Source organism: Oncorhynchus kisutch, linkage group LG28 (genome assembly GCF_002021735.2).
Source record: "Oncorhynchus kisutch isolate 150728-3 linkage group LG28, Okis_V2, whole genome shotgun sequence".
NCBI lineage: Eukaryota > Metazoa > Chordata > Actinopteri > Salmoniformes > Salmonidae > Oncorhynchus > Oncorhynchus kisutch.
In genome coordinates, this window is record NC_034201.2 from 9,158,527 (window position 1) to 9,214,673 (window position 56,147).

Sequence of the window (56,147 nt, forward strand, 5' to 3'; positions counted from 1 at the left end):
GAAAGAATTAATGGGGCCATGTATCGTGAGATTTTGAGTGAAAACCTCCTTCCATCAGCAAGGGTATTGAAGATGAAATGTGGCTGGGTCTTTCAGCATGACAATGATCCCAAACACACCGCCCGGGCAACGAAGGAGTGGCTTTGTAAGAAGCATTTCAAGGTCCTGGAGTGGCCTAGCCAGTCACCAGATCTCAACCCCATAGAACATCTTTGGAGGGAGTTGAAAGTCTGTGTTGCACAGCAACAGCCCCAAAACATCACTGCTCTAGAGGAGATCTGCATGGAGGAATGGGCCAAAATACCAGCAACAGTGTGTGGAAACCTTGTGAAGACTTACAGAAAACATTTGACCTCTGTCATTGCCAACAAAGGGTATATAACAAAGTATTGAGATAAACTTTTGTTATTGACCAAATACTTATTTTCCACCATAATTTGCAAATAAATTCATTAAAATTCCTACAATGTGATTTTCTGGATTTTTTTCCCCTCATTTTGTCTGTCATAGTTGAAGTGTACCTATGATGAAAATTACAGGTCTCTCTCATCTTTTTAAGTGGGAGAACTTGCACAATTGGTGGCTGACTAAATACTTTTTTTGCCCCACTGTATGTATATGTATATATATTTATATATTTAATTTTTAAAATGTAATTTAGACATTTCTGACCCAGTGGGGAAGAATATAAAAAACCAACAATATGGTAAGATCAGCTATCCTCTGGGACTGGGCCACTTCAATTGAAACAACCAAACATATTGATAAATTGATAAAGTACATTGGAATACCCTCTCTGGGGCTATGGATAGTAATTGCTGTCATAGCTGAATGATGGAGTGTCACTGTAGTTGTTTCTATTCTGGTTCTGCATGCATTATGGATTTTGTAAATGACAGCCTTGAGTCAGACCAGGACTCATTGCACTTCCTTAACTTCTGTAATGCTCTAATGCTCTATGCCACAAGCATCACATGAGCCATCTGATTACTGTGGATCATGGTAAATAATGATATCTAAGCATTATATAAAAACCACATAATTACAAATGGTATTGGATGAGGATTAGGTTGACCAAAAATGGGACTATTTATGAGTTAACCAATCAAATGATTTATTCTATAATCTCTAGAAAGTGCACTATTTCAATATTTTATTCTTAATCTATGCCAATAGGGACATTCTGTCAATCAGCATTCCCCTCTTTGTTGCTCTACCTTTAGCTTCTCCTTCACAAAACTATGGCTGGCCCAATGCTGGTTTCCTCCTCCCCTCCATTCCTCGTATCCCGCTGTCAGACCTGGGTCTCCAGGCCGCTGAGTTTGGGGGTCAGGATGCGAGGAGTGACCCCGGAGTTGAGGTCTCTCTCAAACTCCAGTAGCTGACCCATGAAGTTGAGGTTGGGAGACACCACAGGACGACGGCCACGCACATACTTGTAAGCATCAGTCATGGTCATAAGGGTGTGCTTCATCAGGTAGGCGATGACGATGGTTGCCGAACGGGACACGCCCGCTTGACAGTGAATCAACACTCCTCGCCCACTCTGGTGAGCCTCCTCTGTGGATGAAAATAGGTGGCTATCAGATTCCTGTCAAGGATGATCACTGGAATTCATCTATTCCACAGCCTTTTCTGGATCTGACTCTCCAGTACTCCCATCTTCCCTTTTGATCCATTTATAGCTTCCTAAATGTCTCTCCAGTCAAAAACTTTGAAATCAGAGAACGAGATCAGAGGAAAGACTTCACATAGAAATCATCATGATCCTCTCCTTATCTCAGTGCTAAAATACTTCTAAGCTCAGAGAGATAAAGACTGAAAGACAGGAACGAGGAGAGTGGGTGAGATAGAAAATGAAGGTAGATCAGGGGTGTCAAACATATGGCCCGCGGGCCGGATCCGGTCCAGCAAGGGGGTCCAATCTGGCCAGCTGGTGTTTTTTTTATTTATTTTTTTATCTACAGTTTATACATGTACAGTGTCTTCAGAAAGTATTCACACCCCTTGACTTATTGCACATTTTGTTGTGTTAGACAGAATTCAAAATAAATAAATAAATAAAATAAAAAAATAAAAAATGCTCACCCATCCACACAATACCCTACAATGACAAAGTGAAAACATGTTTTTAGATATTATTTATTAATAATTTATTGAAAATGAAATACAGAAATATCTAATTTACATAAGTATTCACACCCCTGAGTCAATACTTTGCAGAAGCACCTTTGGCAGCAATTACAGCTGTGAGTCTTTTGGGGTAAGTCTCTAAGAGCTTTCCACACCTGGATTGTGCAACATTTGGCCATTGTTCTTTTAAAAATGATTCAAATTCTGTCAAATTGGTTGTTGATCATTGTTAGACAACCATTTTCAGGTCTTGTCATAGATTTTCAAGTAGATTTAAGTCTAAACTGTAACTGGCCACTCGGGAACATTCACTGTCTTCTTGGTAAGCAACTCCAGAGTGGGTTTTTAGCCATTTTTTATAGGTTAATATCCTGCTGAAATGTGAATTCATTGATTACAAGCATACTCATAACATGATGCAGCCACTGTGCTTGAAAATATGGAAAGTGGTACCCAGCAATGTGCTGTATTAGATTTGCCCCAAGCATAACACCTTATATTCAGGACAAAAAGTGAATTGCTTTGCCACATTTTTTTATTGCCTTGTTGCAAACAGGATGCATGTTTTGGGATATTTTTTATTCTGTACAGGCTTCTTTCTTTTCACTCTGTCACTTAGGTTAGTATTCTGGAGTAGCTACAATGTTGTTGATCCATCTTCAGTTTTCTCCTATCACAACAATTCAACTCTGTAATTGTTTTAAGTCACCATTGGCCTCATGGTGAAATCCCTGAGCGATTTCCTTCCTCTACGGCAACTGAGTTAGGAAAGACACCTGTATCTTTGTAGTGACTGCGTGTATTTATACACCACCTAAAGTGTAATTAATAACTTCATCATGCTCAAAGGGATATTCAATGTCTGCTTTTTTATTTCCACCAATAGGTGCCCTTCTTTGTGTGGCATTGGTAAACCTCCCTGATCTGAGGTAGTCATTAAAAAATAATGTTAAACACTATTATTGCACACAGAGTGAGTCTATACAACTTATTATGTGACTTGTTAAGCAACTTTTACTCCTGAACTTTAGGGTTGCCATAACAAAGGTGTTGAATACTTATTGACCCTACAGATATACATTTTTTATTAATTTCAAAAAATGTAGAAAAACATAACTGTACTTTGACATTATCGGGTATCGTGCGTTGGCCGGTGATAAAAAAAAGTTTCAATTTAATAAATGTTTAATTTTGGCTGTAGCACAACAAAATGTGTGTGTTGGGAGGGAGGGACACACACACACACACAATATACTTTAAAATGACTAAAACCAAATCGAAACTTTGTGGAAATTATAATGGACCCTACAATACAAATCAAATCTAATTGTATTTGTCACATACACATGGTTAGCAGATGTTAATGTGAGTGAAGTTAAATGTTTGTGCTTCTAGTTCCGACAGTGCAGTAATATCTAACAAGTAATCTAACAATTACCCAACAACTACCTAATACACACAAATCTAAAGGGGTGAACAAGAATATGTACATATAAATACAGTTGAAGTCGGAAGTTTACATACACCTTAGCCAAATACATTTAAACTCAGTTTTTCAATATTGCTGACATTTAATCCTAGTAAAAAGTCCCTGTTTTAGGTCAGTTAGGATCAACACTTTATTTTAAGAATGTGAAATGTCAGAATAATGGTAGAGAAAATCTTTTATTTCAGATTATACTTCTTTCATCACATTCCCCAGTGTTTCAGAACTTTACATACACTCAATTAGTATTTGGTAGTGTAACGGATGTGAAACGCTAGCTTAGTTAGCGGTGGTTCGCGCTAAATAGCGTTTCAATCGGTGACGTCACTTGCTCTGAGACCTTGAAGTAGTAGTTCCCCTTGCTCTGCAAGGGCCGCGGCTTTTGTGGAGAAATGGGTAACGATGCTTCGTGGGTGACTGTTGTTGATGTGTGCAGAGGGTCCCTGGTTCGCGCCGGGGTCTGGGCGAGGGGACGGTCTAAAGTTATACTGTTACAGTAGCATTGCCTTTAAATAGTTTAACTTGGGCCAAACGTTTCGGGTATCCTTCCACAAGCTTCCCACAATATGTTGGGTGAATTTTGGCCCATTCCTCCTGACAGAGCTGGTGTAACTGAGTCAGGTTTCTAGGCCTCCTTGCTCGCACACGCTTTTTCAGTTCTGCCCACAGTTCTGGCCACTCCAATACCTTGACTTTGTTGTTCTTAAGTTATTTTGCCACAACTTTAGAAGTATGCTTGGGGTCATTGTCCACTTGGAAGACCCATTTGCGACCAAGCTTTAACTTCTTGACTGATGTCTTGAGATGTTGCTTCAATATATCCACATAATTTTACTTAGATGATGCCATCTATTTTGTGAAGTGCACCAGTCCCACCTGCAGCAAAGCACCCCCACAACAGGATGCTGCCACCCCCGTGCTTCATGGTTGGGATGGTGTTCTTCGGCTTGCAAGCCTCCCCCTTTTTCCTCCAAACATAACGATGGTCATTACGGCCAAACAGTTATATTTTTGTTTCATCAGACCATTTCTCCAAAAAGTACGATCTTTGTCCCCATGTGCAGTTGCCAACCGTAGTCTGGCTTTTTTATGGCGGTTTTGGAGCAGTGGCTTCTTCCTTGCTGAGCGGCCTTTCAGGATATGTCGATATCGGACTCGTTTTACTGTGGACATAGATACTTTTGTACCTGTTTCCTCCAGCATCTTCACAAGGTCCTTTGCTGTTGTTCTGGGATTGATTTGCACTTTTTGCACCAAAGTACGTTCATCTCTAGGAGACAGAACGTGTCTCCTTCCTGAGCGGTATGACGGCTGCATGGTCCCATGGTGTTTATACTTGTGTATTATTGTTTCTACAGATGAATGTGGTTCCTTCAGGTGTTTGGAAATTGCTCCCAAGGATGAACCAGACTTGTGGAGGTCTACAATTTGTTTTCTGAGGTCTTGGCTGATTTCTTTTGATTTTCCCATGATGACAAGCAAAGAGGCACTGAGTTTGAAGGTAGGCCTTGAAATACAACCACAGGTACACCACCAATTGACTAAAATGATGTAAATTAGCCTATCAGAAGCATCTAAAGCCATGACATCATTTTCTGGATTTTTCCAAGCTGTTTAAAGGCACAATCAACTTAGTGTATGTAAACTTCTGACCCACTGCAATTGTGATACAGTGAATTATAAGTTAAATAATCTGTCTGTAAAGAATTGTTGGAAAAATTACTTGTGTCATGCACAAAGTAGATGTCCTAACCGACTTTCCAAAACTATAGTTTGTTAACAAGAGATTTGTGGAGTGATTGAAAAACTAGTTTTAATGACTCAACCTAAGTGTATGTAAACTTCCGACTGCAATTGTATATGGATGAGCGATGGCGACACAGTTTCTTGATTGTGTCAGGCTTGCTCATAATCACCGAAATGAAAGGTAGACAGTCAGGGAGCATAGACAATTCCCAAAACTATGGATAGAAGACCAGTCCCTGGGGCAAAATGAGTTTGACACCCCTTAGGTAGATACTGCTCAACTCACCGATGAACTCAAACACCTCCTCAAAGTACTGTCGTAGGTTCTGCTTGCTGTTGTCGGTAGCCGGTAGCCGTTTGTAGCGTACCAGGCCGGAGCCGAGGTGGTAGAGGGGCAGGTGTGTGGTGACGTTGACCACGTAGCCGATGTTGAGTCGCAGCAGCAGGTCCAGGTCCTGGGCATCCCTCTCGTTGCCCAGGAAGAGGAAGGGTAGGATGGGGCTGACCACCGCATTCTCCACATCAGGGGTCATCCCATTCTCATCTGACAGGGAAGCCGGTAGCGAGGAGGAGAGCGGCAGAGTGAGGTGCACTGGGAGAGGACAACACAATGCAGTGAGAGATTGCTGTTAGAAAGGACAATTTCATTTGATTTGGATCACTGACAGGCATTCACCCTGAAGTATACCAGAGTTAGACAGAGAAAATAAATCAAGCATCAGAGATAGAAAGACTTATGAAGAGATGTGTGAATGACGGAGAGACAATGAAAGTGTACAATATATCTCATTTATGGTTTTTGTTGAGTAGGAGTATCATTGAAATTCACTTTACTCCTGCAGAGCAAAGAAGTTTGCAGCTCTGAGGAACTGCTAATGCTTTCATCATTTCATACATGTTCTCCAAACAGGAGGGAAACGTACAGATATGAAAAAGCTTCTGAAACTTGTGATTCTTTATTCTATACTCTATGTCATCAACATATCCGGCAGTCACTTAACAGAGTGGAGGAGGCTACAGTTATGTAACTATTAAGAAAAGAGAGTACATCATAGCTTTTTGGGCTTTGTCATTTAAATGAGAACAGCTTAATCTCCCACTGACAGGGTTCAGTGTCAGCGACTCAATTTCCCCGAAATTGTTTTAATTAATTCAGCTATTCTAATCTCCCGCTCTTATCAGCTCTCTTTGCATTCCAATCACCATCCCTCCATTTTGCTCCTCTCTGTCTCTTTTTACGCTGGAGCCCAGGCTATAATTAAGTAATTATCCCTGGGATCCTTTTAAACAACCAACATGTTAGAATAACATATAAAATGAGATTGGCAGGAAAGGAAGTAGATTTCAAAGATAGGCGAGGGAAGCATGGAGAAAGAGAGACAGTCAGGAGAATAAGAATAGGATGAAAGAGATTTTCTCCCTAAAATGGTAATTTATGCAGTCAGACAGTAAAGCTGGTCTCTCAATTGGAAATTTTGTTTCTGTAACTATCTCTGCCAAAAATCAGCAGAAGTATAGCCTAAGAGACTGAAACAAAAACCAGTGTATGACACCCTTACCTCTGCCGCTCTCTTCGTCCTGCTCTCTGTTGAGTGAGTTGAGGACCAGGTGAAGGGACTGGGCGGAGGGGAGGGAATGGCGTCCGTCTGCATCTCTCTGTCTGGATTTGGGTTTGAGGAGAGTGTTGGGAGCTGACGGTGGGGGTGAAAAGGAGGGAGGGGATTGGGGAGAGGGGGTGCGGGGGGAAGGGGTGCGAGGGTATGTAATATTGCCTTCCTGCCCCATGCCATCCACCTTGCCTGACTCCCCACCTTTGTTCCAGAGCCTCTTTAGGGAGTCCTGGTCTGGATCTCGCCCAGGCCCAGACCCAATAAAATCTAGGACGGCCATCTTGCCCTGCTGAAGCCGGCGTCGGCCAGCGTGGTCTGTTATCTGATTCCGGGTGAACTCCAATAGGTTCCTACAGTCCAGGGTGACAGGGCTGGTTCCGTTGCTGCTGTTTTGGTTCTGACCCACACTTGTCTTCCCCACTCCCATCCCCATCCCTGCACAGCTCTGCTGGTTCTGTTGGGTTTTAGACCCGGTCATCTTTTTCGACAGCTCCTCAGGCCAGATTGTGCGCACGCTGTAATCATCATCATCAGCGGGGAATACTCCCATGGGGGGCCCTGCCCCTACACCCCTGCCCATACCAGGGGGCTTGCCGCCCCGACGGGGGTTGAAGGTGACAACTATAGGGTCGCTGCTACAATAGCTGCAGGTAGAGCTGCCGGCCTGACTGGCTTTGGGGTTGCAGCCACTCACACAACTCTGTAAGGCTCGCAGCGGGGCTGAGGACGATAGTGGGGTACAGGGCAGGCATCCCCCCACCAGTTTTTTGCGGAATGCAGCAGGACTCTCAAAGGCGCCAGCCTCCCCGGAGCAGGAGGCACATCGCAGGGGTCTGAGCAAGCCCGTGCGGCAGTCCGACACAGTGCTGTTGGAGGATGAGGTGTTGGTGGTGGAGGCTGTGGACAAACATCCCCCAAGAGTTCTTAATCCCATTGCTGCGCCCCCTCTGTGGTTCACACCTACAACCCCGTGGCCGTGGCCACAGGAGAAAGAGGAGGACGGACTCCCCCCACCCCTCTGGCAGCCAGCAGAACGTCCCCTGGCCCCCCTGCAGCGGACCAGCTTCCAGCAGCCACAGCTGAAGGGATGGGAGAAGTCAATGGTACAGGTGTGGTCTGGGCTGGGGAAACCTCCACGGGAGGAACAGGGGGAGAGGGGTAGGCCGTGGAGGATCTGAGGACGATGGTCCCTGCCGCGGGCTGGACGAGACTGGTTGAGGGGTTGCTGAAACGAGGTAGGAGCACGGGGGTGGTGGGAGGGAGGGGGGACAGGGTAGTGGGAGTTTAGAACAGCGGCATGGGGCACAGGGACAGAGTTGTGGTGGCCGGGCAGGCTGTGGGGGTTGGGGTTTTGATGGACAGGTCCCAGTTTGGAATTCTCTTTGTTACCCACGTAGGGCACTTCCCGGGCACCTCTGGGAGGGAAGCTGGCAGAGCAGACTTTGGAGGACACGTTCTGCACCTTCTCTCTTCTGGACTTGGACTGCTGTCTCTGAGATGGGACAAACTCTAAGACTCCTCCCGGGGACACAGACAGATTATTCTGATGGTGACTGCCTGGTGAGGCTTGTCTCTGGTTCTGTGGGTGGTTTTGGAGTTGCTGCACTGCTCCTCCAGGCTTCCCTGATGTTCCTCCAGTGTTTTTCTCCCCGTATCCTGGATCCAAGCGCAACGAAACCCTTTTTTTGCTCCCCTTCACACTCCCACTGCGAACTAAAGTGTTGCTGTGCCCCCCTCCTTTTGTTCCTTTGTTCACAGATAACTTGATGTCGATCGTATGTGTGTGTTGGTGTGGACTAGGGCCAAGAGTCACTGTCCCGTTGCTGTGACAGTGGCTAGGGGTGTGTCTGGTATCCTCTGAGACAATGGCCTTGTCGACCTTGGTTTTCTGCAGATGGGATGATGATCTGCGCTTGCATTCCAAAGACAGTGAGTTCGAGGAGGGAGGATTGGGGTAGGACTGAGGAGGGTGGGGATGAGAAGGGCGGGAGAGAAGTTTGTTGCTATGGGCTGTTATATGGGAGTGGGGCTGTGGGGAGGACCCAGGTAGGGCCAAGTTTTTAGGGCGCTGAATAACCACTATGCGCTCGTCAAGAGGGAGTGGAGGCATCTGGGTTTACGCAAAGCTGTGTGTGTGTGTAAGAGATAGGGGAGAAAGAAACAGAGAAACAATGTCAAGATTGTATTCAGATAACATTTTTAAATGACTGTTGGCATCAACATCATTACATTTTTTTAATTTGAAGCCACATTCACATCACATCTGTCCTACGCCAGAGTAATGACCAGTGGAACAACCAAGCTATGTAACTACCTTGCAACAGACTAGGTATGCAGTATGGTGTTATGGACAATTCCCACATTTGCTCTTGCTTTTGGTTTAATTTTGAACAAAACGCTCTTTGGCCAATACTATGAAACAGTCTCTATACATACCTAGTAAACAAGTTATTTACATGTGTTATTCTCTTATAGATAACACATAATAAAGCCATTTAATGTAAATTGTTGCAGAGTTCGAATTCAAGAAGAACACATCCCCGTGACTATTACTTGACTACTGCTGCCAACTACTGTAGTGAACGATCAGAAGAATATGTGAAGCATATTTAATATACATATATAATCCATTGGATTTGGAAAGAAATACAGCAAAAACACACAGTAATGAAATCAAAACCAAAAGACCAAAATACAGCCTTTATGGTTTTGCCAAAACAGGGCAGAGACCACTGTTTTAAGAACATTTTGTTGAAATTGAAGTTAGCTCAATCGAATGGTTGAAGAAATGAGGTAGAACCAAATAAACAGACAAATATATCTCCCTGTTAGAGAAGGCCCTTTACCATAGCAAAACAGACTAGAGAGCTGGCTGTTACTGCCACAGGCACTGAATGACCATCGATGTACGTGTCGTAACCTATAAATAAGCACTTCGTCATGAAATACTTGAATAAAGACTGGAGAAGAGATGACATTTTGGGCAAAGCTTTAGATATTGTATTATTATTATCATGTGATTCTACCCTTTAAATAAAGACAGTAAAATTGATGCCTAATTTTCATTGGTACTAAAGACTTTTGTCATCTACTAAACACTACTTACGATGACAAAACCCATTAATTAGCTTTTTTTTTGTTGCATTAAAGAAGATTCTCTGGGACAGGGCGGTACAGAGAGATAACGAGCGAGAGAAAGGTTGGGAGAGAAATAGAGAGACGGGAGGACAGCGAGATAAAGACAGAATATGACGTGACAGGGTAGACCACAGACTAGACAGGAGGAAGATACATGGCAAAAGGCACTAATGATTATTCACTCCCAAGCAACACACATAGTGACCCATAGACAAAGCACACCATGCTTGCGTTTTTCCACATGCATACGTCCACGCACAGAGCTTGGTGATGGCATCCTCATCTTTTTCCCTTTTTCAGCCTTGCCTTCGTAGCCTGTGGTGGAGGGGGGGGGGGGGCGGGGTTACATTGACCCAGTTTTGTCATGGTGGAAGTCAACATCACTCTGATCACTTTTCACTCACACATTGTAAACACCTCATCAGCACATAAATGAACACAGTGTAGCGGTGTATTGGTCCTTTTGAATCATACTGTCAAAAGAACAGTCAGACCAAAAACACAGTGCAAATCACAAAAACATACTTAAGCAAATGCTTGCAGCAAGCAATGCCTCTAGAGATCATTGTCATCATCATTATTGTTCATTGGTGCCATTCTGACCATTACTGTCACCATATCTACAATTGCAGCCAGTAGTCCTACATATATTGTGTGAAAGGATGTTCTGAATGTGGAGGCTTGATAAAGGGTGTAAAAGTAATGTTTTTGCTACAGAATAAGAACATAGGCTTACCTCTAATAGATACAACGCTTCGGATGTGCAGAAGACAGACTTCCACCCGCTATACCATTATGTGATCATTGTCACGGCGATAGAATGGCTAGAACATTTTTGAAATTCTGTCCCTGAATGTCACAAAGGTGAATGTAGAGAGGTGACCTGATGATTAGTCTCAGTCTGAAGTAGAGGACCATGTTGGACTCACAAGGCACTGTCTGTCTCTTTAGGATCTTTCACCACATACAGTGCATTCGGAAAGCATTCAGACCCCTTCCCTTTTTCCACATTTTGTTACGTTACAGCCTTATTCTAAAATTGATTAAATAAATGTTTTCCTTATCAATCTACACACAATATCCCATGATGACAAAGCGAAAACAGATTTACAAAAAATACATTAGTATTCCGAACCTTTGCTATGAGACTCGAAATTGAGCTCAGGTGCATCCTGTTTCCGTTGATCATTCTTGATTTTTATATAACTTCATTGGAGTCCACCTGTGGAAAAATTCTATTGACTGGACATGATTTGGAAAGGCACACACCTGTCCTTATAAGGTCCCACAGTTGACAGTGCATGTCAGAGCAAAAACCAAGCCATGAGGTCGAAGGAATTGTCCGTAGAGCTCCAAGACAGGATAGTGTCAAGGCACTGACCTGGGGAAGGGTACCAAAACATTTCTGCAGCATTGAAGGTCACCAAGAACACAGTGGTCGCCATCATTCTTAAATGGAAGAAGTTTGGAACCAACACAACTCTTCCTAGAGCTGGCCGCCCGGTCAAACAGAGCAATCGTGGGAGAAGGGCCTTGGTCAGGGAAGTGACCAAGAACTCGATGGTCACTCTGACAGAGTTCCAGAAGGATAACCATCTCTGCAGCACTCCACCAATCAGGACTTTATGGTAGAGTGGCCAGACCATTGGTCATCCTTGAGATGTTTCTACAACTTAATTGGAGGCCACCTGTGGTAAATTAAATTGATTGGATATGATTTGGAAAGGCACACACCTGTCATATATAGGGTCCCACAGTTGACAGTTGTCCGTAAAGCTCTGAGAAAGGATTGTGTAGAGGCACAGATCTAGGGAAGGGTACTAAAACATTTCTGCTTCATTGAAGGTCCCCATGAACACAGTGACCTCCATCCTTCCTTAAATGGAAGAAGTTTGGAACCACCCATCCAAACTGCACAATTAGGGGATAGGGGCTTTGGTCAGAGAGTTGACCAAGAACCAAATGGATACTCTGACAGAGCTCCAGAGTTCCTCTGTGGAGATGGGGGAAACTTCCAGAAGAACAACCATCTCTGCATCACTCCACCAATCAGGCCTGTCTGATGAAACCAAGATTGAACTCTTTGGCCTGAATGCCAATCGTCACGCCTGGAGGAAAACTGGCACCATCTCTACGGTGAAGCATGGTGGTGGCAGCATCATGCTGTGGGGATGTTTTTCAGTGGCAGGGACCGGGAGACTAGTCAGGATTGAGGGAAAGATGAACGGAGCAAAGTACAGAGAGATCCTTGATGAAAACCTGCTCCAGAGCGCTCAGGACCTTCGACTGGGGGCGAAGGTTCACCTTCCAATAGGACAACGACTATAAGCACACAGCCAAGACAACACAGGAATGGTTTCGCGACAAGTGTCTGAATGTCCTTGAGTGGCCAGGCAGAGCCCGGACTCAAACCATTTCTAACATCTCTGGAAAGACCTGAAACTATCTGTGCATCAAGGGCTGTAAACGCTGCCCAAGGTTCTTCAACAAGGTACTGAGTAAAGGGTCTGAATATTTATGTAAATGTGATATTTCTGGGAGTTTTTTGTCATAAATTTGCTAATTAATCTAAAAACTTGTTTTTGCTTTGTTATTATGGTATGTAGATTGATGAGGTGGAAAAAATCAATTTAATCAATTTTAGAATAAGGCTGTAATGTAACAAAATGTGGAAAAAGTCAAGGGGTCTGAATACTTTCAGAATGCACTGTATCATCTGTTATGGCACATCAGTCTACTGCTGAAATTATATCAAATTGTGAGGCCTATTTGAAGCCTTCCGTGACCTCTGGTTACCTATCTACACGTTCACACAAAGGCCTACCTGCAACACTATTTATCCCGGTTTGCTGTGGACAAATAACGGCATGCTGCGCCTGCAAGGTAAGGAGAATAATAACAACGGGCATTGGTGAAAAAAAACATAATAAATTGACTGCTAAATAACAGAGGAAGACAATAACTTAAATAAGGTGAAATCATAAGAGAGTGAAATGATTTTGCGCATTGTCGCACATCATTATGCTTAGGGTCCCGTCTCTCTGTGGATGGCAGGGAAGAAGAAGCAGTGGGTACATCTCCATGAGCGGCGTTTGCCCTTTGTTCGCATATAGGATATAGATATGCTGAAATGATTAGACCTAGGCTATATAAAAATTGCCAAAATTAGAATACATACTAGTATTGAATAGTGACTTGCAAAAACGCACATCATGTAAATAATTAATAAGAAAACCATGCAAAAAAGATATATATATAAGAAATAATGGTTATGGCCTTGTAGCATGTATGTCCCACAACTCCAGCATTAGGCCATGGAAAATGAATCATCATCATCCATTATCACTTTCACTCTCTACAGTCCTGATAAATAATATGACTTATTTTGGCAAAAACTGCAGAGATTGAGGGTTGGTGGTATTATCCTCTGTTGGGCAGTTCATAAGTAATGAAGGTGAATTTAAATGAAATTGATTCGTAGTGTCGCGTCAAATGGATACATAGCGTCCGGTGTCTCAGTAAAGGGAAAACTAGTTTGAGGACATCACTGTTCTTAGGAGTCTAGTCTGTGAGACCAGGCTGCATCCTAACGCATTGGCGTGTTTCTTATATGCATAAGTGTGTAACACGTAGCCATAGTGCTGGATCCTCATGTGTCAACAATAGCCTATAATATTCGGAGTAATTTTATATCAGACATGAGTCTTGTTCGTCAGGATACTTTACGCCTGGTTAAATATTTAAAATAAACTCACTTACGTTAGGATTGACAATTCCGTTGTATCTTCATGCTCTCCGTGTAATATAATTATTTACATTTTCATTGATGTTGTCCAGACATTTCTTTAGTTAACGGTATCCTCTTCTACACTGGAGGACCTATCACATTTTGCGGATCCGTTTTCCGTGCAAGAATAAGCTTGCATATAAAAATAGAGGCCCTACGACACTACGGCATCTCTTATTGTTAACAAAAAATAAAAAAATATCACCACTATAAAAAGTGTCAGTGCTTGGGCATGTGTCAATGTGCTCTCGGCTGTATATGTGAATGAGAGCGAGGAAGACACTAAGACAGGCGGTGCTGTATGGAGGTGGGGTCTGTGGTCTGTGCAGTGGATGACATCATTCCAGACCAATGGCAAGAAAAATGTTATAAGGCAGCCAGCAAATTAAGCTTCGTTTTAAGCACGTGTGTAGTATAAAGTGGTATTCTCCAATGTCATTCGACGGGGTGGGAGGCAGGCCTATTACAAGCCAGTGTTGTGCTGAAATTATGTAACAGTGAAAGCTTGAATAAAATCGATTGTGTCATTGTAGTTATAGAACTAGAACATTTAGTTTCAGCCATTGTTCAACCTCTTCTTGACCTAGCCTACATAACCTACAAATAAGGTCTGTGTCTATCAGACACAAATACACACACACATCCAACATGGTGTTTTTATTTTTTGACGATATACAGTCAGGTCCCACATTTTTGGCACCCTTGAAAAAGATTAGCAAAAAAGACTGTATAAAATATTACAAATACAGAGCTATATTTTTAGCACAAAAAAGCACAATAGTATTATTTTATACTAATACAATTGCTCAGAGAAAGAGATTTTGTTTTAACAAGTGATACTATTTAAAAAAATATATATATATGGGTCAAAATGATTGGCACCCATGTTTCAATACATCAGCTTGCGAGGATAACGGTACTGAGCCTTTTTTTTATGATATTGGAGAACACATTGGGAGGGATCTTAGACCATTCCTCCATACACAATCTGTCCAGATCCTTGATATCCTTCGTCTGCGCTTATGGACTGCCCTCTTCAGTTCAAACCTGCTTTTCCAATGGGGTTCAAGTCCGGAGACTGAAATGGCCATTGCAAGATGATGATTTTGTGGTCAATTAACTATTTCTTTATGAATTGTTGTGTGGGCTTTGGGTTATTGTCTTGCTGGTAGATTCACTAACAGAGGCAACCATGTTCTTGGCTAAAATGTCCTGGTACTGGGTAAAGTTCATGATGCCTTTGACCTTAACAAAGGCCGCAGGACCAGTGGAAGCAAAATAGTTCCATAACATCAAAGAAGGTTGCCTGAATACCTGTTGTATTCGGCGCATGTGACAAATAAACTTTGATTTGATTTGATCCACCACCATATTTTACAGTAGGTATGGGGTTCTTTTCTGCTTATGCATCCTTTTTCGATGCCAAACCCACCACTGGAGTGCGTGGCCAAAGAGCTCAATTTTCATGTCATCTGACCATAGCACCGGTTCCAATTCAAGTACCAGTGCCATTTAGCAAACTCCAGGTGTTTACACTTGTTGGATGACATAAAAAAAAGAGCTCTTTGGCCATGCACACCAGTGGTGGGTTTGGCGTCAAAATTAGGACACATAGGCAGAAAATAACCCCATTCAGACAAAATATTGATGTCATCCCTCATTATGAAGAACACTGTTCATGCCTCTCTCTCTCTGTGTGTGTGTGTGTGTGTGTGTGTGTGTGTGTGTGTGTGTGTGTGTGTGTGTGTGTGTGTGTGTGTGTGTGTGTGTAAGAGAGAGAGACAGAGAGAACGAGAGAGAGAGTGAGGGGGTGGGGACATGTGAGAGTCATTTATAATGAAGTCTGACAACTTTAGTCAGCACAATGATGTCATGATCTTGACTACACAGGCATAGCCTACGTGATTCTATGAGTTGTTGAACATTGTGTTACAACACTAACTCACACCTGAAAAATTATGTAATTCATTTCCTAGCCCCAAGCTTCAGAAATAATGCCTTCGGAAAGTATTTAGACTTTTTCCCCAAAAATGTAATTTACAGCCTTATTCTAAAATGGATTAAATCGTTTTTTTCTTCATGCATCAATCTAGATACAATACCTCATAACAACTAAGCCAAAACAGGTTTATAGAATGTTTGCTAACTCGATTACATCCTCGAGTCTTCTTGGGTATGACACTACAAGCTTGGCACACCTGTATTTGGGGAGTTTATCCCATTCTTCCCTGCGGATCATCTCAAGCTCTGTCAGGTTGGATGGGGAGCGTTGCTGCAAAGCTTTTTTTAGCTCTCTGCAGAGATGTTCGATCGGGTTCAAGTAGGGCTCTGGCTGGGCCACTCAAGGACATTCAGACACTTGTCCCAAAGCCACTCCTGTGTTGTCCCATTGGAAGGTGAACCTTCGCCCCAGTCTGAGGTCCTGAGAGCTCTGGAGCAGGTTTTCATCAAGGATCCCTCTGTACTTTGCTCCGTTCATCTTTCCCTCGATCCTGACTAGTCTCCCAGTGCCTGCCACTGAAAAACATCCCCACAGCATGATGGTTGCCACCACCATGCTTTACCTTAGGGGTGGTGCCAGCTTTCCTCCAGACGTGACGCTTGGCAATCAGGCCAAAGAGTTTAATCTTAGTTTCATCAGACCAGAGAATCTTGTTTCTCATGGTCCGAGAGTCTTTAGGTGCCTTTTGGCAAACTCCAAGCGGGCTGTCATGTGCCTTTTACTGAGGAGTGACTTGCGCCTGGCCATTCTACCATACAGACATGATTGGTGGAGTGCTGCAGAGATGTTTGTCCTTCTGGAAGGTTCTCCCATCTCCACAGAGGAACTCTAGAGCTCTGTCAGACCGACCATCGGGTTCTTGGTCACCTCCCTGACAAATGCCCTTCTCCTCCGATTGATCAGTTTGGCCGGGCGGCCAGCTCTAGGAAGGGTCTTGGTGGTACCAAACTTCTTCCATTTAAGAATGATGGAGGCCACTGTGTTTTGGGGGATCTTCAACACTGCATACATTTTTTGGTACCCTTCCCCAGATCTGTGCCTTGACACAATCCTGTCTCAGAGCTCTACGGACAATTCCTTTGACCTCATGGCTTGGTTTTGCTCTGACATGCATTGTCAACTGTGGAACCTTATAGAGACAGGTGTGTGTCTTTCCAAATCTTGTCCAATCAATTGTATTTACCACAGGTGGACTCCAATCAAGTTGTAGAAACATTTCAAGGATGATCTACGGAAACCGTATACACCTGAGCTGAATTTCGAGTCTCATAGCAAAGGGTTTGAATATGTATTACTTTAATTTAAAAAAATACATTTTCAAAAATGTCTAAAAAAACTGTTTTGGCTTTGTCATTATGGGGTATTGTGTGTAGATTGCTGATCTTTTTTTTGTAATCCATTTTAGAAGACTGTAACGTAACAAAATGTGAAAAAAAGTGTTTCAGGAGGCACTGTAGGTCAACTTGTAGGCTAGTAAAAGCATGAAATGCTGTTATTTTAAGCAATAACCAACAGAGGGCAGCAAAAACGAGTAAATATCTGTGTTGGGGTTTCAAGATGAATTGGGGCCCTGCAATAATGTGTTTACAGTGCCTTCAGAAAGTATTCATACCCCTTGACTTACTGCACATTTTGTTGTATTACAGCCAGAATTCAAAATGGATTAAATATTTTTTTCTTCTCACCCTTCTACACACAATACTCTAAAATGACAAAGTGAAAACACATTTTTGCAAATGTATTGAAAATGAAATACAGGAATATTAACATGAGTCAATACTTTGTAGAAGGACCTTTGGCAGTGATTACAGCTGTGAGTCTTTTGGGGTAAGTCTCTTAGAACATTGCACTCCTGGATTGTACAATATTTGCCCATTATTCTTCAACAAATTCTTCAAACTCTGTCAGGTTGATTGGTGAACATTGCTCAACAGCCATTTTCAAGTCTTTCCATAGATTTTCAACCCGATTTAAGTCCAAACTGTAACTAGGCCACTCAGAAACATTCAATGTCGTCTTGGTAAGCATCTCCGATGTAGATTTGGCCTTCTGTTTTAGGTTATTGTCTTGCTGAAAAGTTAGCCTCCACATGTCTGGAAAGCAAACTGAACCAGGTTTTCCTCTAGGATATCGCCTGTGCATATTCCATTTATTTTATTTATTTTTTAAACTCCATAGTCCTTACCGATGATAAGCATACCTATAACATGATGCAGCCACCACCACGCTTGAAAATATAGTGGTACGCAGTGATGTGTTGGACTTGCCCCAAACATAATGCTTTGTATTCAGGACAAAAAGCTAATTTCTTTGCCACATTTTTGCCATATTACTTTAGTGCCTTGTTGCAAACAGGATGCATATTTTTATTCTGTTCCTTCTTTTCGCTCTGTCAATTACGTTAGTTAGTATTGTGGAGTAACTACAATTTTGTAGATCCATCCTCAGTTCTCACATCACAACCATTAAACTCCAACCATTTTAAAATCCCTATTGGCCTCAAGGTGAAATCCCTGAGCAGTTACCTTCCTCTCCAGCAACTGAGTTAGAAAGGACACCTGTATCTTTGTAGTGACTGAGTGTATTGATACAGTGCCTTGCGAAAGTATTGCCACCTTGAACTTTGCGACCTTTTGCCACATTTCAGGCTTCAAACATAAAGATATAAAACTGTATTTTTTTGTGAAGAATCAACAACAAGTGGGACACAATCATGAAGTGGAACAACATTTATTGGATATTTCAAACTTTTTTAACAAATCAAAAACTGAAAAATTGGGCGTGCAAAATGATTCAGCCCCCTTAAGTTAATACTTTGTAGCGCCACCTTTTGCTGCGATTACAGCTGTAAGTCGCTTGGGGTATGTCTCTATCAGTTTTGCACATCGAGAGACTGAATTTTTTTCCCATTCCTCCTTGCAAAACAGCTCGAGCTCAGTGAGGTTGGATGGAGAGCATTTGTGAACAGCAGTTTTCAGTTCTTTCCACAGATTCTCGATTGGATTCAGGTCTGGATTTTGACTTGGCCATTCTAACACCTGGATATGTTTATTTTTGAACCATTCCATTGTAGATTTTGCTTTATGTTTTGGATCATTGTCTTGTTGGAAGACAAATCTCTGTCTCAGTCTCAGGTCTTTTGCAGACTCCATCAGGTTTTCTTCCAGAATGGTCCTGTATTTGGCTCCATCCATCTTCCCATCAATTTTAACCATCTTCCCTGTCCCTGCTGAAGAAAAGCAGGCCCAAACCATGATGCTGCCACCACCATGTTTGACAGTGGGGATGGTGTGTTCAGGGTGATGAGCTGTGTTGCTTTTACGCCAAACATAACGTTTTGCATTGTTGCCAAAAAGTTCAATTTTGGTTTCATCTGACCAGAGCACCTTCTTCCACATGTTTGGTGTGTCTCCCAGGTGGCTTGTGGCAAACTTTAAACGACACTTTTTATGGATATCTTTAAGAAATGGCTTTCATCTTGCCACTCTTCCATAAAGGCCAGATTTGTGCAATATACGACTGATTGTTGTCCTATGGACAGAGTCTCCCACCTCAGCTGTAGATATCTGCAGTTCATCCAGAGTGATCATGGGCCTCTTGGCTGCAAGTTTAGAGGGACGGCCAGGTCTTGGTAGATTTGCAGTGGTCTGATACTCCTTCCATTTCAATATTATCGCTTGCACAGTGCTCCTTGGGATGTTTAAAGCTTGGGAAATCTTTTTGTATCCAAATCCGGCTTTAAACTTCTTCACAACAGTATCTCGGACCTGCCTGGTGTGTTCCTTGTTCTTCATGATGCTCTCTGCGCTTTTAACGGACCTCTGAGACTATCACAGTGCAGGTGCATTTATACGGATACTTGATTACACACAGGTGGATTGTATTTATCATCATTAGTCATTTAGGTCAACATTGGATCATTCAGAGATCCTCACTGAACTTCTGGAGAGAGTTTGCTGCACTGAAAGTAAAGGGGCTGAATAATTTTGCATGCCCAATTTTTCAGTTTTTGATTTGAAATATCCAATAAATGTCGTTCCACTTCATGATTGTGTCCCACTTGTTGTTGATTCTTCACAAAAAAATACAGTTTTATATCTTTGTTTGAAGCCTGAAATGTGGCAAAAGGTCGCAAAGTTCAAGGGGGCCGAATACTTTCGCAAGGCACTGTACATCATCCAAAGCCTAATTAGTTACTTCACCATGCTCAAAGGGATATTCAGCATCTACCAATCGTGTCCTTCTTTGCAGGACTTTGGAAAAACCTCCCTGGTCTTTGTGGAGGAATCGGTTGTTGAAATTCACTACTTGATCGTGGGACCTTACTGATAATCGTATGTGTCGGGTACAGAGATGGGGTAGTCATTCAAACATGTAATGATTCCATTCAACTTAAGCGATTTGTTAAGCACATTTTTACTCCTTAACTAATTTAGGCTTGCCCTAAAGTAGTTGAATACTTGCCTCAAGCCATTTCAGCTTTTTCATATTTTTTCTAACATTCTCTACAAACAAAATTCCACTTACATTATGGGGTAGTGTCTAGATCAGTGACAAAAAAACACCATTGAATCAAATTTAAATTCAGTGCAGAAGTAATAGTTTGTGAATACAGTGCCTTCGGAAAGTATTCAGACCCCTTGACTTTTTCCACTTCGTTAGGTTACAGCCTTATTCTAAAATTCATTAAGTCATTCCCCCCCTCATCTACACACAATACCCCATGACAAAGCAAAAAACTGAAATATCATATTTACATAAGTATTCAGACCCTGTGCTCAGTACTTTGTTGAAGCAACTTTGGCAGTGATTACAGAATCAAATCTTATTGGGTATGACACTACAAGCTTGACACACCTGTATTTGGGGAGTTTCTCCCATTCTTCCCTCTCAAGCTCTGTCAGGTTGGATGGGGAGCGTCGCTGCACAGCTATTTTCAGGTCTCTTCAGAGATTTTTGATCGGGTTCAAGTCCGGGCTCTGGCTAGGCCCTCAAGGACATTCAGAGACTTGTCCTGAAGACACTCCATTGTCTTGGTTGTGTGCTTAGGGTCGTTGTCCTGTTGGAAGGTGAATCTTTGACCCAGTCTGAGGTCCTGAGCAGGCTTTCATCAAGGATCACTCTGTACTTTGCTCCGTTCATCTTTCCCTCGATCCTGACTAGTATTCCAGTCCCTGCCGCTGAAAAAGGTCCCCACACTATGATGCTGCCACCACCATGCTTCACCTTAGGGATGGTGCCAGATTTCCTCCAGATGTAACACTTGGCTTTCAGGCCAACACATTCAATCTTGGTTTCATCAGATCAGAAAATCTTGTTTCTCATGGTCTGACAGTCCCTTAGGTGCCTTTTGGCAAACTCCAATTGGGCTGTCACGTGCCTTTTACTGAGGAGTGGCTTCCATCTGGCCACTCTATCATAAAGGCCTGATTGGTGGAGTGCTGCAGAGAGGGTTGTTCTTCTGGAAGATTCTTCCATCTCCACAGAGGAACTTCAGAGCTATGTCAGAGTAACCATCGGGTCTCGGTCACCTTCGTAACCAAGGCCCTTCTCCCCCGATTGCTCTGTTTGGCCGGACGGCCAGCTCTAGGAAGAGTCTCTGTGGTTCCAGACTTCTTCCACTTAAGAATGATAGAGGCCACTGTGTTCTTGGGGACTTTCAATGCTGACCAAATGTTCTGGTACCCTTCCCCTTATCTGTGCGTTGCCACAATCCTGTTTCGGCGCTCTACGGACAATTCCTTTGACCTCTTGGATTGTTTTTTTGCTCTGATGTGCACTGTCAACTGTGGGACCTTATATAGACAGGTGTGTGCCTTTCCAAATCATGTCCAATCAATTGAATTTACCACAGGTGGAATCCAATCAAGTTGTAGAAACATCTCAAGGATGATCAATGGAAACAGGATGCACCTGAGCAAAATGTTTAGTTTCATAGCAAAGGGTCTGAGAAATTATGTAAAGGTATCTTTTTTTAAAATGTTTTTAATTTTCTAAGAACCTGGTTTACTTTGTCATCATGGGGTATTGTGTGTAGATTGCTGAGGATATTTTTTTTATTCAATCAATTTTAGATTAAGTAATTTCTAAAGGCACTGTACATGTACATCATTGGGCCGTACCCTTGTGTAGTTTCAGAATGTGATTTGTTCCATTTATAAATTGATTCCTGAGGTACCCAATGGAGGGTGCTGGGTGTAGAAATGTTTTACTTTTTCGGTGGGAGCTCACATTGAGGAGGAGCCCTGATTTGATATGGGGATGCCCACATCTCCTATGGCTCCCCTGTTATTTGAATGATGAGCTTGGATGAACATTTAACCTAAGTGGGTTCGGGGCTGTTTCTTGAGTGCCTGAGGCTTTAAATGGGACAGAAGATTTAAGGTATTGCAGATAGAAAATTAACTGTCAGTTGCAATCGAACCTTGTTTCCTTAGCCTGGTCCCAGATCTGTTTGTGCTATATTTCCACTCCTGGTCATGCAAAACATGTTTAGCATTAGCTCTCGTTTACACAAGAGGGGGTCCTCTTGGGTTCTCAATTGAAACATGGACAATGGCTTGGCCAATGTGTACAACAGTACCGACGCTCTTTTTAAATAATCATTGCTTGCGGTACTGTTTTGGTAACCTTGTCATTGAGGGGGGGAAAGTTAAATACACGTTTTTTCTATTTGTTTTACACGGGTCCCACAGGTTATGGCTAGTTTAAAGAAGAGAGGTGCCCACCTGTTCTAATTAGCTATTTAGCGTCTCAGAACACCTGTGTGTAACGGAAGACTGAATGGTGTTGTAACATAAAAGCACTGGCTGGAACTGTGTTAAAACAGTACGTGCATATTTTGCACAATTATTTTGATGTGATATGAAAGTAGAGGGCCTTACGTTTATAAAACTATTGCAATTGAGTGTCGATTCAGATGGAATATTTGCATGTCAGAGCACCTCTTAACATAAGGGCCTTGGACGTTAAAAGAGTAGACTAGCCTTTAGCACATCATGGGCTAATTTGCCACATGACACGGTGTAACGTCAGCATAAACAGATTGGTACCCAGGCTAATGTTTTCTATTAGTGGCTTCTTATTTCCTTCAACCACACTGAAAAATCGGTACGCCACTGTCTGTTTAATACAATTCGTGGAGGTGACAGATGAACATAATTAAAACTTGAATGGCTAGTCTGAAATCAAGTCAGACCTTCTTAGATCTGAAATAATCGGATGAGTAAAAAAAATCCACCTAAACACCTGGTAGGTTCCACCATATTGCTTACACCCATCAGATATTGCGGTAAATGTGTAGCTAGCTATGGTTAGTGTTTGATTTCACACTGGGTTGTTTGGCCAGCTGGAAAATAATCAGCGTAGACGCAGTCGAAACCTGGGGGGCGCTTCAACTCTAGTTAGTCTATAGCCCACCCGAGATTCAGCGACCCAGCAAACTGAGCATAGCGCGGAGGGACAAACTCGGAATTAAACTTGATTACATATGTCGCTTTAGCTAGTTATTCTGATATTCAAACCTGCTAGTGTAGACAGCGAGCTACAATTTATATACCACATTTATAAAAGCAAGACCAAAGACGCACCGAGCGAGCTAACTTACTGGCCAAGTAACATAGCAAGCTAACGTACGTAGCTGGTCAGGAAGAATACAGGACGTTGCGGTTGTTTTGCTCGTGTACCATTTTAGCTAACCGGCTAGTCGGCAGTTCGTTTTCAGTTTAACTCGCGGATTCGTACCTCTGCCGTGGAGGGAAACTGGCCTACGCTATCTAGCAATCTAGAGTTGGCAAAGCAAGCTCGCTGATAACATTTTCATCATTACAACGGAGGGTCGATAGTGTATTATAGTTAATGATATTTAACTAGCGAGTGTTTTTTTATCCCTCTAAAGAGGACGTTTGGACTGCTGCTATCGGCGTGGCCAAAGTTTGGTAGAATCCCCGGACTAGATTTGACCGTCTACTTGTGGGAACAAACCTCGCTTTGGGTGGAGCTTTGGCTCGTATAGCCCTCTAACTTGACAGCTCATCCTTCCACTGCACAGCTCCGTGTGTAACTGGCATACCACTTTTCTCCATTGAGTGGAATAGGCGTACCAATGTAAGATAGCTTGTGAATGCAGGGTTACCTTTTCACGTGAATAGCTGTTATTTCAGATACTTGTGAATCCAGAACTTTGAACAGTACTTATGTTCTATTGATAGGTAGCTAACTACTAACGTTATATTCCTACTACCTGGACTAGGTATGGTATTTCATTGACGATTGAGTAACTTAAGCTAGCTGGATAGCTAGCTAGTTAGCTAGCTAGAACTTTAGCTCGCTAGCTAACTAGCTAGTTTAATTACTCATAGCTAGCTAACGTTAGCCCCGAGCTAAGGCTACGTATGAGTAACTTTTTGATAAGTTGGCTAGCTAACTAAATTAGCTACACAAACAATATAGTCCCCAGTTCAGCAATAACAAACACGGAGGACAGATGTACAGTGAGTTTTGAGATTCTGTTAAGAAGTTACCCCCCGAAAATCTGTTAAGATGTCAACCCGGACGCCATTATTAACAATTGAACATTCGTCAAACCAGGTAAGCCAACTGCAGTTGCGGTATGGTATATCAGACAATTTTTAGGTAGCTAATTTAGCTAGCCTGAGCTAGTTAACCTAAACCACATAAACCCTCTTTCTTTTCCTAGCCCTCAGGCTTGCTATCTTCCTAACTTGGCTACCTTAACAATCACATTGTTTGTGGCTAGGAGGTATTGCATGGTGTAGAATTGAAGTTTTTTTTAAATAGATATTTAGCTAGCGAACTATGATTAAATAACGTTAGAGGGCTAATAGCCTAACTAGTTAGGAAACATTATTGTAACCAGGTTTAGACACTTTATGAAGCATTTCAGTATGAAATGCCAATACTTTTTAAAACTCACTTTTCCATGTCTTCAAATCGTGTCACCAGGAGCAGATGTAATCTCTAACATTAATGTCTACACAGAATATATCAATCATGTTTACTTTTATATTTTTTGACAACTTTTTAGGTATTCCCCTTTTCCTGTATGCCCCCACATTGTTTGAGTGACTTTGTCTAACTCGTCAACAGATCATTCACTGCCAGTAAGTCAAGTTGTAGGCCCAACTAGATATTGCCACTTCTACAACTGTTTAGAGTGTGAGCTGCATCCTCTGCCATCTTGTTTGTGTTAGCCAGTAGCTCGTGTCTGAACTGGAATGGGGGATTCCGTCATACAAATTGCCTGAGAGTGTCCTAAATATACTTTAGTAGGAATAGCTCAAATCAGGTGTAAGTAGAGGACAGCATAATTTACATTTGTGCATTTGAGGAGCAACTCAGTCATGAACACACATCTGCTTGCAGTGAAGGCTGGCTCTCATTGCTGACATGAATGTTTTAGTCAATAATGACATTATGAAACAATTGTCTATTCAAATGACAAATTGCTGATCTTTATACATGGGTAGCAGAGATGTTGACGCATTCCATTGTGGTGAAAATACCCTAACTTGCACATGCTACTAATTCCAAGGTTTTGTTTGCCACTGAATTTGGCTGAAGCAAGGAGTGGTACCCTGCCCAGCTTGTTTGATTACAGACTGCTGTTGACCAGGGACTCAATGTTCTTCTTACCCCAGTTTCTCTGTTCGTTAAAACCAGCATTTCCAGTTGAGCTGGGCGTAGGATATGTGTGAAGGCCAAGGGGAGTGCTTCTTTTCTCCACTTTGGACAGATTAGCATTATTTGTATGCACGCACATCTGTCAGAGTTTCCCTGTGTGTGTACTTATACATTTTAGCAGAGGCTAATATCCAGAGCGACATACAGGTGCAATTCGGGTTAAGTGCCTTGCTCAAGGGGACATTGGAAGATTTTCCCCCTAGTCAACTCAGGGATTCTAACCAGCAACCTTTTGGTTACTGGCCCAATACTCTTGACCGCTAGGCTACCTGCCTCCCACTTTCTCCTGCAACTGTTAGTAATTATGGTTCTGGATATGGCATTGTATTTATGATTGGTCAATGAAAGATGAAGAGAATATTTATTCATCTGGTTGTAGGCCTATTGAAAACAATTAGGTTTTTACTATCTGGTTTCAGTGACAGTGTCTTTGTTTTTACCAGCCCTTAGTGATCTTGGTTTCTCCCTGTGGTCTTTCTGTCATGACCTAACCCCAATCATATACTTGTGGGTATTAATAGCTCACATAGGCAGGGGTGGGATGATTTTAAAAACTTGTGTCAACACTCTTTTTCTTCTACCTTTGTTTAAAATTATCATTAGGTTTCTTGTCTGAAAGGATTCATCACTATCGAGTATTCCTTTTATTTCTCAGGTTTGTAGCTTGTGCTGTCTTCTCGGAGGAAAAAGTTGACAGATTTTTAGTTCTGCTACGTATTTTTACATTTAGGCTTACTAATTCATGTATTCTCTTACAACATAGGCTACCTGTCTTTATCTATACTGAACAAAAATGTAAATGCAAACATTTTAGAGTTCAAGTGTGTATATATAAGGAAATCGGTCAATTGAAATAAATTCATTAGGCCCTAATCTATGGATTTCACATGGGCCCAACCACTGGGGAGCCAGGCCCAGCCAATCAGAATGAGTCCGTCCACCACCCCAGATAATCCCCACAGGTGAAGAACCCGGATATGGACATCGTGGGCTGGCGTGGTTACATGTGCGATTGTGAGGCTGGTTGGATGTACTACCAAATTCTCTAAAATGACGGAGGTGGCTTATGGTAGAGAAATGAACAGTAAATTCTCTGCGAACAGCTTTTGTGGACATTCCTGCAGCCAACATGCCAAGTGCACACTCCGTCAACTTGAGACATCTGTGGCATTGTGTTGTGTGACGAAACTGCACATTTTAGTGGTCTTTTATTGTCCCCAGCACAAGGTGCATCTGTATAAAGATCATGCTGTTTAATCAGCTTCTTGATATGCCACACCTGTCAGGTGGATGGATTATCTTGGCAAAGGAGAAATGCTCAGTAACAAGGATGTAAACAAGTTTGTGCACAAAATTTGAGAGAAATAAGCTTGTTTTGCGTATGGAACATTTCTGTGATCTTTTATTTCACCTCATGAAACATGGGACCAACACTTTACATGTTTATATTTTTGTTCAGTATAGAATATATAAAACCAGAGCCCCAGTGTTGTGTGTTCCTCCAGTGCAGTGCAGGTCTATGTGATTGTGCAAGCCTATGGTTGTGGTCCTTTTCATTTTAGCAGCTTGAGTTGTGCTCAATTATAATTAAAGACTCAACAAAACTGGGTTGCAATTGACTTTTCTCTCCCCCATAGTTCCACTATGCCATGTGTTTTGATTTCAGGATGTTCTACTCATGTTATTGAGGTAAAGGACTGTCAGAAGTGTATGGAGAGGGGACTGAAGGGAGAGCTCAGTTAGTGTCTATTTGTGGTTCTTGCTGCCGCTACCATGACTGGAAATAGCCGTGTGTGATATTAATACCCAGATAAATGACAAGCTGGCTCACTCGCCTCCTTTATTTACCAGTTCGTCTCTCTCTCCCCACCAGTATGTTACTTTGTTTACTCGCTTTTCTTCTTTCCCTCTTAAGTTTCAATAAATTGAGCAGGCAAGAAACACTTTTCCTCTGACAGGTAGCCTAACAATTACTAATAGGCCTATTTGTTTTATTAAATATGTTCACGTCTTTAGGCCTAGGCTATTCTTTTGTTGGAAAAAAATGTGCCTGTGTCCTTGTTTGACTACGGTGTTTTGCTCAGTCTGAATTGAAAGCTTTTCTCTGAGTATGTTAAGGAGAGCGAGATGTGAGGCGACAGCTAGGCTAGAGTGAGTGTTTTGTTTCTGTGTGTGTATGAGAAGGTTGGGGAGGGAGGAGGGCAGAGTAGAGGACAGGTTTAAGCAGCAGGTCCCCATGGCAACACTCCCACAGCAAGACTACTTTTTCAGAGAGGGACCATTCCTTCTGATCTTAGCAACGCTAAAGCATTTCCCCCAACCTCTCATAGCAGCATTGCACATTACTCCAACAAATCTTATGTTCTCGATTGTTTAAAGTTATCAAGTATAAAATAACATTAGTGCAATTGTGACAACAGGCACAAGTGTAAGTCATCAGATACTTTTAGAGGGTACAGTTTAGAGGTCGACCGATTATTGGAGGACCAAAAAAGCCGATACCCATTAATCGGCCGGTATTTATTTATTTGTAATAATGACAATTACAACAATACTGAATGAACACTTATTTTAACTTAATATAATACATCAATAAAATCAATTTAGCCTCAAGTAAATAATGAAATTTTTTCAATTTGGTTTAAATAATGCAAAAACAAAGTGTTGGAGAAGAAAGTAAAAGTGCAGTATGTGCTAATGTTTCAGTTCCTTGCTCAGAACATGAGAACATATGAAAGCTGGTGGTTCCTTTTAACATGAGTCTTCAATATTCCCAGGTAAGAAGTTTTAGGTTGTAGTTAATATAGGAATTATAGGACTATTTCCCTCTACCATTTGTATTTCATTAACCTGTGACTATTGGATGTTCTTATAGGCACTTTAGTATTGCAAGTGTAACAGTATAGCTTCCGTCCCTATTAACGCGCGCTAACTAGCTAGCCATTTCATTTCGATTACACCAGCCTCATCTCGGGAGTTGATAGGCTTGAAGTCATAAACAGCGCAATGCTTGACGCACAACGAAGAGCTGCTGGCAAAACACACGAAAGTGCTGTTTGAATTAATGTTTACGCGCCTGCTTCTGCCTACCACCGCTCAGATACTTGTATGCTTGTATGCTCAGTCAGATTATATGCAACGCAGGACACGCCAGAGAATATCTCGTAATATCATCAACCATGTGTAGTTAACTAGTGATTATGATAGATTATTTTTCATAAGAAGTTTAATGCAAGCTAGCAACTTACTTTGGCTTACTGCATTCGCGTAACAGGCAGTCTCCTTGTGGAGTGCAATGAGAGAGGGGCAGGTCGTTATTGCGTTGGACTAGTTAACTGTAAGGTTGCAAGATTGGATCTCCCAAGCTGACAAGGTGAAAATCTGTCGTTCTACCGCTGAACTAGGCAGTTAACCCACCGTTCCTAGGACGTCATTGAAAATAAGAATATGTTCTTAACTGACTTGCCTAGTTAAATAAATGTATTAAAAATAAAATAAATCAGCAAATCGGCGCCCAAAAATACCGATTTCCGATTGTTATGAAAACAACTTGAAATCAGCCCTAATTAATCGGCCATTCCGATTAATCGGTCGACCTCTAGTACAGTTGTGAATGCAATACATTTCAAGAAATGTGTATTGATGGTTTAAGCTGGACTAGGGAGATGGGGATAAGAGGGAGAATGGTTGCTAATGATGTTATATATGGACCAGAGCATGGAAAAAGTTTTCAGGTTAATTTCTTGAAGGAGTTACTAGGGTACTAGTTACTGAGCACATTCATCAAGTGCTTGTGTGTGAGTAACCTGATTTGACACCAGGTAAATGTTTGAAAAGGTAATTGGGCAGTGTTTTTAAAAGGGGTGTGGTACAGAGACTACTACAATACACGGATTTGCTCATCTGTTGAAACCAATTGGTGATGAGTTTTAAGGAGATCAAAGTTGTGCTTCCTGTTGTATTCTCTTTACTATTGGGGAATCCTTGACCTTCCCCCTTCTATTTTTTTTTTCTCTCCCTCTCATATCCGCCCTTCTTTCTCCTGATTGTATCTGTGGCACAGCTGTCTGAGCATGTCAGCTCTTGTCCATAGGGCTGCCTCCCTCCCTGGTCATGTCTCACCAGTGCTGCTGCTCCCTTAGCCAGACAAACCTAGGCACGTCTCACTGGCACTAGGAACCTGACCCTGTCATTGTGTCAGCCATTTTCTTTTTTTCTTTTTTTTGTGTGGGGGGGTAAATCACAATACTTCCTCAAATTACCCAAACAAACTTCCTGTTGACTGTTGGGACCGGTGAGGTTGTGTCTGGCCCTCTGGAGAGCCTGGCTGTGCGTGCTGTGTCCTATTTTAGCCTGAGACTTCATGGCCCCCTGTGTCCCACTTCTTGGTCATCCATCTGAGCCATCAACACACCCTTTATGCTTTGAAATCTGTGTTGAGGGGGGCATTTACAATCTCAACTCTGTCCACACCTTTTTCTTAGAGCATAGCTGAAGTCTGTCTCTTCATAGAGGAAGTGACAAGGTTCCTATAGCCTGAATGGTATCTGGATGGTCAGTTCTCATGCTACTGTTAGCAATGGATGGAGTCCACAAGTTCCACTTCAAGCATTAAAATAACAGGTCAAGTACATTTGCATGTGTAGTTGTTTTGTGCGTATTGCTGAATGATTCATGTAGGAGTTTTTTTGACAGAATGATAGCTGGGTGATAAGTGAGGTTTTTCCCTAATACTACCGGCTAATATAGAGAGATTGATTTTTGAATTTCAAATCTGTCATCTTCAAGTGTTTGAGTGTGGTTCTTGCCTCTCTCCACCTGATGCTGAACAAAGAGATGTGGGGCTGTATATGTAATTGATGAGACCCTCTAGGTCCCTCAGGCTTTTCCTGGTTGCACTCTCCTCAGCCTTTCTGTCTTTCGCTGTCAGTCAGTCAGCCCTGGAGCTGAGCTTCCATGACTTTGACGGTATGTCTGCATTGCTCTCGGTTTTGTCTGATATTATGTGTATTTGTGAACATGTTTTATTTATGCATCTTTGAATGTGCTGCTGTCTGTGTGCCAGCCTCTGCGAGTGCGTTTTAGTTTGTGTGGTAGACTAATGTGCGTATCTGGTAGGGAAAGAAGTGCCGGCTGCTGTACTGAAGGTCAAAGCTGTGTTTGTGAGGACTGCGACTGCGTTGCTGACGCTCTGTTACTGCAGAGCATCCTCTGCAGATGAGCTGGGTGCAAGACACCTCTTTGACATGCAGTGGACACTTTCCCTCACACTCCCGACACACAACAAACCCACTGTAGAGTGATGGCTAAACCATGTCTGCCAGCACAGAAATGAAAAGGAAAACAAAAACGAGGTCTGCACACTGAAAGTGTGGTAGTCTGGCTTACCCTGTTCTGCTCTGTATGGAGCTCTCTGTGATGAGGCACTTCCTCATGCATTTATGCCAGAGTGTGTTTTTTGTTGTGTATGTGTGTGGGAGGGAGGGAGTGTTTAGATGACAGCTGCCTTCTGGCTCATTGGCTCCTGAGGCAGACTTGCAACAAGCTTCTGATTTATCGCTCTATGAAAACTCTGGGGCGGGACTCAACACCGACACTACACAGGTGTTACGTAATTGAACACAAAGCAGGCACACCTTTTGAAATGCAGATATTGGTGCGTAAAAAAAAAAAAGTATTGCGTGGAATGCTGTTTTGTTTCTGAAAGGGAAGTGGCTTGTTGGGAAATGTGACGTACTGTCTTTGTCTCATAGCCCGTGCTTTTTGTTTCTTCTTGGATTAAGTAGAAGAGCAGAACTTGACTTATATTACACAACGTTGTTTGTGTCAACTGTCAATTATTCACCCTATGCCAAATAGCCTTAACATTTCTGTCCAATTCATTGTAAATGACATTAACATTGCTCTTGATAAGAATCCGTTGAATTTTCCAGTTCAGAATGCAGAGAAGTAGTCCGCTTGGGCCCAGACTTGGAACACAGAAACGAAGGTCCATGCGGAACAAAACAGTGCCCGTGTCAATAGCTTTTCTGTCCACTTACGTATGCTCACAAGGTAACAATCTCCTCGAGAGAGCGAGCGCAGAAGGATACATTGCAGAGTTTGTGAATACAGAGAGAGCAGGGACATGTAAACAGATACCCCCCCCCCTTCAGTCACCTTCTCATCCTTGCTTTCCGGGGCTCCCACACACAAACTACCACTCTTGCACCTTTCCCCATAAAGGTACTGTACCTTCATATTTTTTTCTGGTCTTGGTCACCCCCCCCTGTTCCTTTTCTGTCTGCTCACTTTTGTCTTCTTGAGTCACTCTTCAGTCCCCCAACACTTTCTCTCTGTCCTGTTTGCTTGTTAGTGTGGATTTGAGTTGCTAGTAGAGACAAACATGCCCTCTGTCAGTGACAGCCTCATTAGCTGAGAGGTGGGGTGACTATGTAGATTAGTAAAAAGCATGAGCTGAAATTATTGTAGAGGTGCTGAACCATACTCCCTGTTACTAGCCAGCTACCACCCTCTACTCTACCCTGCACCTTAGAGACTGCTGCCCTATGTACAGAGTCATTGAACACTGGTCACTTTAATGTTTACATATTGTTTTATCCATTTCATATGTGTATGCTGTATTCTAGTCAAAGATCATCCTATATAACTACTACTGTACACAGCTTTTCTATCCATATAGACTACTGTTCATACGGTATATTTCACACCCATTATATACATATATACAATGCTCAAAAAAATAAAGGGAACACTTAAACAACACAATGTAACTCCAAGTCAATCACACTTCTGTGAAATCAAACTGTCCACTTAGGAAGCAACACTGATTGACAATACATTTCACATACTGTTGTGCAAATGGAATAGACAACAGGTGGAAATTATAGGCAATTAGCAAGACACCCCCAATAAAGGAGTGGTTCTGCAGGTGGTGACTGCAGACCACTTCTCAGTTCCTATGCTTCCTGGCTGCTGTTTTGGTCACTTTTGAATGCTGTCGGTGCTTTCACTCTAGTGGTAGCATGAGACGGAGTCTACAACCCACACAAGTGGCTCAGGTAGTGCAGCTCATCCAGGATGGCACTTCAATGCGAGCTGTGGCCAGAAGGTTTGCTGTTTCTGTCAGCGTAGTGTCCAGAGCATGGAGGCGCTACCAGGAGACAGGCCAGTACATCAGGAGACATGGAGGAGGGCACCAACCCAGCAGCAGGACTGCTACCTCCGCCTTTGTGCAAGGAGGAGCAGGAGGAGCACTGCCAGAGCCCTGCAAAATGACCTCCAGCAGGCCACAAATGTGCATGTGTCTGCTCAAACGGTCAGAAACAGACTCCATGAGGGTGGTATGAGGGCTCGACGTCCACAGGTGGGGGTTGTGCTTACAGCCCAACACCGTACAGGACGTTTGGCATTTGCCAGAGAACACCAAGATTGGCAAATTCGGCCACTAGCGCCCTGTGCTCTTCACAGATGAAAGCAGGTTCACACTGAGCACATGTGACAGTCTGGAGACGCCGTGGAGAACGTTCTGCTGCCTGCAACATCCTCCAGCTTGACCGGTTTGGCGGTGGGTCAGTCATGGTGTGGTGTGGCATTTCTTTGGGGGGGTCGCACAGCCCTCCATGTGCTCGCCAGAGGTAGGTACCGAGATGTGATCCTCAGACCCCTTGTGAGACCATATGCTGGTGCGGTTGGCCCTGGGTTCCTCCTAATGCAAAACGATGCTAGACCTCATGTGGCTAGTGTGTCAGCAGTTCCTGCAAGAGGAAGGCATTGATGCTATGGACTGGCCCGCCCGTTCCCCAGACCTGAATCCAATTGAGCACATCTGGGACATCATGTCTCGCTCCATCCACCAACGCCACGTTGCACCACAGACTGTCCAGGAGTTGGCGGATGCTTTAGTCCAGGTCTGGGAGGAGATCCCTCAGGAGACCATCCGCCACCTCATCAGGAGCTTGCCCAGGTGTTGTAGGGAGGTCATACAGGCCTGTGGAGGCCACACATACTACTGAGCCTCATTTGGACTTGTTTTAAGGACATTACATCAAAGTTGGATTAGCCTGTGGTGTGGTTTTCCACTTTAATTTTGAGTGTGACTCCAAATCCAGACCTCCATGGGTTGATAAATTTGATTTCCATTGATAATTTTTGTGATTTTGTTGTCAGCACATTCAACTATGTAAAGAAAAAAGTATTTAATAAGAATATTTCATTCATTCAGATCTAGGATGTGTTATTTTAGTGTTCCCTTTATTTTTTTGAGCAGTGTATTTATATTCTGGACTCTGACATGGCTTGTTCTGATATTTCTTCCTTTACATGTTTTGGAGGTGTGTGTGTTAGGTATTACTGCACTGTTGGAGCTAGAAACATAAGCATTTCACTGCTACTGCGATAACATCTCATGTTTACATGACCAGTACATCTTTTTTTTTTTTACTAACAAAGAATGAACCGTATAAAAAGAAAGTTGCACACTCTACTGTACCTTCAGAAAGTATTCATACCCCATGACTTGTTGATATGACCGGGTCTGGATCCAACCAGGTCTATAAGGAACTGGTGTAGTTGTCCTCGGGTCCGTTCAGAACGGGTGTCAATATTTATTTATGCATACATTTGGAGACTTCTACTTGAGGTCCATCATCCCTGTCACAACAGACAATGCCAGGAACTTTGTGAATGCGGTCATAGAAGCTGGTCTTGTACCACAAATGGGGTGCTTTTTAGTTTTGTGTCTCTTGCCAAATTAACAAATTAACTACAGTAACTGTTGGCATTTAATTTTCCCGCTGTAATCTTACCGAAACGTGACCCCATAACTCTGAAACGTACACCCTTAATTTCTGAACACTGCTTCATTGATGAGGATGCTACCATGATTACAGATAATCATGAATTGTGAAAAAGGATAAGTGAGAAAGTTTGAGGAACAAAGGTCATAACCACCCAGAAAAATGCTAACACCCAATATGATACGCTACATTATTCACCATTCAGTTCCCATTGGGCAAAACATAATCCGAAACACAACCAAAACAAACTGAAAATACATTCAACAAGTTTGTAGTCACACGATTGATGTAGTCATTGTGTGCTAGGTATATGGGACCAAATACTAAACTTTTGACTAATTGAATCATTGTGAATTTGTTTAGTCATTCCACCTCAAAAAGCACAAGAGAATTTCGACACCCACTATCTCCGATTGTTCTAACATCGTTACTTTAGTTGAAAGCAAATAAGATGATCATTCATGAAATATAATTTGATTAAATGAATGAATTGCACCCAAATTGGCTATTTAAATTTTTTCAATAAATATGGTACCTAACATCCGATTTGGACCATTCTTCCTAACAACGAATAAGATGAGCTATCCAATAAAAGGATCAAAAGCCACCCACAACCCCACCCCCAACAACCAGTACAGTATCAGTTCTCTGCTCTATTCCCTGTGAATCTTCATTTTTTTTGTTCAGAGAAATTAGCCATTTGAGTCACAAGCTATTGGTTTTCTGCCCAAAGTTGCAAAGAAAATGTTGTGATCCATTTTTAATAAATCAAATTTGATAAAAGGGTGTTGCGGAAGCAGCAAGAACAGCAGCATCCAGTGTGCAAACCTGGTACTTTCACACTAATTTATGTAAATAATGCAAGCAACTTCAATGGTTAATTTCTCTGAACAGGGGAGGAAAACATCACCAGATTCACAGGGAATACATAACAAAGGATCAAGAAGCAATACAGCATCTCCATACTAGATAACTGATGCTGGTTGTTGGGGGGGGGGGGGGGGGGTTGGGGTTTTCATTGTCTCATGGCTTAGGTTGACCCATTAAATAGTTTGGAGCATACATAGTGTGCGACTTTATTTTTTTATTTTTAAATTTCCATTATTTTTATATAGTGACTATGTAGATTGAGAGATCAACATTATTGGACAGTATCAAGTTATGCTCACAGTTGCGTTTTTCTATGAGGTCTCCTTGGATCCAAGGCTCTTTCTCCTTTGATGGGAGTCTAAAATGCATTGTCTCGATTTGTGTCGGAGGTGTTGTGTAGGCTAGTGTTAGGAACACTCCTAACAGAATTTTGTTCTCCTCTTTCAGTCTCACTCAGAGTCCAAGGCAGGCGGGCGTCCTAATATGCCGCGGTGCCGGAATTCTGTCGCCACGACGCCAGACGAGCAGCCACACATTGGCAACTACCGGCTGCTGAAAACCATCGGCAAGGGCAACTTTGCCAAGGTCAAACTGGCTCGTCATGTCCTCACAGGGAAAGAGGTGAGGATAAACTGAGATCAAACCAAGTCCAAACATTGGATTTCGTGGTGCTGATGTACTGCTTTTTTGTTAGATGTGTTTAGGGATGTGACTCTTTACTTTCAAACACGGTTTGATACGCATCTAGATACATGGGCTCTGATATGATACTTTTAGTTTGAAATGATTTGGTGCGATTCATTTTGATTAGTGGAAGGAATCGATGTGATTTGATACACTAACATTTGTTGTCTGAACACATTCATTTTCCAGTCTAAATCAAAAATTTGATGGAGCTCAGGAGCTGGGCCTCTGAACTGGATCTGTCTGAGCTGAGTGGCCCTCGTGTATGTGTCTCAGGGGTTGTGTTAGTTTTCAACATTTCAGACTGCGTTTTATACCATTTCACCTACGTTTTATATTGTTGCATTTTGTTGCATCAATAGAGTGATCAGGAGTGTGCAACTATAGTTTTCCTTCATAGAAAATACATTAGTGCAACACATTTGGCAGAAAAAAAGCTTATTTCTCAACTGGATATTCAGCAGGATGTTTGATATAGCTTTGAGATACGGAGTGCACGAACTGTGCATCGGCGATTGTGATTGCATAGGCGTCATTGGATAGTAAGCTACAACTGCGAAGTTTTGGGACATTACATTTACTGTTAGATTAATACATGGCTACTAGCAGTGGGTATTAGATTTAGAGTTGACGATCTAGCTAATATTTTGAGTCTCCATTTACTCAGGTGTAAATTAGCCCCAAATAAATTGGCCTATGATATTAGTGCACATAAAGACATTCATCTCTTTTGAGCAAGAATTCTGGAACCCTATTTTTAACAGCACAATATAACAATTGCCTTGTAGTCAACCCAAAATTCTAAATGGATTAGGTTGCACATCAAATGATTTAAAATCACAACCTGTGAGATTAAGTATCTTATTTCTTGAATACCATCTCAGTAGTCTATTACACTTCTTAATAAAGCACTGTGAATCACTTTAAAATGATTACTCATTTTGTTCTGTTGTGTGACCCCACATTTTTGTATATGAGATCAAATCATGGGCTGGTGCTCGCACAAATGATTTCACTTTTTGTAATGAAATTACAACTTTACCATGTTCATGTAAAAATGACCAGATGCACTGACTGTTTAAAGCAAAACTAGGAAAACTATTCCTGTGAAACGTGCAATCTCAAAGCCCCGATTAGCAGGTAGATGTGCAATCGGCAAAAATGCGAGTTGTCCACTCCACTAGCCGACACAACTATGCCGGTAAAACACCATTTTCTACAGCACATTTGGTAACAATGACCCAGCAAATTACATTGGTTGTCACCCAACTACACTGAACAAAAATATAAACGCAACATTTAAAGTGTTGATCCCATGTTTCATAAGCTGAAATAAAAGATGCCAGAAATGTTTACATCCCTGTTGATGTGCCATGAGTGCTTGGAGTGGGGCATAACATGGAGAAACAATACTGAGAGTAATAGTTGTTTGGGGGGAAAGAGTCCTCATCCAGTTCTTTCCACTGATGGGTGGTATAGTTCAAGTCGAGCTACTCATGTCTAACTTTCCCCCCTCCCCTCCTATAAAAGGTGGCTGTGAAAATCATAGACAAAACGCAGCTCAACTCTTCCAGTCTCCAAAAGGTGAGGACAATGAGATGCTGGGTTAATGCCATACAGTTGTTGTTTTGATTTGTGTGTTCGGATAGGGGCGGTTTATTTCTGAAATAGGAAGAATACAGCTCAAATCAAGAGGAGATTGTGACAGAGCATTGCTTATTCACATCCATCCTCTTGAAGCATCTTCCAGTCCCTAACCCCAATCTTCTCCTGAAGAGGGTAGTTCCCTCTGTAGGGCTTAGGGCAGGATATGGGGGTAATTACAGGAAATTAGACCCAAGTACTTCCTGTCGTGATGGTTTGGGTGGGGTGCCAGTACTCTATTCAGAAATGTATGCATGGAGACGTGCACACAGTGATTTTCACATACAGTCTTGGAGTGTAGAGTTACAATTATATTGGATAAACTCTGACTTTGTCCCATATAAACTGATTGATCTTCTGTTAATGTCTATGTTCTCCTGCCCATAGCTGTTTCGTGAAGTGAGGATCATGAAGCTGCTCAATCACCCAAATATCGGTGAGCTTTGTGCTGCTTTCCTTTTCAGATTATCAATCCCCAACCAAATAACAGAAACATGTTTTGCATGCCTGCTTATTGATGGAGGCTTCCGATGTAGAGGTCATAGTTCACATTTTGAAAATTGATCGCTAAATTGTGACGGAAGGTGTTGTCTTGATTGAATTGAACAAAATGTATATTTTCTCTGTAGTTAAGTTATTTGAAGTTATTGAGACAGAGAAGACGCTGTACTTGATCATGGAGTATGCCAGTGGAGGTGAGTAAAGACCTACTCAGTTCAACCTGATGTTCTGTTTTCAGCATTTAATAACATCAGTTCTGTCTCGCTTTATTCACATACTCTTTTTACTCACTCAACCTTTTATCCTCCTTTGTTTCCACTGCTTTCTTCAACACTCCCCTACATTCTGTCTCCCCCTCAACCCCTCTCCTCAGGTGAGGTGTTTGATTACCTTGTTGCTCACGGGAGAATGAAAGAGAAAGAGGCCAGAGCCAAATTTAGACAGGTGAGACACTGTTTGTCTGCTGGTTTCATTTCCTGTTATTGCCAATACTATTTAAAAGGGAATGGTCATCCTAGCTGTTGCTCCTTGTCTTGCTACAGATCGTGTCAGCGGTACAGTACTGCCACCAGAAGTGCATCGTACACAGAGACCTGAAGGTGAGGATTGACAAGAAATGGGGAAGTGTTTTGATGTGTAATGTAGAGAAAGAGATGGCTCCATTTGTGACAAAATCAAGATTATTACATTATGAAATGCATAAAAACATTCCTTACCTCAGGATACTTCAACTGGTGACTACCCCAGAGAATAAACAAGAAGGAGCACTCAGTTGCTGCATATATCTGATTTTTACGCAAGCCTATTGTTTTTCCCGTCAATAAATCCATCAGATTTACCCAGCAACAGTCCTCCCTTTTTTCTCTATTTATTCTCCCGGATAGTCACCAGTAGAAGTATCCTGGGGTAAGGAATGTTTTTGGGATCCACCCTTTTTTTCATTTAAGCTGGGCTGAAGTGCCTTTTGAGTACACCTTTTTTCCATGTTCATGTTCTTTAAATATTTTTGTTGAAAGAACTGGTATCAATAGAAAATGATTTCTCTCCAGGCAGAGAATCTACTCCTAGATGCTGACATGAACATCAAGATCGCAGACTTTGGTTTCAGCAATGAGTTCACCATGGGGAACAAGCTGGACACGTTCTGTGGCTCTCCTCCGTACGCCGCCCCGGAGCTGTTCCAGGGGAAGAAATATGACGGCCCCGAGGTGGACGTCTGGAGCCTGGGGGTCATCCTCTACACACTGGTCAGCGGATCTCTGCCTTTCGACGGACAGAACCTAAAGGTGGGCAGGGAACAGTGAAGGTGGAAGGGATGCATGATAAACACGTGATGTTGTTGAATACCTACCCACACCTCACTTTAATCCTTGTCTGTTGTGCTTGTCTTCCCTTTAGGAGCTGCGCGAACGGGTTCTGCGGGGGAAGTATAGGATTCCCTTCTACATGTCCACAGACTGCGAGAACCTGCTCAAGAAGTTCCTCATTCTCAACCCAACCAAGAGGGGCAGCCTGGAGGTTAATAGTACCTCACCTAGCCACTGCCTCTGCTGGACACAAACCAGAATTGTGTAGAGACAACTGTTAGTACTGTGTTTTTCTATCCACCTCCCTTTCCCCATTAACTCCAAAACTCTGTCCTCTCTCTCTCTGCTTGTGTCCAGCAGCAGATCATGAAGGACCGCTGGATGAACGTAGGCCATGAGGACGAGGAGCTGAAGCCCTTCATCGAGCCCCAGCCAGACTACAAGGACCCCAAGAGGACAGGTCAGCACCCCGACCGAGCGGGGGGGTGGAAGAGAGGTGGGGCAGGCGTCTGGTGGATGAGCTGGTGGCAGTAGAGGGGTTACTGGGGAAGGGGTTAGAGGTCACATTAATTGGGGGAGGGCCCCTCTATCTGAAGGTAGTCTTATTTTACGTACCCTGTTAGTCTGCCTACCTCTGTGTTGCGTAACATGCCCTTTGCTGTGTCAACATGTGCCTTCATGTTTAGTAAAACTAAATACTATACTTTTTTTGTTAGACTCTAATGATATGCCTTTATGGTCTATTTTGTCTGTAGAATTATGTGTTTGTGATCGGTTTCTCTCTGCAGTATGCTGCATGTGTGCGTAGTACTTCTGTCTTTGATGTGGTAGTACGGTTGACCTTTTCTCGCCATTCTGTCCAGATATCATGTTGCAGATGGGCTACTCTGCGGAGGAGATCCAGGACTCGCTCGTCAACCAAAAATACAATGACGTCATGGCCACATATCTATTACTGGATTACAGGAACTCTGAGGTACAAAGTGAATACACTCTATATGTAGGAGCAAAGTGTGTCCTACTCCTGCCATGGTAATATTTATGACCATCCCTCTTCCCCCTCAGATGGACGAATGCATCAGCCTATCAATGAAACCCCGCCCAGGAAGTGACCTCACAAACAGCAATGCCCAATCCCCTTCTCACAAGGTACAGCGCAGTACCTCATCCAATCAGAAGCCCCGGAGAGCAACAGATGCAGGTAGGAAGCTGTTTGGATTGATGAGGATACTGTAAATGTACTGCTATTTTGGACAAATGCTCTTATTTTGGTTTCAACTATCTTTTTATATTGATCTCCGTCTTTGCGTCTCTGTCCCACTCTTTCCATTCTTCTGTTGTTTCTTGTTCTTTTTCCCAGGTTCTTCAGCTTCTAAGCGTTCCCAGGGCGACAACAAGCACACAGCAGAGGATTATGGGAGGAAAGGTTCTGGCACTGGCAGCTCCACTAAAGTCCCTCCCAGTCCCTTAGCTGCAGCAGATCGTAAGAGGAGCACCCCAACCCCCTCCACCGTGAGTGGACTTATTGTTCTGCATGCCTGCCACTCCAGGGTTGATGGCATGTACCCTACTGTACTCTACATCATATCCTCTATCGGTCCTACAGAACAGCATCCTGTCCACTGGTACGAGTCGCAGTCGAAACTCGCCAGTCCCTGAGAGAGCCACACTTGGGGTCCAGAACGGAATGGACAGGTAGACACAAGCACCCGCGCGTGCACTCTTACACACTCGCAATCACACACTCTCTGACATGGCAGTGGAGATCTGTTTTTGGGGCTAGTCACATGTCTAGGTGGCAGTGTTTACAAGCAGTGGCCAGCCGCCAGTGGATTTAACACAGAGCAGGTGGATTCCTAGTGTACATACTAGAGGTCTGCAGATTAATTAGGGCGGATTTCAAGTTTTCATAACAATTGGAAATCGGTATTTTTGAAAGCCGATTTTGCCATATATATCTATATATATATTTTACAACTTTATTTAACGAGGCAAGTCAGTTAAGAACACATTCTTATTTTCAATGACGGCCTAGGAACTGCCTTGTTCAGGGGCAGAAGGACAGATTTGTACCTTGTCAGTTCAGGGATTCAATCTTGCAACCTAACGGTTAACTAGTCCAACGCTCTAACCACCTGCCTCACGAGGAGCCTGCCTGTTACGCGAATGCAGTAAGAAGCCAAGATAAGTTGCTAGCTAGCATTAAACTTAGCTTATAAAAAAACAATCAATCAATCATAATCACTAGTTATGGTGGATGATATTACCAGTTTATCTAGCGTGTCCTGCATTGCATATAATCGATGCGGTGCGCATTCGCGAAAAATTACCTAACCATAAACATCAATGCCTTTCTTAAAATCAATACACAGAAGTATATATTTTTAAACCTGCATATTTAGCTAAAAGAAAGGTTAGCAGGCAATATTAACCAAGTGAAATTGTGTCACTTATCTTGCGTTAATTGCACGCGGAGTCAAGGTGTATGCAACAGTTTGGGCCGCCTGGCTCATTGCGAACTAATTTGCCAGAATTTTACGTAATTATGACATAACATTGAAGGTTGTACAATGTAACAGCAATATTTAAGCTTAGGGATGCCACCCGTTAGATAAAATACGGAACGGTTCCGTATTTCACTGAAAGAATAAACGTTTTGTTTTCGAAATGATAGTTTCCGGATTCGACCATATTACTGACCTGAGGCTCGTATTTCTGTGTGTTATTATGTTATGATTTGATAGAGCAGTCTGACTGAGCGATGGTAGGCACTAGCAGGCTCGTAAGCATTCATTCAAACAGCACTTTAGTGCGTTTTGCCAGCAGCTCTTCACAATGCTTCAAGCATTGCGCTGTTTATGACTTCAAGCCTGTCAACTCCTGAGATTAGGCTGGTGTAACCGATGTGAAATGGCTAGCGGGGTGCGTGCTAATAGCATTTCAATAGTCACTCGCTCTGGAGTAGTTGTTCCCCTTGCTCTGCATGGGTAACGATGCTTCGAGGGTGGCTGTTGTCGATGTGTTCCTGGTTCGAACCCAGGTAGCGGCGAGGAGAGGGATGGAATCTATACTGTTACACTGGCAATACTAAAGTGCCTATAAGAACATCCAATAGTCAAAGCTATATGAAATACAAATGGTATAGAGATAAATAGTCCTATAATTCCTAAAATAACTACAACCTAAAACTTCTTACCTGGGAATATTGAAGACTCATGTTAAAAGGAACCACCAGCTTTCAAATGTTCTCATGTTCTGAGCAAGGAACTTAAATGTTAGCTTTCTTACATGGCACATATTGCACTTTTACTTTCTTCTCTAACACTTTGTTTTTGTATTATTTAAACCAAATTGATTGTTTTGTTATTTGAGGCTAAATTGATTTTATTGATGTATTATATTAAGTTAAAATAAGTGTTCATTAAGTATTGTTGTAATTGCCATTATTACAAATATGTATTTTTTTTTTAAATAGGCCGATTTATCGGTATCGGTGTTGAAAAATCATGATCGGTCGACCTCTAGTACATACACATTCTCACATACAGTCACACAGGAGCAGTTTTTCATTTTTTTATAATGGATTAATGACACATTTTTGCAAGTATGGAAGAATCAAAATATACTCAAGGCCAGCTTACTCACAAAGTGAAACACTGCATCTGCAATTAACTGAAACTATAATAATTTCTTGACCCTGATAGTCAGATCTCACTCTTTCATCTGGGATTTATGATGCTGGCTGCTTTTATATGCAGGCTACTTCCAGGCACAAAAAGGGAAGAATGCAGAGGGAACGTGTTTAAATAACATGTTCTGTGTGGGAGAAGGGGAGCAGCGTTGCCAACAGCATGTGACTAAAACATGTTTGCTTGAAAGAGATGAGAGGGCAAACTGACACGGTGTGGTCAGCACCATCGCTACTAAACTAAACCGTATTGGTTGAACACTAGCACACATTCTCCTCACTGACTGAATGGCGCTTTCACACAATGTTATGTCAAATATGCCTTTTTAATTTAATAGGGTTTTGTAACATTCACATTGTCCCCATAAAAAATAAAAAAAAAAAAAGTATTTTATTCCTTTTTTTTAAAGCCACTTTTTCTTTCCTCAAACTTGTGTTCTGTTCTGACAGTTTCTCTCTCCATCTCTTCTTTGGGGTGCAATGCTTCCCAGAAGTAATGCAGTCTTCCATTAAGGGAGCTTAATGGAAGCTGTTCTGTATAAGTCATCCAATACAAATCTGCCTTATCTGAGATCCTGTGTTGTCTGTGTTGTTTTCCTCCCTCCGTGCCCCCCCCCCCCCCCCCCCCCCCCGCTTCCTCCCCACTTCTAACCTTGATTACCCCATGGCCCTCTTCCACCCCTCACGGGGGGGCGGTCGGCACTGGGTTTATTAATTTCTCTCCCCCAGCCTAACCACCCCAGGGTCCCGCGCGTCCACAGCCTCGGCAGCCGCAGTTCTCTCTTCCTCCTCCCGCCCCCGACACCACAAGTCCCTGTCCACCTCTGCCCATCCCACCCCCTCAGACATCCACGCACACCGGCCCAGGCAAGTGTCACCAGAGCGGGGAACACAAGGACAGTCACTCGTCAGAAGGGAGAATAGAGGGGATATGAAAGGGTTTGGGTTAGATGGTCCCTGGTGGCAGTTCTCAGCATTGAGTATTCAAAATAGGTAGAGAGGGATCACAGATGTAGGGGTTAAAAGGGTAGCAATATTGCTGGAAGGGCAACATTGAAAGCACCCTACTTTTTTCTGTCTGCCACTTTCCCCACCCCCTGAAAACTCACCCTACAAGCACCCCACCTCTTTGGGAAATACCTTTCTCCCCAACACTTCTGTCTGCCACTTTCCCCACCCCCTGAAACTCACCCTACAAGCACCCCACCTCTTTTGGAAATACCTTTCTCCCCAACACTTCTGTCTGCCACTTTCCCTACCCCCTGAAACTCACCCTACAAGCACCCCACCTCTTTGGGAAATACCTTTCTCCCCAACACTTCTGTCTGCCACTTTCCCCACCCCCTGAAACTCACCCTACAAGCACCCCACCTCTTTTGGAAATACCTTTCTCCCCAACACTTCTGTCTGCCACTTTCCCCACCCCCTGAAACTCACCCTACAAGCACCCCACCTCTTTGGGAAATACCTTTCTCCCCAACACTTCTGTCTGCCACTTTCCCCACCCCCTGAAACTCACCCTACAAGCACCCCACCTCTTTGGGAAATACCTTTCTCCCCAACACTTCTGTCCTTATCTGACCAGTCCTACCACAAATATTGCACATGAAATCCAGAACCTTCCCAACCCGTGGTTCATGTGTAACTGAGAGTTTGCAGGTACACATCAAACACCATCACACTTTGAACGTGGCCCGGCCGGTGCCATGTTTTTGCCTGAGCCGGAACTCTCTCAGCTCCTGGCTGGTGTTCATGTCATGTAATCTCTTTTTAATACCTCCTGTAACTCCCTGTCCATACAAAATCTGACATCTCATGGGCCATGCACATTGTTTTTGTAGATTTTTTTTTATTTTTACAATCCTAGTGAATGAGCTATAATGGTAGGATGTCATTCACTTATCAATTGGTTAACACGTAATCCACTTTATCACTACGTGGTTTCGCTATAATCTCAATGACAATGAGTGAGTGGTCCATGACATAATCAACAGTATCACAGCTCCATGCCCCTTCCCCAACCTTTCCTTCTTTTGTAGTGATGCTGCATTTGTTGTTACCCTGTTAGCTGATCCTACTGTGTCATGCTGATTTTGTGATAATGCAGAGTGCCTCTGATTTTAACACTCAACAAAGCTTCATTGGCCTCAAATTCCAAGTCTTGTAGTTTATACCTGCTGCCCATGGCGGGTCACGAGGCTGTAATTGTTTTCTGGGCAATATGTCATTTTACTAGGCTTCATCTTTCAAGATTAAAGACAATCATGGGAGATTTTGCGGTGTGGATGGCATATTGTAGCCTAATAGAAGCAGCTACATTTGCACACATTCCTTTAGCCAAAGGCTTTTGTATAGAAATTATATGAATTTACTGAACTTTTGTTTCACCATCTCAAGCTCAGTTATGTTTTTATCATACATTCTTTGTGGGAAATAGCTTCAGCAATGGGGAAAATGTTGATGTGCATGGTGATAATGAAATCTATAAATGTCTCCTCTGCCTACTCATTCTACTCCCAAAACTATAAAAACAGCACTGCCCCTCTGAGAGTACCAGTGGCGTCTCCCTCTGCTCACAACGTCAGCAGTTCCACGACGACTGAGCGATCCAACTTCCCCAGAAATGTGGCCACCAGAAGCACTTTCAGTGCTGGGCAGCAGAGGGCGACACGGGACCAGCATGCCTCCACCTACAATGGTCCCCCAGCATCCCCCTCCCTTTCCTATGGGAACAGCCAGGCCCGAAGAGCTGGGGGCACTGGTATCTTCAGCAAGTTCACCTCTAAATTTGTGCGCAGGTGAGAGAATGGGAGAACGGGGACCTGTGATGTGATTTTCTGTTTTGCTGATCACATCCTGGTGTTGAACATCTTGCCTTAAGTGAATGAGAGTGTGAGAATTACAGTGAGGTATTCATGTTTGTGCATTGTGATTTTTGGACTGTTCGTTCTACTCTTCACTGTGTCCCTGTGATTTTTTTTTTTGTCTGGACATAATGTTCTTGTGCTCACAATGTGCTTGACTACAAGTACTCCCCTCTTATTTAATTTTTTTGTTTGAGTTGGTTTGGAGCTGTGCATGTTTTTGTTGCTATGGTCAGTTGCCACACATGTAATTGGAGCAGCTAGGGAAGTTACTCTGTGTAGAAATACCTTCAAATACAAATCTGAGTATCTTGCTATAGTTTAATTGTTTTATTGATAAATTGTACAACACTCAGAATGTAAGGTGTTATACACAGTGTACAAAACATTAAGAACACCTTGCTAATATTGAGTTGCACCCCCCCCCCCCCCCCCCAAATTTTGCCCTCAGAACAGCTTCAATTCGTCAGGGCATGGACTCTACAAGGTATCGAAAGCATTCCACAGGGATGCTGGCCCATGTTGACTCCAATGCTTTTGTGTCAAGTTGGCTGAAAGTCCTTTGGTTGGTGGCCCATTCTTGATACACGGGAAACTGTTGATTTATGAAAAACCCAGCAGTGTTGCAGTTCTTGACAAAAAAACGGTGAAGCCTGGCACCTACTACCATACCCCGTTCAACGGCGCTTAAATCTTTTGTCTTGCCTGTTCACCCTCTGAATAGCACACATACACAATCCATGTCTCAACTGTCTTAAGGCTGAAAAATCTTTCTTTAACCCATCTCCTCTCCTTCATCTACACTGATTTGTAGTGGATTTAACAAGTGACATCAATAAGGGATCATAGCTTTCACCTGGTCAGTCTATCATGGAATGAGCAGGTGTTCTTAAAGTTTTGTAAACAGTGTAAATGTATCATAATTGGCATGCATGTCTCCCAACCAGTGCTAACGTTAGTCCTAATCCGAGTCCGTTCATGTAACTGCTCTGCCTTTAACATCCTGAAGACTATGGTAATGTCAAGCTACATTAACAGCTATTTAGTGACAAACTGTTTGGCTTAAGCAGCTCACCTCTTGAGGGACACCGGGGGGAGTATTCATCTCTTTCAGTTGACTGACATGTATAACAGATTTGCTGTGGTTTGTTTATGCGCACGTTTGTGTACATACACTTTTCTTTTTCTTCCCCCCTCCCCTTTTTTGTAGAAATCTCTCATTCAGATTCCCCAGAAGGTAGGCAAAAATAACCACACCCAGTTTTTCCTCAACTATTACCTTGTCGTATCTCTCCACTGTGAGGCTATTTTATGTGTCATGACCCTTTTTTATTTTTTTAAAATATTTTTTAATAAGGATTTATTTTTGTAACGATTTGCCTTTTTATACTAACTCACCCTGCTCTCCATCGCCTGGTTCACCGTCATCTGCTGCTCTCGTCATCCCTCAGTGAATGATACTCCTCCCTTTCTGCTTTCTCTCATTCCCGTTTCCTTTTTTGTCTCGGTTAGTGTTGAGTGTTGCCCTATGGGTCCTTGGCCAATTGAATAGAAAATCCTCCGTGCAGCCCAGTCTGATCATGCCATGCTACCCAGTGTGCATAAAGCTAAGAAGCTTAGAATACAGAGAGATGGTGATTGTTGAGAAGAACACGCATTCTTCTGAAATCTAATGCTATTGTCAGCTGCCTGTATTGTGGGAAGGCTTTCAACATTACATGCTCAGACAGGAGTAGGGATTATTGCTGTTGATTTTGAAAATGTCACGTCACTGTTATTTTGGGAGGGATATCTCCTGCATTTCTTTTCTGATACCAGGCCACTGGTCCTGGTTTGCAGTTTGCACTAAACAACCTCATATTTCAGCAACGTCCTGCTGTTTTCTTTTTCTTAACTTGGCTTATTTTTGTTTCTATTTCGAACGAGTTCCCTGAAGTGTAATTTGAGCCGTCCGTTTCTTGGCACTAATATAATATTCTCAGCAACAAAGTGATGAAGATAGAATTTGATGTTTACTAAAACGCGCGTCAAGGAGTGCATGTATATGACGTGGTATAATTGTGGTGGGCACAGACTTAAGGTTTTGGGAACCTTGGGAAACTGAGAATAGGTCCGCAGAATGCCTGCATATGCATCTGACCGATGCTGTTTATTTTATTCTTAATGGATGCCTTGCTGTGGGAGTTTGAGGAGAGGGGTTATTGGATGGTGGTGATGGGCCTTATTAACATAACAGACAAAGATGTGATCTCTGACTGTTCATTCCAGTTGTATGCTAAACAAAAATACAGCAGTATCCATGGATTGTGTGATTCCACTTCGGGGGGGGGGGGGTGTGTAAATCCATTTTTGGGGATTTGAAATAGAATTAGTAGAGATACCTAGTTATTTCCTCATAGCCCTCTAAAATGTAGTGGAGCTCACATGAATGAAATCTATGGATACATACAGTATAATTTCTAAGGAAAATACTATAGAATCTGGAATTTGAAGGTGCAGGGGTTGCAATGGGAGTTGATGGTGTTTGTGCTAACCTGGTAATAAAGTCTAATTGGAATTTGGGGAGACTAAACTTTTGCCGATTTTCTTTGAGGAGCCCGTATGAGGGAGAGGGTCGAGATGAGGCCAACAGGTGAGGATTACGATAGTGACAATTTGATCAATCTGTTGATTCAGTGAAAAAAATGTCAATCAAATAATGATTAGATTAATTGATTTAGGTGGTGTAAAGAATAGCATGCTGATTATATGATCAGTAGCGCTCCTTCGGTTTTGACAATGTAAGCATTGATCTTTTAATAACAGAAAGAGACGCATGTATTCTGTTGCTCATTGAAGAGTCCATGTAAATGCACAACTTAAATGTTTCATGCTCATGCTGTCATTGGTTCCCCCTGTGATTGAATGCATTGTTAACCAGCCTGTAACCTTGCTGTTTTGTCTGTTTTTCATTCATTCTGTCCTTGCCTTATATTTATTCTCCTTTCCTACTTTCTTTCCCAACTCAGACCCATGTTGACCACTGCTGAGAAGTTGGAGAAGGGCACCCTGGGCTCTGCAGGAGACGAGAACAAAGACTCCCTGTCCTCCACCTCTACGGTGCCCAGCACCACGACCCCGGGCCTGACCTCCAAGGACAACAAGCCCCGCTCGCTGCGCTTCACCTGGAGCATGAAAACCACCTCCTCCATGGAGCCCAACGAGATGATGAAGGAGATCCGGAAGGTTCTGGACTCCAACAGCTGCGAGTATGAGCTGCGAGAGCGCTACATGCTGCTGTGTGTGTCTGGGAATCCCGCCCGTGACGACTTTGTCGAGTGGGAGATGGAGGTGTGCAAGCTGCCCCGCCTCTCCCTTAACGGGGTTCGCTTTAAGCGCATTTCTGGCACATCCATCGCCTTCAAGAACATCGCCTCCAAGGTTGCCAATGAGCTCAAACTGTGAGCTTGTGGAAGAGGGGTAGTGATGATTACAATGAGTTGGATGGTGGATGGAGACAGACTGGAGCACAAAGGCAAAGAGGCTGAACTTTGAGACTGAACTGAGAGCTTTTGAGATGAAGGCAAAGGAGGATGGAGAGACTTTTTTTGGGTGGGTGGGGGGGGGGGGAGCAAAGTGGCTAGTGGGAGGTTGTGTGTGTATAGACCGTTTTGAGGGGATTGTTCATTTTCTTGGGAGGGGATGTTTTTTTCAGTTTGGGGTTTCTGGCCCCTCTCGCCCCTCTGACTTTTCTGTTGTCTTCTGAGACCGTTTTGTTTCTCTTAAACCTCACAATCATCTTTTTCCAAAATACATTTATTGGTGGAAAATATGAAAGGAAATGAGTAAAAAAAAATGTATGAACTGATTTGTAGGTTTTCTTATTTTTATTTTGAGCCCAAAATGGCCCTGGACTCAGCCAGCTGTAACCCTCAGGCCTTTCTCCCTTGCTTATCCTGCACCAAGCCCAATCTATGGTCTAGGCACCATGTTACTGTACTTGAGTATCTTGCCCCCATTTTCAGCTGTCTGTTTTGAACAGATGAAGAGAGCTGCAGTTTGACACTGAATGTACAACATGATTAGACTAATGTATCTGAGGTACAACACATATTCACTACAGCTGTAAATTGGTTTTCACATCATGTTCTAATTTTAATCAGCTAATGACCGTTGCACAAGGTGTTTCCGTGTGGTCCAGAAAGCTTCTGCCATTTTTTTTACATCATTGTACAGTGTCTTACTTGAGGCTACCATGGACATGCAGACTTGAACTCTTTGCACTCTGATTGCGAGCCTTCACCTGCCTGCTCCCCAAGCCCCTTCAAAAATCTTTTTTTTTTTTTTTTTATACAGCAGGGGTAATTTATCTGATTAAATAATTAAGGGCCAATTGATAATTATTGGTGGATTGTAATGTAATTAAGAGTTGCTGGTTGGTTTCAATGTGCTGCACTGGAATGTCTGAGTCAGAGTTCCTTTGCCTTTCTCTGGAGAAAATAATTATTAATATTGTTATTATAAGAATAAACAAAGTTGGATGATATCTTTGCTTTTCAGTTTTGTTATCTGTTATAGAAGCCCACTTTAATATGCCCACATATTGCTGATGAATGAAGAAAATGCAGAACAATTGTACACGCTTAAGAGACTCATTATTTCACCATAAACATTAGATATGCTACTAATGTATATACAGTCGTTCAGAAAGTATTCAGACCCCTTGACTTTTTACACATTTTGTTACATTACAGCCTTATTCTAAAATATATTAAATGTTTTTCCCTCATCAATCTCCACACACTAACCCATAATGACAAAGCAAAAACTGGTCTTAAATGTTTGCAGATTTATATAATTTAAAAAAATGAAAAACATACCTTATTTACGTAAGTATTCCCTTTGCTATGAGACTCAAGATGGAGCTCAGAGGCATCCTGTTTCCATTGATCATCCTTGATGTTTATATAACTTCATTGGAGTCCACCTGTGGTAAATTCATTTGATTGGACATGATTTGGAAAGGCACACACCTGTCTATATAAGGTCCCACAGTTTGACAGTGCATGTCAGAGCAAAAACCAAGCCATGAGGTTGAAGGAATTGTCTAGTGCTCTGAGACAGGATTGTGTCAAGGCATAGATCTGGGGAAGGGTACCAAAAAATGTCTGCCGCATTGAAGGTCCCCAAAAACACAGTGGCCTCCATCATAAATAAATGGAAGATGTTTGGAACCACCAAGACTCTTCCTAGAGCTGGCCGCCCAGCCAAACTGCAATCGGGAGAACGGCCTTGGGCCGGGAGGTGACTAAGAACCTGATGGTCACTCTGACTGAGCTCCAGAATTCCTCTGTGGAGATCCAGAAGGACAAGGATCTCTCCACCAATCAGGCCTTTATGTTAGAGTTGCCAGACAGAAGCCATTCCTCTGTAAAAGGCACATGACAGTCTGCTTGGAGTTTGCCAAAAAGGTAACTGAAGGACTCAGACCATGAGAAACAAGATTCTCAAGATTCTCTGAAACCAAGATTCAACTCTTCAACCTGAATGCCAAGCGTCAAGTCTGGAGGAAACATGGCACCATCCCTACGGTGAAGCATGGTGGTGGCATCATGCTGTGTGGATGTTTTTCAGCTGCAGGCACTGGGAAACTAGTCAGGATCCAGGGAAATATGAACGGCTCAAAGTACAGAGGAATCCTTGATGAAAACCTGCTCCAGAGCGCTAAGGACCTCAGACTGTGGTGACAGTTCGCCTTCTAACAGGACAATGCAGGAATGGCTTCGTGACAAGTCTCTGAATGTCCTTGAGTGGCCCAGCCAGAGCCCCAACTTGAAGCTGATTGAAGATCTCTGGAGAGACCTGAAAAGAGCTGTGCGGTGACGCTCCCCATCCAACCTGAGAGAGCTTGAGAGGATTTGCAGGGAAGAAGAGGAGAAATTCCCAAATACAGGTGTGCCAAGCTTGTAGTGTCATACCCAAGAAGACTCGAGGATGTAATCGCTGCCAAAGGTTCCTCAACAAAGTACTGAGTAAAGGGTCTGAATACTTATGTAAATGTGATATTTCATTTTTAGATTTTATCAGCATAATGCAACAAGAACCAGTATTAGTCAGATGAGGCAATGTTTTTCTACTCATCAATTGTCCAGTGTTGGTGATCGCGTGCCAACTAGAGCTGCTGCTTATGGTTTTTAGCTGATAGGAGTGGAACCCGGTGTGGTCGTCTGCTGCAATTGCCCATCTGTGACAAGGACTGACGTGTTGTGCGTTCCGAGATTGCCAGAACACACAACTCGTTGTACTGTGCAGTTCTTTGCCTGTTCATTGCCTGTTAGTGACCTGCCTGTAAGCTTGCACAATTCTTAGCATTCTCCTTCGACCTCTCATCAACAAGCTGTTTTCGCCCACAGAACTGCCGTTGACTGGATGTTAAATTTTTTTTTTTTAAATAAACCATTCTTGGTAAACCCCTAGACACTGTTGTGCATGAAAAGCTCAGGCCAGGCCCTTTCTGAGATACCTAAACCGGCACCTCGCACCAACGATCAATCATACCGCGCTCAAAGTTGCTTAGGTCACCCATTTTGCCCTTTTTAATGCTCAATCGAACAGTAACTGAATATCTGTCTGCCTCCTTTATACAGCGAGCCACGGCCACGTGACTCACTGTCAGTAGGAGCTAACTATTTCTGTGAACGGGGTGGTGTACCTAATAAACTGGCCAATGCGTGTATATCACAACAGACCTTGATTTGAGTTGACCTTTGCCTTGTACCCATAACTGCAGAAAGCAATGCTATTTTGTTTTCCGTTTCAATACAAAGCACAGTGCAATAAACACACATAGAAACAATGTGAAAATCAACACAAAAACAAGTGTCTCTGCTAAAATGAAAGGAGACCGGACAGTGAATTAGAACACGGAAGAATGACGCATTCCTGGACTGCAGATCTTGGTGTTGTGTTCTTTAAACCAGGGGATCCTCACAAGACCCAGTAGTGGGGCAAAACATATTCTGGCCTATATTATAGTATATCTGACTGAATATTTATCACTACACAATTTCACTTTGTTTAATAGGGGTAGCCTGGTTGCAAAAAAAAGGATGAGCCTGTAAACAGACCAGCATGGACTGGAAAATGTTCTGTGGTAGATTTAGGCTACTTCTTGGGCCTTGAGTCCATTTGTCTCTCACTTCTTCTGGACCCAACAGTTTGCCACATAGTTGGCATATTTTTTTCAGACCCTGTCCTCAGGTCTGGAAGGTGGTGTAATCTGAATGGAGCGCAGGAATGACTTGGCATTAGGCACTGAATCAAAGATGTGGGTCTCGCTCTCATGGGTGATGTGTAACTTTGCAGGGAACATCAGAGAATATGTGATGTTTTTGGCTGCCAATTCTCTCTTGATCCCGTCTTAATATTTTATTTTCCGCAACAGCTCTGCAGTATAGTAATTGAAGACAGATATGCGCTTGTCCTTAGAATAGTTATCCCTTGGTTCTCAACAGCTGCATCATCTCCTGTTTCCGTTTGAGTTTTGAAGCAGTCTTCACCTGACAAAGTTATGTTAGTGTATGTCAGTTATCCCGTGAGCACTTTTGTGCCAAACGTTGGGCATTGGGCCAGTAACCAAAAGGTTGCTAGATCGAATCCCCGAGCTGACAAGGTAAAGATCTGTCATTCTGCCCCTGAACAAGGCAGTTAACCCACTCTTCCTAGGCCGTCATTGAAAATAAGAATTTGTTCTTAACTGACTTGCCTAGTTAAATGAAGGTGAAAAAAAAATGCACCGCAGAAATTGAATGTAATTCATAGAAAAACATACAAATGCATTCGGAAAATATTCAGACCCCTTGACTTTTTCCACATTTTGTTATGTTACAGCCTTATTCTAAAATTGATTAAATCGTTTTTTCTCCACATCAATCTACATACAATACCCCATAATGACAAAGCAAAAACAGGCTTTTAGAAATTTTAGCAAACCCTTTACTCAGTACTTTGTTGAAGCACCTTTGGCAGCAACGACAGCCTAGTGTCTTCTTAGGTATGAAGATACAAGCTTGGCACATCTGTATTTGGGAAGTTTATCCCATTCTCTGCAGATCCTCTCAAGCTCTGTCAGGTTGGATGGGGAGTATCGCTGCACAGCTATTTTCAAGTCTCTCCAGAGGGTTCATGCTGGGCCCTCAAGGACATTCAGAGACTTGTCCCGAAGCCACTCCTGCGTTGTCTTGACTGTGTGCTTAGGGTCGTTGTCCTGTTGGAAGGGGAACCTTCACCCTAGACTGAGGTCCTGATCGCTCTGGAGCAGGTTTTCATCTCTGTACTTTGCTCCGTTCATCTTTCCTTTGATCCGAACCTTATAAGGACAGATGTGTGCCTTTCGAAATCATGTCCAATCAATAGAATTTTTCCACAGGTGAACTCCAAGTTGTAGAAACATCTCAAGGATGATCGACGGAAACAAGAGGCACCTGAGCTCAATTTTGAGTCTCATAGCAAAGGGTCTGAATACTTATGTAAATAATTGTATTTATTTTTTATACATTTGAAAGAAATTCTAAAAACCTGTTTTTGCTATGTCATTATGGGGTGTTGTGTGTAGATTGAGGAAAAAAATGTATCTAATATATTTTAGAATAAGGCTGTAACGTAACAAAATGTGGAAAAAGTCTAGTGGTCTGAATACTTTCAGTATGGCACTGTAGATGTTGTGGTGGCAGCTGCAGAGAAGTACTTGTTGGTATGAGGTTTTACTGCAAAAGACTTACAAGGTGTGTTTAACAAAAGAGTCCCCTCCTCCCAGGCCGTTAGCCTGGTGTAGGATTAGTTCGGCTCAAAGTAGTGGAATGTGGTGTAAAAATATGAAATAGTGATATATAAGTGTAGGGTTAGTTGGTGGTGAAATTATTTTTTGGGGTATCACAAAATGTAACTTGATTGACCACACACTCCCATTACAGTAGGTGGCGGCATGCACAAACAAAATGTGCAAATGACATGATACCAAAGAAGAAGAATACCACTCATAGGTTTCTGTGTCAAGGAGGACGGAGGAGATAGTGTTGGCCTTGCAGTGGGTGTAGGAAGCCAAACAGAGTAGATATTTGCTCTAATTCATGTGCGGTGTTTATGAGTCTCCAGTCCTTAAGCTCACATAGCAGACAAGACCTGCTTTATGAGGTGCTACAAACCCATGGCAGGATTAGACAAATGTGTATACAGAAAGGATTTATTTAGGTCCCCGCCCATGTGAGGGTGGAGGGGAATGAGGCAGTTGATGTACTGGCTAAACAAGCACTTAGTAGTGGAGGTGTTGATGTTGTAGTTTCAATGAGCAAGGATAAGGCAAAGGGCCTGATATGGACAGTGATGGTGCAGAGATGGCAGGAGCAGTGGAATAGAGATACTAAGGGCAGGCATTTATTTCAAGTACAGAGGAAAGTCGGGGAGGATGGCAAAATATGTTTTATTTTACCTTTATTTAACTAGGCAAGTCAGTTAAAGAACCAATTCTTATTTACAATGACGGCCTACACCGGCCAAACCCGGACGACGCTGGACCAACTGTGCGCCTCCCTATGGGACTCCCAATCACGGCCGGTTGGGATACAGCCTGGAAGGGACAGAAGAGGGGAGGCTATTTTTACAAGATTAAGGGTGGGACACAGCCAGTTGAATAAATGTGATAGGAAAGCATCCAACAGGAAAGTGTGATTATTGCAAGGTAACAGAGACCATGGAGCATGTATTGCTACAGTGTGGGCAGTAACCTGGGGAAAGAGAGGATGAGATGTAGTATGAGGGAGAAGGGATACAGGAAATAGTAGATATAGATATAGTCTCAAATATTTTATATTTTTAAAGAGCAACAGGGCTGGCAGGTAGGATTTACGTTCTCCATGTCTATGGCCCACACTCCAGTGCAGTAGCTAGCGGTAAGGCACCATAACGTTGGATGCCAACCGCCGATAAACCCCACCAAAGAAGAAAGACGAGGAGAATCTCCTACGGGAAGGAAGCCACTATAGACTGTATTGACACAGATAGATTATATTAGAATATACACTGCTCAAAAAAATAAAGGGAACACTAAAATAACACATCCTAGATCTGAATGAATGAAATATTCTTAGTAAATACTTTTTTCTTTACATAGTTGAATGTGCTGACAACAAAATCACACAAAAATGATCAAT

The 56,147-nt window shown here is 42.7% G+C and overlaps 2 protein-coding genes across 20 annotated transcripts; one reads left to right on the forward strand and one right to left on the reverse strand.

The window, feature by feature from the left end:
- Positions 1-700: 700 nt before the first annotated feature.
- Positions 701-14,166, reverse strand: LOC116358111 (uncharacterized). The gene is made up of 4 exons (XM_031807779.1): positions 13,873-14,166; positions 6,925-9,101; positions 5,652-5,957; positions 701-1,560 (listed from the first exon to the last, which is right to left on the reverse strand). Exons 2-4 carry the CDS (start codon positions 9,083-9,085, stop codon positions 1,295-1,297), a joined length of 2,733 nt encoding a protein of 910 aa, XP_031663639.1. The 5' UTR covers positions 9,086-9,101; positions 13,873-14,166; the 3' UTR covers positions 701-1,294.
- Positions 14,167-22,166: 8,000 nt separating this feature from the next.
- Positions 22,167-50,485, forward strand: LOC109873007 (serine/threonine-protein kinase MARK2-like). 19 transcript variants are annotated; one of them, XM_031807792.1, is made up of 19 exons: positions 22,167-22,286; positions 35,720-35,893; positions 37,487-37,540; positions 37,988-38,036; positions 38,230-38,295; positions 38,475-38,545; positions 38,644-38,700; positions 39,151-39,387; positions 39,500-39,619; positions 39,766-39,904; positions 40,272-40,384; positions 40,474-40,609; positions 40,769-40,920; positions 41,015-41,103; positions 43,826-43,963; positions 45,631-45,894; positions 47,171-47,197; positions 48,554-48,592; positions 48,969-50,485. In XM_031807792.1, exons 2-19 carry the CDS (start codon positions 35,756-35,758, stop codon positions 49,402-49,404), a joined length of 2,325 nt encoding a protein of 774 aa, XP_031663652.1. In that variant the 5' UTR covers positions 22,167-22,286; positions 35,720-35,755; the 3' UTR covers positions 49,405-50,485. The 19 variants fall into 19 exon arrangements, with proteins under 19 accessions (XP_031663652.1, XP_031663653.1, XP_031663643.1 ...); XM_031807793.1 differs by having other exon boundaries at positions 22,169-22,286; positions 39,769-39,868; XM_031807783.1 differs by lacking the exon at positions 22,167-22,286 and adding an exon at positions 23,013-23,153.
- The last annotated feature ends 5,662 nt before the right edge of the window (positions 50,486-56,147 follow it).

Excerpts from the sequence above, each read along its gene's own strand:
- LOC116358111 (XM_031807779.1), bottom strand. The coding sequence starts at position 9,085 with ATGCCTCCACTCCCTCTTGACGAGCGCATAGTGGTTATTCAGCGCCCT. Across the intron at positions 5,958-6,924 it reads GGACGAAGAGAGCGGCAGAG|TGCACCTCACTCTGCCGCTC; the intron begins GTAAGGGTGTCA and ends GTCCTCTCCCAG. Across the intron at positions 1,561-5,651 it reads GGAGGTGTTTGAGTTCATCG|AGGAGGCTCACCAGAGTGGG; the intron begins GTGAGTTGAGCA and ends TTTCATCCACAG.
- LOC109873007 (XM_031807780.1), top strand. The coding sequence starts at position 24,444 with ATGTCAACCCGGACGCCATTATTAACAATTGAACATTCGTCAAACCAG. Across the intron at positions 24,492-35,719 it reads TTGAACATTCGTCAAACCAG|TCTCACTCAGAGTCCAAGGC; the intron begins GTAAGCCAACTG and ends CTCCTCTTTCAG. Across the intron at positions 48,593-48,968 it reads GGTCGAGATGAGGCCAACAG|ACCCATGTTGACCACTGCTG; the intron begins GTGAGGATTACG and ends TTCCCAACTCAG.